The 60,948-nt window shown below is 40.3% G+C and overlaps 8 protein-coding genes across 9 annotated transcripts; 6 read left to right on the top strand and 2 right to left on the bottom strand.

Moving 5' to 3' along the window:
* Positions 1–3,271: 3,271 nt before the first annotated feature.
* LOC114583017 (olfactory receptor 14A16-like) lies at positions 3,272–4,225 on the top strand. The gene has a single exon (XM_028704361.2). The coding sequence runs from the start codon at positions 3,272–3,274 to the stop codon at positions 4,223–4,225; it is 954 nt and encodes a 317-aa protein (XP_028560194.2).
* A 4,668-nt stretch (positions 4,226–8,893) lies between these two features.
* Positions 8,894–9,841, top strand: LOC114583018 (olfactory receptor 14A16-like). The gene has a single exon (XM_028704362.2). It carries the CDS (start codon positions 8,906–8,908, stop codon positions 9,839–9,841), a length of 936 nt encoding a protein of 311 aa, XP_028560195.2. The 5' UTR covers positions 8,894–8,905.
* A 6,305-nt stretch (positions 9,842–16,146) lies between these two features.
* LOC114583019 (olfactory receptor 14A16-like) lies at positions 16,147–20,030 on the top strand. 2 transcript variants are annotated; one of them, XM_077918332.1, is made up of 3 exons: positions 16,147–16,830; positions 17,220–17,310; positions 18,040–20,030. In XM_077918332.1, exon 3 carries the CDS (start codon positions 18,041–18,043, stop codon positions 18,992–18,994), a length of 954 nt encoding a protein of 317 aa, XP_077774458.1. In that variant the 5' UTR covers positions 16,147–16,830; positions 17,220–17,310; position 18,040; the 3' UTR covers positions 18,995–20,030. The 2 variants fall into 2 exon arrangements, with proteins under 2 accessions (XP_077774458.1, XP_077774457.1); XM_077918331.1 differs by having other exon boundaries at positions 16,147–17,310.
* Positions 20,031–22,400: 2,370 nt separating this feature from the next.
* LOC114583020 (olfactory receptor 14A16-like) lies at positions 22,401–23,348 on the top strand. Its single transcript, XM_028704365.2, has one exon. It carries the CDS (start codon positions 22,413–22,415, stop codon positions 23,346–23,348), a length of 936 nt encoding a protein of 311 aa, XP_028560198.2. The 5' UTR covers positions 22,401–22,412.
* Positions 23,349–30,028: 6,680 nt separating this feature from the next.
* On the top strand, positions 30,029–31,051 carry LOC114583021 (olfactory receptor 14A16-like). The gene has a single exon (XM_028704366.2). It carries the CDS (start codon positions 30,029–30,031, stop codon positions 30,980–30,982), a length of 954 nt encoding a protein of 317 aa, XP_028560199.2. The 3' UTR covers positions 30,983–31,051.
* Positions 31,052–37,685: 6,634 nt separating this feature from the next.
* On the top strand, positions 37,686–38,621 carry LOC114583022 (olfactory receptor 14A16-like). The gene has a single exon (XM_028704367.2). It carries the CDS (start codon positions 37,686–37,688, stop codon positions 38,619–38,621), a length of 936 nt encoding a protein of 311 aa, XP_028560200.2.
* A 10,086-nt stretch (positions 38,622–48,707) lies between these two features.
* On the bottom strand, positions 48,708–49,697 carry LOC114583024 (olfactory receptor 14I1-like). Its single transcript, XM_028704369.2, has one exon. The coding sequence runs from the start codon at positions 49,695–49,697 to the stop codon at positions 48,708–48,710; it is 990 nt and encodes a 329-aa protein (XP_028560202.2).
* A 5,933-nt stretch (positions 49,698–55,630) lies between these two features.
* On the bottom strand, positions 55,631–56,590 carry LOC144325332 (olfactory receptor 14A16-like). Its single transcript, XM_077918224.1, has one exon. It carries the CDS (start codon positions 56,588–56,590, stop codon positions 55,631–55,633), a length of 960 nt encoding a protein of 319 aa, XP_077774350.1.
* Between the last annotated feature and the right edge of the window lie 4,358 nt (positions 56,591–60,948).

Here is a 60,948-nt window from a genome sequence, read left to right as displayed (position 1 = left end):
CGGCGGAAGGGAGGTGTGGTCATCATCATCTACTGGAATACAAGGGTATTCCAGTAAAGGAATCTGTGGGTCTAGATCTCATCCGCAGTCCGCTTGAGGGGTTAGGGCCATGCCAGGACCCAGCAGGAACCCCAGGGTGAGCATCAGTTGGTTGCCATCAACGGAGCTCCTTCCAGATTTCCTGCAAGGTGGGCAGGAGCCAGATATAGTTATTGACAATGACTAAGCCAATACCACTCACATTGCTGCAATCAATAAAGTTTTGCCCTAAAGTTTTGCCCATTAACCTTAATCTAAAATTCTGTTTCAGTGTATATTTATTTATCCTTGGGGATGCTCTGGGGTCTTGATGCGCAATTGGGATTAAATGGAAGCCTGAAGATAACTTCCTTTTGAGTTCCTAGCAGAACTGGCCATTACTGGATTATCCTTTGCAAGCAGCAATGTGAGTGAGCAGAGCTCAGGTGTATGCCAGCACCCCATTACGCTGTCTGCTGCTGGCTGATGTCTAAGTTTGACCAGACCATGTACCTGTCAATCACCTGATCTTTTAATTTAAATTATTATCACTTTGTCTGTGAGAGTTTCCAGTAGGGAACAGACAGACACAACTAAAGAAAGCCTTTCAGGTGCAGGCTTCTTAACTCCTGCTAAGCAGCAGTGATGCAATTGAGCGGAGGTCAATTGAGAGCCACTGCACTACTATAATGTCTATCACTGCCATTGGGTGCACCCAGTTCCCCAACCTTCATATGTAAGCTCTAATGCACATGATGGAAGAGCACCCTTCATATGAAGGGCAACCTAAGCTCCTTCAGCTGAACACTTATGGAAGCTCAAAATAGAAGTTCATGATCAGAAAGTAGAAGTAGAAGTTCATGATCAGAAAGAATTTGCCAGTGTTGCAAACAGATGAGGTGGGGGGAGCAATAAAAATAGTCGTGATGTTACGTATATGAAATTTAGGTATGCACGACAAGAAAAAAAATGAAAAAGTATCCTTGCATACTAGAAGTCAATTAATTTTTGGAGCCTTTTTCATCTTCTTTGTACAATATTGTGCCTCAAGGGGTCTCCTTCAGCAAATATAAATTAATTCAAGTGGCACCAACATGGGGAGAGCACAAACTTCCCTGGAGCAAAGATTCTCAAGAGGTTTTGCAATGACATCTTTGTTTGCACATCTGAGAACAAGTAAATCTGGGGAATGCAGTTTGCTGATATTATACTGGTGTGTGTGTTTTGGATTTTTGTTGTCCTTGAAACATTGCCACTTCTTTTCATTTACACATTGTGTACATTTCACTGGCAGAAATTAATGAATGAGACAACCTTAACATACAAGGATTGGGTGGAAATACTCTGATGCGATATCACTATTCTCCTGATCGTCTTGCTTTTCACATATATTGAGGAGCAACTGGGGCAGAACTGGGCTGGCTAGGTTGAGTTTTTCATCTGCCCTTTGTGTCCTTCGTTTTCTGGATTGATCCTGCAGGCTCTTATATTCTTATGCATATTAAAAGAACTAGTAGGGAAATGGACAACATTTGTTTTCCACAGCACCATGGGACTTGTATGTTCTCCAAAGAGAGAACCAGAAATAGCACAGGAAAGGAGGATGACATCACCTTCTCCACCTCCTCCTGACAAGCCATGTACCTTCAAATAAATATCACCGTCAAGCACATTGGCACTCTAATCTGAGAGAAACAGTGGTGAGTATAATCCTTATTGATCTCTTTAAAGAGAATGAAGGGACTCAAGGATGCTCGAGCTTTCAATTCTAAAAAGATTGCAAAATGACTGATGTAGTAGTTGGTGTAAAGTGGACTTCTTATTTTTTTAAAAAAGTATCATTTTATATATATATAGGAGAAGGCAACAGAAAACTTGGAAAAACTGTGCAGAGATATATTTCACGCTGGAATATGGACAACTGACATTTGACAATTGACAAGAAATATGATAATGGAGTAAGTTCAAGTGCTACCATAACTCTCTCTTGTTCACAGCAACAATGGTGGTAAGCAGATACTCCGGAATTCTTCAGTAACTATGGCATTTCCGACAATGGGAAGCTTTTAATGATTCAGGGCGCAGTCTTTATCTTGTCAGCTCATTAGATTGGCTGGTTAAACAAATTACCTACTGCATATGACAGAAATTAATTGAGAGATGGATGCTTCTGGGTCATCTTTTCCAAAAAAATTAAATGAAATAAATTATAATATATGGTAATACAATCACTAGAATAGAAATTAGTTATCCAAATGGAATTTGTCTTGTCTTTTTTGAATAGGATAGAAATTAATATGATTCTGCCTACACATTGAGAAGTATAGCCATTTTTTGAGTGTTTCCATGGGCCATGTTACTAGAAATAAATAAAATAATGTTTTGGATTTTTTTCAATTCTCCTTGCAGGTTGTTGAAATCTTTGCTGTTTCAGTATTCTAGCAATCAGTCTTCATTCCTAGAACTTAATTCATTCAGGCTGATTCTTTATTGCTCTTAGGTAATATGTGAATTGCTATGCTGTTGTTCAATTGGGGGGGGGGGTGGAGAGCACCTTTCAAAACACATACACTTGGATGATAGTTTGTTGTCATATATTTTTGATGGAAAACCTCCAAATATTTGAGAACTGACAATTTTTTATTCCAATATACTTGAAGAAAGATTCCATTTCCATGTTTTACTAAAGTATTTAGCAAGAAATAGGAAAGCCTCACTGAGGATACACATAATACAATCTTTCAAAATATCCACAGTGATTTCATTTTTTTTGTTTTATATGAAATTTCAGATAAACTTTCTAGAATGGTGGTTCCTTTACCCCATCTAGTTAATTCAGTGTGATCTCTCTCTCCCCCCCCCAAATGTTACATGTTTCATAAAAATGGTTTATGTACATTTGATGGCAAAATGGAAGACTTCTGTAAAAACTGCACCATTTACATCATGTGGCACATGGCTTAAAAAGTATATGTATGTACTCAGTCTCTGTTGCCTTTCCCCCAGTCTTTGAGGGTGGATAAATCATATTAGCTGAAGATATGTGAGTGCACATACTATCCCCATGAAGCTTCATGTCATATCAGAATGAAAGAACACATCAGCAGTTAATAGTGTGCATACATGGTTCTTGATGTGGATAAATGTGTTGTTGTGAACTAGCGCAATATCTAAGGTGATAATTTAAAAAATTAGAATGTCCAAAAATTGGTAAGCTCCACTAACGCACAACTATTTAACTTCTATCTGCAGAATGACAGAAATGAGAGAAATGGCTAACCAATCTACTCCAACAGAGTTCCATCTCATGGGGTTTTCTGAAACTCGTGATTTGCAGATTTTGCATTCTGCAATATTTCTCTTCATTTACTTAACAGCCTTAGTGGGAAATTCTCTCATCATCACAGCTGTGGCCCTAGACCACCACCTTCACAGCCCGATGTACTTCTTTTTGATCAACCTGTCATTGCTTGATGTTTGCTCCATTTCCACTACTGTGCCCAAATCCATCGCCATTTCATTGACAAACAACAACATGATTTCTTTTGCCGGATGTGTCACACAGGTCTTCTTAGTGGTCACATTTGTTGGTGGTGAGCTTGCTTTGCTCACTGTTATGGCTTATGACCGTTTTGTAGCCATCTGTCACCCACTACAATATACCTTAATCATGAATTGGGATGCCTGCATGCAAATGGTAGCTGCTTCCTGGATAAGCAACCTGATTCATGCAGTATTGGAAACCAGTTTTACTTTCGTGCTAAATTTCTGTGGGACCAATATCATTGGGCAATATTTTTGTGACATTCCTCAATTGCAAAAGATTTCTTGCAGTGATACAAACGTGAATCAAGTTCTGATTTTTGTCCTTGGGTTTTTTATTGACTCTTTTTGTTTTGCATTTATCTTTGCTTCCTATGGCTACATCTTCTCTGCTGTGCTGAGGATCCCATCAGTCCAAGGCAGATATAAAGCTTTCTCTACCTGCACTCCTCACCTGACTGTCTTTTCTGTATTCATCACCACAGGTGTGTTTTCATACATGAGGCCACAAGCACTTTCTTCCCCCACAGTGGACTTGGTTTCTGCTGTGTTATATACAGTTTTGCCACCAGTTCTTAATCCCATTATTTATAGCCTTAGGAACAAGGACATCCATCTGGCGGTGTGGAAAATACCCAGAAAACTGAAACATCTCATTGCATGATTCATCACTTCCAGATTTTTGGAAAAATGGAAACACTTAATGTATATCTGAGGTTGAATTTAGGAAATTAACTGTATTTCTTCACCTTTGAAATAGAGGATTTCATAATATTAACTATTTATCATATTAAAATGCTCCTTGCCATTTTTACAAATTTAGTGACAGAGAATATGTCGATCTTATTATTTCTTCAGTTATGGACCATTATTGCTGCTGCTACAGTGCTGCAGAGAACTATCTTGATTGTATCTTATGTAGACATTTTCGAAAGAATTATGTTTTTGTGTTGTTACTCACAAATCTGACTCTCTTAAAATTGAAGCCCTGGTATTTGTTTTAAGATATGCTTGTCTAGTTTCTCGTTAAACGTAGTGAATGTATGACAGAGGGTGCTGTAGATTAACAATAATGTACAAATAATAAATAGTTATTGAGTGAAAACTGTTACCCCTACAAAGCTGCAATATCCAGATTTCCTGGGGAGGGGGTTGCATGTTAAAGGACTTTGGGAATGCCAAGGTGGGAATGGAGGGAACAGAAGGATCTGTGATTCTCCATCTGGTATATATGCATGTGGGGGCGTGGGGAATGGATTCTTGGACATGGCTTAGGGTAAATAAAAATAAAAACCCATAAGCATGTTGGTGGAATGAATTGAAATAGATGTGATACACAATTTACATTACAAATTCTTTTCTATTACCGGTAGTTTTTATTGATTTTAACATTTTTATCTTGATCACAGTAACATAATCTCAAATATAAAGACAAACCCAAATACCCCCCTCCCCCCGTGACTTCACTCAACTTCCTCTCCTGGTTTGTTGCATAATCATTTCCCTGCTTTTTTTGGTTATATCTTAATACCGTGCTACCTCGGCTTATGAACTTAATCCATTCTGGAAGTCCATTCTTAAACCCAAGCGTACTTAAACCAAGGCTTGCTTTCCCATAGAAAGTAATGGGAAATGGATTAATCCATTCCACATGATGAAAAACAACCCCTAAAACAGCAATTCAACAATAATTTTACTGTCTAACGAGACCATTGATCCATAAAAAGAAAGCAATGGACCAGGCTGCAATCTACTACCCAGTATAAAAGCCCTTACCCTGACCATGCCATCCTGTGCCCTGCGAGGGAATGCTTTGGCAGTTACTCCTGGGGACAAGCTGCAGCAGCGGCGGTGGCAGAAGGACCCTGCACCGGCCTCAGCAGCGTCACTCAGAAGCAGAGAAGCAGGTCCTTGATGCTGCAGTTATGAGTGTGACAGAGTAAACCCATATTGCTCGAGTGGTAGTAAGTGCTAGACTGCAAGTATGAAAACGCATCTGGTTTCTGGGGACTTCTCTGGGGGGGGGGGGAGGAAGACAGAGAGACACTCTTATTGTTGATTGTTTAATCAAATCCTCCTAGTGAGTTCATTTCTTTACAGTTTTTCTGTGAATACATCACAAATGGTTCCCACTCCTTTATAAAGTATCTATTGTCTTTGCCTCTTAATCTCTCAATTTGGCCATTTCAGCGTAGTCCATGAGTTTATCTTTAGTTGGTATCTTGTCACTGTTCCACTTTTGGGCTAGGAGTATCCTAGCCACTGTTGTAGCATACATGAAGATTTAATTCTTCTCTTTCGGCAGATCTTGACCTATAATGCCTAGTAAAAAAGCTTCTGGACTTTTGACAAAGGTTACAAATTCTAATGCGAATGTAACACCCCCGCATACCAGAGAATGGAATACAATTCAGTTTTGCATCCCTTATCATTTCTTCTTTCACACCCAACTGCTTTCTTTGCAACAATGTACAAGCAAAATAAATACAAAAGGACCAAATAAATCCCCAGTGTATTTCATTGTACAGTGGTACCTCTGGTTAAGAACTTAATTTGTTCGGGAGATCTGTTCTTAACCTGAAACTGTTCTTAACCTGAGGTACCACTTTAGCTAATGGGGCCTCCCGCTGCCACTGTGCTGCCACCAGTGGATTTCTGCTCTCATCCTGAAGCAAAGTTCTTAACCTGAGATACTACTTCCGGGTTAGTGGAGTCTGTAACCTGAAGTGTCTGTAACCCAAGGTGTCTGTAACCTGAGGTACCACTGTATCTCACTGAGCATCCTTTACCTAAAATAAATTCAAATGACAACCCTTTTGTTTGTAATTTTATATCCAAACTTGACTTTTAACTTGAAACATTGTGAATATTTTGGTTGTAGAAATGAATAAGTGAAAGGACCTTGACTAATTAATAGTCCAGAAATGATAGTATCAATAGTATTTTCACCATCCACGGGTGCATAGCTGGCCTCATTCCCCGCTCCCCCATGGGGTTTAAATGGAAAACTTACTTATTCCTGGAAGGGAGCGGTTGTGAGCAGGAATCACTTCCCATGCTCACAGGGGGTGTGTGGCCCCTGCATCACTGGAGTCCTGGGCCCATGTCATGCACCCCAGCCATCCAATCCAACTGGCTGGGGGCGTGGTTTAGCGGTTTTTAAATGGTCACAGGCCCACAAGGTCTTCCTTGTTGTTCTGGCTTCCTCAGATCACCCTCCCTCCCTCCCTCCCTCTAGATTTCGCTTCAGCACCTGACCTTGCTATGGACCTAGGTTGGTCAACTTGGTTGTCCAAGGGGCCTGGTAGGAATTTTTTTCCACTTGGCAGATTGGCACCAGCCACTTGGTTTTTCACCTACCTCGTAGCAAATCATCACAACTTTGTAAGGTTTGGTGGTTAGGCATTGGAAATGTGTTGTGTGTTAGAGGGGAGGTTGTTGCCATCACCTACCCCTCCCTTTGAAGGGTATTCTGTTAAAGGAATCTGGTGGTCGTGGTTCCTGTCCAAAGCCCAGGTGGTGGCTAGGGCCATGGCACAACCCTCTGGTGACTCTAGGGAAAGCTTCCAGTTGATTTCCATCAACAAGCTCCCCCTACTGGTTGTTAAACCTTGTGTGACTTCCTGCAGAGCGGGCAGGAGTCAGGTATAGTCTGTTCGGATCCAATGCCTAAGCCAATGCCACTCACATTCTGTAACCAATAAAGTTGTGGCATTTTTAGCCCATTAATCTAAAATACTTGTCTCCGTGAGTCTTATTTCATCACAAAGCGGGGAGTGGGGCCTCGACTCACAAATCATGCTTTTTTGGATAGAGCAATTGGGACAGAACTGGGCAGGCTATGTTAAGGCCTTTTCTTCCAGGACTTTGTCCATGATGGCATATCACTGAAGCAATTGCTCTAGTAATAGGATTCCAGCATTGCTCTAGTAATAGGATTACTATCCCTCAGTATCAAACAGTGCTGATAATTTGCACCCTTGTGCTCTTTGATCATTTGATCTGAGCAAGATTGATTATTCCTCCTTGTCAGCTGGCTTGTTTGAGAATCAACCTTCGACAGTGTAAATACACAAAGTATGACTTATTTTAGGCAGTAGTGAAGAAGCTATGGATGCCCTCCCAGATGGAAAATGAATTGGAGTGTCTGGATTCAAATGGCAATTGCGTCCTGGATATGCAACCTTATCCACGAAGCATTGTAATCCAGTTTCAGTTTCATGCTAAATTTCTGTGGGACCAAACTCATATTTTGTGACCTTCCTCAGTTACAAAATATTTTTTGCAGTGGTACATAAGTTAATCAAGTTCAACACTCTAACCGCCACAATATATACAATACTTTATTATGATAAAGACAATTGCACCACTTGTTGTGTAAATCAGGACTTGCAAATCATTATGGTGAGGTTCTCCAAGGAGTGATTCTCTGAAGCACTACAGAAATTTAAATATCTTCTCCATGGACCTACTGTCTGAAACACTACAGACAGCAGGGAGGCTTAATTTATTCTTCCTTGTCATAAAATCTATATCTTCTTCTAAAGACCGCACTCCAGAATTTTGGCCTTTCTTTTTCCAGACAAAAAGACAGGTGAGTGGAATTCCATTTGTTCAACCACAGAGGAGACTAGGGCTTGAAAGCTGCTCATATTTCAGTTCTGAAAAGACCTTGAAGTGTTTAATACAGCAGTAAGATTAATGCAGACATGATTATTCTATGATAAAAATAGATTACATTTATCAGTAAGAGAAGATAATAATGTGATGTTTCAAAATTCTGGTGATTGGACTTAAACCCTGAGCTCTCATCAAAGCCACATGATATTTCATTAATGCTAGGTGGTGTGTGGTTTGCATTTTAAAAAAATAAAGTAAAAGCATTACTGTTAGCAAACAAAATCTGAAACATCACAGTTAAGTTCCTTTATGTAACCACACTCCAAGGAGGTGTCCCCCCCCCCATTTACAACTAATAACAAGGTTGCCCTTATAACCTATAGTTAGGATTTGATTCTGCTTTCTCATTCTTGATTCAACATGCAATCAAGATGGGTCTCAACTGAGAGGCTCTCCATGCTCCCTTCCAACTCTAAAATGCTATGAGCACTGGGTGAATTAGTGGTGTCAGCTGAATGTCTACTACTGGCATCACTCATTACCTCATATAGAGATAGGGGGCAAACCCCACAGACAATTGCCTGCATATTCCCCTCAACCAACAGACTTTCATTAAATCCTTTCTAATTTTAGGTGCCACAACTGCTCTGCTGGTGTTGCTAAAACACAATAACAGAGCCACTCTTCTAGAACTTTTAAAAAAGAAATACTTCCAATAGTTAAGATGGCCAACCAGTCTACAGTGACAGAATTTCTTCTGATGGGCTTCTCCAGTGACCAAGAAGAACAATTGTTTTACTTTGTGATATTTCTCTCCATTTATTTAATCGTCTTAGTGGGGAATTTCCTCATCACCATTGCTGTTGCCCTGAACCACAAACTACACACTCCGATGTACTTCTTTCTGGTCAATCTATCATTAACAGACATTTGCTACATCTCAACCACAATCCCCAAATCCATAGCTGCTTCTTTGTCAGATGACAAAAGGATTTATTTTGCTGGCTGTGTTGCACAGGTTTTCTTAGTTTTGACCTTTGCAGGGTCTGAGCTTGGCTTGCTCACTATCATGGCTTATGATCGCTATGTTGCAATCTGCCATCCTTTACAGTATGAGCTAATCATGAACTGGGATGCCTGCATTCAAATGGCAGCTGCTTCCTGGATAAGCAGCCCAATCCAGTCATCATTACATACCATTATCACTTTCAGGCTACATTTCTGTGGGTCCAATATTATTGGGCAGTATTTCTGTGATATCCCTCAGTTGCTTAAGATTTCTTGTACTGACACAAAGGTTAACCAAATTTTGATTCTTGTCATTGGAATTACTGGAGGTTCATTTTGTGGAGGGTTCATCTTTGTTTCCTATAGCTACATCTTCTCTGCTGTGCTGAGAATCCCTTCTGTTCAAGGCAGATATAAAGTTTTCTCTACCTGCATCCCCCATCTGACTGTCTTTTCTTTATTTATGAGCACAGCTGTGTTTTCATACATGAGACCTAAAGTGCTTTCTTCAACAATGATGGATTTGCTCTCTGCTGTATTGTATAATGTTTTACCACCCTTACTGAATCCTATTATTTATAGCTTTAGGAATAAAGATATCCAAGAGGCCATGTTAAAAATACCAAAAAGAATTAGAAATCTCCTAGCATGATTGCTTGCATTGTGTCTCATACACATCACAATTCCTGTGCATTGTATAAGAATGCAAATGTCAGTGAAAATAGCATAAAAATGCATTATACTACATAATAGTGCTTTGCAAATAGATGTGTTTGGGGCAAATCTGCATATAAAATGTGTATATTAGGAAAATTTCACACATGATGTCTGATGAGTTTTCATTAGGACACAGACACAGACACAGACACACACACAGAGAGAGAGAGAGAGAGAGAGAGAGAGAGAGAGAGAGAGAGAGAGAGAAGGAGAGATGTGAAAATGCGAGGAACTGGATCTAATACAGTGGTACCTCGGGTTAAGTACTTAATTTGTTCCGGAGGTCCGTTCTTAACCTGAAACTGTTCTTAACCTGAAGCACTACTTTAGCTAATGGGGCCTCCTGCTGCTTAACCTGAGGTACTATTTCTGGGTTAGCAGAGTCTGTAACCTGAAGCGTATGTAACCTGAAGCGTATGTAACCCGAGGTACCACTGTACTGATAAAATGAAAGAAAATGAAATTGACACATTCACCCTTGCGACTCGCAGCATGCTGGATTGGGTTTCTTTTTAAGTGGGGGTGTTAGGTGGGAGGAAGAGTAGAATAAGTCTTCGCGGAAGTGATGAGGTCTCTGAACCATGTGTGGATCCAATACTCTCTCCTCAGTTTCTCCCATAACTGTGGCCCTTCCTCCTATACTGTTTTAGAGGTGTGCTATTCTAGCACTATACTAACTAGGTTATGCATGTAGGTGTGCATGGCACATTTTATTGGTATTTCTTTTTTAAAAGAGCTATGTCAGTTCAGTTCAATAAGTATGAATTGCTGTTTTGATTCTATATAACATTTATTCTGATTTCATCCTGATTTGCCTGAGCAGGGCTTATTCACTTCCCCATCAATCAATCAATCAATCAATCAATCAATCAATCAACCATTTATCCCACAATTTTCAGTGTGTTTCTCTATCACTTCCCTAACCACAAAAAGGTTGTTTTTGTAAATGGCTGCTTACCATTAAAGATCCTGTATTAATCTTAATAGTATGCAAAGATTAATTATATTGGGGAATTGTGATTTAGCTGAATATGCATATTATGCAAAATTCCATGCAACATATGTATTAAAAATTTGCACTGGGAATCTGACTTCACGTGTGTGTTTGTGTATGCTTGTGCAAACCGACATGGAAATATGGAAAACTGAACTTAAGATTGGGAAAATGAGAAACTGAGAGAAAATGAAATTGACGTTTTTACCCATTCCAACTCCCAAACTATTCAGTTGGGTTTTTTGGAGTGGGGAGTGGTAGAGGACAGGACAGGATAAACAAAATCTTTGCACAAGTGCTTTGCTTTCCAAAAAAGAATTAGATTCAGTCCACACTCCTCAATTTCTCACATAAAATCTGCCCCTTCCTCCTTCACTGTTTTGCAAACATGCTATTTGCACTTTGAGAACCCCAGGTCACCCCTATAAATGAATTGACACACGTATTTTAGTTTAAAGGTTGATGGGCAAAATTTAGGCCACATCTTTATTGATTACACAATGTGAGCGGTATTGGTTCAGGGGGCCTTTTTAGCTAATACCTTTGTTCAGCTCTGGTAAAGAACATACAATGCATGGGAAAAGTCCCAAGTTCAGTCTCTGTAACATACAGGTAGGTTGAACAAATACTTCTGTCTAAATCCGTGGAGATCCATTGTGGGCAAGTATGGCCAACATTGAGCTGCTGTCTGAGCACAGCTGTGTTTTCATACATGAAAGCACTTTCTTCTACAACAATGGATTTGTTCTCTGCTGCATTGTATAATGTTTTGCCACCATTACTGAATCCCATTATTTATAGCTTTAGGAATAAAGATATCCAAGAGGCCAAGCTGAAAATACCAAAAAGAATTAGAAGTCTCCTAGCATTATTGCTCAAGTTGTGTGTCACACATATCACAATTTTTTGTGCAAATTTCTAGTGCCCACTTTTGAGTGATGCCCTCCTCTTCCAGCCCATCTCCTGTTGTTCAGAATGAATGTACTCAGGTAAAGAGTGAATAAAAATGCATTTATTATTAAAAATAGCAATAGTGCTTCGTAAAAAGACGTATATTGGGCCTATGGCAAAGCATAGAGATGACTGTTTGGGAGAAACTTTGGAAAGTATATTTTAAATTTAGTGCATGTTATATGAAAATGGCTGCTCACTTGGTCCTGCGGTGGGTGGAATTTGCAGCACAGCGCACGATTTCCTCATCCTCCTGAAGCCATGCTGTTCTGCCAACCGTTGCTCAGCTCTTCTGGCCACCACAGTACTGAATGGGTTCACCAAACCCAATTCACATTCCAGGCTATCCACAGCAGCCTGCTCCAGAAGCATAAAAGGGGCCCAGAGCTGACGCTGGCAGCACAGTCAGCTCAGAGCATCAGGAGCAATGCATCACCATCCCTTCACAATCTTTATCCCACCTTTTGAGCGCCAGCTAGGAGCACCTGTTTTTTGCCCACTGCCACTGCCTTCCTAGCCAGCTTCAACTGTCTGGAGGCCTCATTGAAGGACCCTCCCTTGCGGTGTCTTGCTAGAGCGATGCAGCGTTTTTGAGTATTTGAGAGCAAAGTGTGGCAGCATTAAAGAGCCCACAGCTCTTTGCTTTAGCCACCTTGTTGCAGCTCTTCATCCCCAAAAGCCCCATGTGTTATATACTCTCGATTCTATGTTCATAATGCCAAGCTTGCAGGTTCACAATTAATTCCAAGCAAAGCCAATGGGCCTTTTCTGGGCTTCACCAGGGGACACTATAACCCTGCTGCGTTTCTCCCCCAGAGTGGCATCACAGCAGGCCTCAACATGACTTCAAACATTACTCTTATTCAAGTGAATATTCCTCCTGCTCAGTCTCTAGGGACAGAACTATTGTCTGCCTTCAAAAGCATCAAGAGTGGGTTGAGGCATGCACAGTGAGATCACATTCTCCCTACTGCCATTCACAGATGTCTCGGCCCAATTGTAGGTCTCCTTCCACCTCTAACCTATCTGACAATTCTTTGAGCCCTGAACCACATAGGTCTCGGTGCAAGAGAACAAGACCCCACAGAACCAAGAGAAGAGGATGCAAGTCCAGATGGGACTCATCAGATTCATTGGATTCCTCACGTAGGTCTGACTACTCAGACATGGACTATGAGGACCAGATTAAGGGGTACTGGGTCACAACAGCTAAATTGCCTGGTCTCCCAAAATGGGTCTGGAAAAGTAGAAATAAGAGGCACAGGCATGACAATGGTGTCATAGCCCCTTTTGGCGACGAGGGCTTAGACTCCAGGGAAGCACATTAGAGAGAGTAATTTTAAACGTATGGATCAGCCCTGTGGGATTTGCTTGCAAAAAAAAAAAAAAAGTAAAAAAAAGTGAGCGTATTCTTAATGGGGAGTTTATAGACATGTTTTCCTTGCTGTGGTATAAAATCAGAACCTGCCAAGTGATGACTGCATGGGAGAGACTTTGGAAAGTATATCTGAAATTTAGTGCATGTTATATGAAAATAATGCATAAGTGGTACTTAGAACCATAATAAGTTAGCAAAAATGTATTAAAATGTTCCAAATATGTGCTGGAAATGCCAACAGGAGGAATGGTCATCTTATCACATGTAGTGGTCCTGAGAAAAAGCTATTTTTGGGAAATTATATATAATGAGTTGAAAATGATGTTTAGACTGATAATTCCTTTTAAAAAAACACAAACCTGCCCCTGAAGCCTTTCTGCTAGGAATAACAGGAATGGAAGTCCCCCACCCCCACCCCAAAATTGACCAATTTATTTTTATATGCAACAGCAGCTACAACTTTATATGCACAGAAGTGGAAAGAAGAAGGATTACCAAGGAAGGAGAATTGGCTTATGAAATAAATAGACTTTGCTGAAATTGCAAAAATTAACCACCAAACTAAGAAAACATAAGGAGGAAGTGCATAAGGAAGAATGGAGGCCAATCATGGATCTTTCAAAGTATCACCCATACATGAAGTTGGGGACAGGATTGGATTACTGAAAGATCTAATGATAGTGAATTTCAGAGAATAAAAACATATGTATTGTAAAAGTCAGTTTGTGATTTGAGGACCCGATCCCCGCTTGGGGAATAAAGACACGTGGACACAGTATGTAAGGTTAATGGGTAAGGAAAAGGCCACAACTTTATTGATTGCAGCATATGAGAAGGTATTGGCTTAGGCATTGGACCACGGAACATTAGACTCCACCCACTCGGAGAGGGGTGAGCCCAAAGGGGGTTTATTCACCAGAAGGTGGAGCCTGTTGATGCTAATACAACTATAGGCTCTCTCCTGATGTCACCGAGGGTCGTGCCATGGCCCCCTGCCACACGGGCATTGAAGCAAATGCCACACGGGCATTGAAGAAAATGTGTGTGCAATGGCAGGGATGGCTGGCGCGGCCGCATTTGAACGGCAAGCCACGCACCCGCCGAGCTTCCCTATTGGGTGCCCAACCAGGGAGGGGCGTGGCACGTCTATGGTAGGAGGAGAGGCTTTTTTAAAAAGCAGGAAAGGAGGAGTGGGAAGTCAAGAAGGAATTTTTGTTGGGGAAAATACATTTATCAATGCCAATAAATGTTATCGAATATTTTTGGGGATATATATATACATCTATACATCTATACATACATATATATATATGTGAATGATGTGTGATAATCTGATGATTTGATTCAAATAAAATTAATCTGATCTGATCACTTTTTTCTGCAATCCAAACAATGTTTGCTCAAAATAAGCTCAACTGAATTCATTTTGTCTTATTGCTAGATAATTGGGATTAAATGGAACCCTGAAGATAACTTCTTTTTGAGTTCCTAGCACAACTGGTCGTTACTGGATTATTCTTCGTAAGCAGCAGTGTGAGTGAGCAGAGCTCAGGTGTATGCCAGCACCCCATTATGCTGTCTGCTACTGGCTGGTGTCTAAGTTTGAGCAGGCCATGTACCTGCTAGGATTCTTTTCCTGTGTTGCAGTCATGGGATTGTTTTTATCACATGATGCTGTATGTTTTCATTCCACATAGTGGGAAGTGACAGAGGCAGGATGTTTTTATTACTGTGTTTCCGTGATGTAGGACATTTGTCCTCTGTTCTTGCTCTTTGCTGTCTGATGCTGAAGAGGAAGGAGCTGAGTTACGATGCTCCAAGTGTGTATATGTAAATAAACGTAGATTAGCCAAATTGCTGTGCTACTGAGTCTGAACGCTGACTGCCTATACTCTGCTGACCCTGAAGTATGCTGATGATTCAGTATCAGTCGCTGTGATGTTCGGGCTGGAGAGAGATTTTGAATCTCCTGAATGACCGACCAGGAGGGAGAGAACATGCCAGTCAGGCATGTGTCTCTACCAGACTCCTACTCGTATGTAGGACCTTCTGACAGTACCTGTCAATCACCTGATCTTTTAATTTAAATTATTATCACTTTGGCTGTGAGAGTTTTCAGAAGGGAAGAGACAGACACAACTAAAGAAAGCCATTCAGGTGCAGGCTTCTTAACTCCTGCTAAGCAGCACTGATGCAATTGAGTCGAGGTCAATTGAGAGCCACTGCACTACCATAATGTCTATTACTGCCATTGGGTGCACCAACCTTCAAATGTAAGCTCTAGTGCACATGATGGATGAGCACACTTCATATGAAAGGCAACCTAAGCTTCTTCAGCTGAACACTGATGGAAGCTCAAAGTAGTTCATGATCAGAAAGAATTTGCCAGTTTTGCAAACAGATGAGGTGGGGAGAGAGGACAATAAAAATAGTTGTGATGTTATACAAAATTTAGGTATGCACTATAAGGGGGGGAAAATTATCCTTGCATACTATTTTTTGAGCCTTTTTCATCTTTCTTTTAGTTCCTGCTGTTTTCTTTGCTACAGTTTAAAATCCATGAAAAAACAGAAGGGCCAAATAAATTCTAGGAGTAAAATATTGTGCCTCACCGGACATCCTTCAGCAAACATGAATTAATTCAAATGGCACCAACATGGGAAAGCATAAATTTCCCTGGAGCAAAGATTCCCAAGAGATTTTGCAATGGCATCTTTGTTTGGATATCTGAGAACAATGAATTTCCTGAACTGGGGAATGAAACATGCTGATATTTATATTGGTTTGCGTGTTTTGGATTTCTGTTGTCCATGAAACATTGCCACTTCTTTTCATTTATACATTATGTACATTTCAGTGGCAGAAATTAATGAATGAGAAAACATTAGCATACAAGGACTGGGTAGAAATACTCTGATGCGATATCACTCTTCTCCTGATTGTCTTCCTTTTCACATATATTGAGGAGTATCTGGGGCAGAACTGGGCTGGCTAGGTTGAGTCTTTCTCCTCCTCAGCTCCCTTTGTGTCCATTGCTTTCTGGATTGATCCAGCAGACTCTTATATTCTTATGCATATTAAAAGAACTAGTAGGGAAATGGACAACATTTGTTTTGCACAGCATCATGGGACTGGTATGTTCTCCCAAGAGAGACCCTGAAATAGCACAGGAAAGGAGGATGACATCACCTCCTCCTGGCAACCCATGTACCTTCAAATAAATATCCCCGTCAAGCACATTGGCACTCTAATCTTCTGAGAGAAACAGCAGTGAGTACAATCCTTATTGTTCATTTTAAAGAAACAGAAGGGATTCAAGGATGCTCAAGCTTTCAATTCTGAAGAGATTGTGAAATGATTCATCCAGTAGTTGGTTTAATGCTGATATTATCATACTATCATAAAATGGACTTCTTGTGTTTTTCTTTTTAAAAAAAATCATTTCTTTTATCTATAGGAGAAGGCAACAGAAACCTTGGGGAAACTGCACAGAGAAATATTTCACCTGGAATATGGACAACTCACATTTGCTTCCCAAAGAATGTGATAGTGGATTGAGTTAAGTGCTTCCATGATTCTCTTGTTCATAGCAACAATGATGGTAGGCAGATATTCTGGCATTCTATGGCTTTTCTGACAATAGGAAACTTTTAATGATTCAGTGTGCAGTCTTCATCTTCTCGGCTCATTAGATTTGCATTTGACACAAATTAATTGGGAGATGCTCTCATCTGGGTTATCTTTTCCATTTTTTTACAAAAATGAAATGAATTATAATATATGGTAATATAATCACTAGAAAAGAAGTTACTTATTCAAATGGAATTAAAGGAAGTCCATCCCTTCTCTTCTTGTATTATTTTAATAGGGTAGAACTTGATATGATTCTGCCTGCACATAGAGTATAGGCATCTTCTGGTGTTTCCATGGGCTATGTTTCTAGAAATAAATAAAATATAGTTTTGGGGTTTTTTTCAATTCTCCTTGCAGGTTGTTGAAATCTTTGCTGTTTCAGTATTCCGGCAATCAGTCTTCATTCCTGGAACTTAATTCATTCAGGCTGATTCTTCATTGCTCTTAGGTAATATGTGAATTGCAATGCTGTTGTTCAATTGGGGGGGGGATGGAGAGCACCTTTTAAAACACATACACTCGCATGATAGCTTTTTGTTATTTATTTCTGATGGAAAACCTCCAAATATTTGAGATCTGACAATTTTTTATTCCAATATACTTGAAGAAAGCTTCCATTTCCATGTTTTACATTACTAAAGTATTTAGGGAGAAATAGAAAAGCCTCACTGAGAATACACATAATGCAATCTTTCCAAATTTCAACACTTTTGGGTTTTTCGTTTTATATGAAATTTCATATCAGCTTTCTAGAATGGTGGTTCCTTTACCCCATCTAGTTAATTCAGTATGATCTCTCCCCCCCCCCCCAATGTTACATGTTTCATAAAATGGTTTATGTACATTTGATGGCAAAATGGAAGACTTCTGTAAAAACTGCACCATTTACATCATGTGGCACATGGCTTAGAAAGTATATGTATGTACCCAGTCTTTGAGGGTGGATAAATCATATTAGCTGAAAATATGTGAGTGTACATACTATCCCCATTAGGCTTCATGTCATATCAGGATGAAAGAATACATCAACAATTGATAGTGTGCATACTTGGTTGTTGATTTGGATAGATGTGTAGTTGTGCACTAGAGCAATGACTATGTGATCTTTTTTAAAAAAAAGAAAGTCCAAAAATTTATAAGCGCCACTAACTTAAAATTATTTAACTTCTATTTGCAGAATGACAGAAATGAGAGAAATGGCTAACCAATCTACTCCAACAGAGTTCCTTCTCATGGGGTTTTCTGAAACCCGTGATTTGCAGATTTTGCATTCTGCAATGTTTCTCTTCATTTACTTAACAGCTTTAGTGGGAAATTCTCTCATCATCACAGCTGTGGCCCTAGACCGCCACCTTCACAGCCCGATGTACTTCTTTTTAACCAACCTGTCATTGTTTGATGTGTGCTCCATCTCCACCACTGTGCCCAAATCCATCGTCATTTCATTGACAAACAACAACATGATTTCTTTTGCGGGATGTGTCACACAGGTCTTCTTAGTGGTCACATTTGTTGGTGGGGAGCTTGCCTTGCTCACTGTTATGGCTTATGACCGTTACGTAGCAATCTGCCGTCCACTACAATATACCTTAATCATGAATCGGGATGCCTGTATCCAATTGGCAGCTACCTGCTGGATAGGCAGCCTGATCCATGCAGTACTGGAAACAAGTTTTACTTTCATACTAAATTTCTGTGGAACCAATATGATTGGGCAATATTTTTGTGACATTCCTCAATTGCAAAAGATTTCTTGCAGTGATACAAAAGTGAATCAAATTCTAATTCTTGTCCTTGGGTTTTTTCTGGACTCTTTCTTTTTTACCTTCATCTTTACTTCCTATGGCTACATATTTTCTGCTGTGCTGAGGATCCCATCTGTCCAAGGCAGATATAAAGCTTTTTCTACCTGTACTCCTCACCTGACTGTCTTTTCTTTATTCATCATCACAGCTGTGTTTTCATACATGAGACCAAAAGCACTTTCTTCCCCCACTGTGGACTTGGTTTCTGCTGTATTATATACAGTTTTACCACCGGTTCTTAATCCCATTATTTATAGCCTCAGGAACAAGGACATCCAGCTGGCAATCTGGAAAATACCCAGAAAATTAAAACAGCTTGTAGCATGATTAATCAGTTCCAAATTCTTTTTAAAAAAATGTTAAACATGGAAACACTAAATGGGAATTTGAGGTCTGCCACGTAAACTTAGATATACCCCTTTATATTTTGAAATAGGACCTTCCTCAATATTAACTATTCATCTTTTGTCATTTCCATAGATTTTGTGAGACATTTTATATGTGTAAGTTCTATTAATTATTTATTTATGGGCCACTATTACAACTTTCCGAGAATTCTAGAGCAATAACTTGCTGTTCTTTAGGTGAAGTTTAGACACTTAACAGGGGTTCTGTATTTAAACAAAAAGACAAGAGTTTTTAGGAGTCTATCCTCCCAGGAGAGCTCCAAATAGCATAGTTACCTGGGGAGAGGGATTGATTTTTAAACAATTCATGTATTTTTGAGGTGGGATAAGATGCAACAGAAGCATCCCTGGTTTGCACTCCCCCCCCCCCCAACCACCCACATACATGCACCATGAATTAACACTCGAACAAGGTTTATTGAAAAATGAAGAAAAATAGGTGTGATACAGAATATTTGATTTAGCAAAACAAAATGAAAAACTACACAGCAAAAGACAATTCGGTTTTTAATCCCATATCAGATCTTCTTTCAGCTCCAGCAGCTTTATTGGTCACCATTTACAATCAATGGAAAAACAAATTCCTCAAGTAGGACACTGGACTTCACTGGGCATCCTGTACCATAAATGAATAAAATTCAAAGGGGAAATCTATGGCTTATGGTTTAATAACTAAACCCACACAACATAACAGAAACTTCCCCAGAGCAATGATTCCCAGAAGATTTTACAAGGGGCTTTTTTTTTTTTCTTCAGGAGAAGAAACAAATCTCTGAACTAAAGGTGCATTCTGATGTATTATAGTGATATTTTCGTGATATGTGTGTGTTTTAGATTCTTCTTGACCACTGATAATGTGACGCCATCTTTCTCCCTTCATACAGTGTGCACCTTTGAATTGTATAAATAAATAAATGACTGAGATAACCACTAGCTTATTAAAGTTCCCAAATCATATTAACCATTTACCCATAACTGCTTTACCTTGAGTCTTTTTTAAGAGTGTGATGGCAAATACCCCATTTCCCTCCTTTCACATACATTGAGGAGGAACTGGGGCAGAAGTGAGCTAGCTAGGATGAAAGCCATTCATCCTCTTCCTCCTCCCATCCCATCCATCTTCCTCTGTGTGCTTTGCTTTCTGGTGACAGAATTGCATCCATTGCACCAAGGCAATGGACAGCATGATGGATACTTTTCTCAGTATGGTTACAGAACAAAGCAAAATTGATCCACACAATTAAGATGGCGCTCCCGCGAAAACAAGATGGCGCTCCCACCAAAAGACCCGGCACCCCTACAAGAAGAAGGTGCAAAATGACAGTCGGGTCACTTTGGGGGGGGGGCAGGTTTCCAGCCCAGAGCAATTCCCCACAGACTGTAAGCAGAATAAAAGGCAACCGCTCAAAGAGGGGACTCTCTGCACTAAAAATGAAATCAACTTGAATTTCTAAGCCCCAACGCTGCAGCCGCAGCCAGAGAATGAGCGAAGCCATCTGGCTGAACAGAGGCAGCGGCAAGCTCAAAGCTCAAGGGGCCGAAGCCCCATGAGGCAGAAAGCCTCCCAAGGGGAAAAGGGAAAGGCAAGGCATGGAGGGGAAATTAAATCAAGGGAATAATGAGTAAAGGAGAAACTGGGGGAAAAGGGGGAATAAAAAGAAACAGATTCAACAAGCAGATCATCAAAGTAGATTGTGCTCTCTCTCGGCTCGCAGCGGACACGTTGCTGGTGTTCCGATGCACGCACCAAAAGAGGAAGCTCTGGATCATGTGCATAGGTATATATAGGTCCCTTGATCCGTTTAGCCTGTATCCCATTGGCCTGATTGAACCCTGCATCAAGGGACCTACCACTTGGGTGTTGTGCTGTCCAAACATACCCACCCACAACACAGGGTTAGGTTGCCATGTCCAACCGCAACACATACCCTCTTTAAGGGAGGACCCGATTTACATTCCATTGTCCTCCAGCCGAAACAGTTCTTGCCAGGAATCACACAGCAATCTGGCACAGTCCAGAACACACTCTGAGGACAGTTCATCACAGTCTGCACACAGTCCAGGGACACAGTCTGGGCGATAGATCTGTTGACGATAGATCAACAGAGCCAGACTGATACCCAGAGAGAACTTGCTGCAAGACAGACCCAAAAAAGAAAATAACAGAACACCTCTAGTCATCACATACAGCTCAATAGAGACGTCAACAGGCTCATCACAGCTATCTGCCAATCACCCATTCCCACCACCCTTCTGAGTAATACCCCTCCCCACCTTCTCACTATATAGAAGGATCTGGCAACTTCTGTTTCAGTGTATCTGAAGAAGTGTGCATGCACACGAAAGCTCATACCAAGAACTAACTTAGTTGGTCTTTAAGGTGCTACTGGAAGGAATTTTTTTTGTTTTGACTATGGCAGACCAACACGGCTACCTATCTGTAATAGGTTAATCAAGTTCAACACTCTAACCGCCACAATATATACAATACTTTATTATAATAAAGACAATTGCACTCCTTATTGAGTAAATCAGGACCTGCAAATCATTATGATGAGGTTCTCCAAGGAGTGATTCTCTGAAGCACTACAGAAATTTAAATATCTTCTCCATGGACCTACTGTCTGAAACACTACAGACAGCAGAGAAGCTATTCCTCCTTCTCATAAAATATATATCTTCTACTAAAGACTACACTCCAACATCTAGGCATTTCCTTCTTCCAGAGAATGATGAGGTAAGTAGCATCTGATTTGTTCAACCTCAGAGGAGACTAGGCCTTGAAAGGTGCTCATATTTCAGTTCTGAAAAGACCTCAAAATGTTTAATACAGCAGTAAGGTTAATGCAGACATGATTATTCTATGATAAAAATAGATTACATTTATAGGTAAGAGAAGATAATAACGTGGTGTTTCAAAATTCTGGAGATTGGGTTTAAACCCTCAGCTCTTATCAAAGCAACATAATATTTCATTGGTTGTTCTTATAAGCTACAGTTAGCGGTTGATTCTACTTTCTCATTATTGATTCAGCATGTAACCAAGATGGGTCTTTCTTGAGATGCTCTCTATGTTCCCTGGCAACTCTAAAATTCTATGAGTACTGGGGAGAATCAATAGTATCAGTTGAATGTTTACTGCTGGCATCACCCGTTACATCATATTGACATAGGAGGGAAACCCCACATACAATTGCCTGCATATTCCCTCTACCAACAGACTTTCATTAACTCTGTTCTAATCTTAGGTGCCACAACACTTCTGCTGGTGTTGCTGAAACAAAATAACAGAGCTACTCTTCTAGAACTTTTTAAAAGAAATATTTCAAAGAATTAAGATGGCCAACCAGTCTACAGTGACAGAATTTCTTCTGATGGGGTTTTCCAGTGACCCAGAAGAACAATTTTTTTACTTTGTGATATTTCTCTCCATTTATTTAATAGCCTTAGTGGGGAATTTTCTCATCATCATTGCTGTTGCCCTAAACCACAAGCTACACACTCCTATGTACTTCTTTTTGGTCAACCTATCATTATCAGACATTTGCTACATCTCTACTACAATCCCCAAATCCATAGCTGCTTCTTTGTCAGATGACAAAAGGATTTCTTTTGCTGGCTGTGTCGCACAGGTTTTCTTAGTTTTCACTTTTGGAGGTTCTGAGCTTGCCTTGCTCACTATCATGGCTTATGATCGCTATGCTGCAATCTGCCATCCTCTACAGTATGAACTAATCATGAACAGGGATGCCTGCATCCAAATGGCAGCTGCTTCCTGGATAAGTAACCTAATTCATTCATCATTACATACCATTATCACTTTCAGGCTACATTTCTGTGGGTCCAATATTATTGGGCAGTATTTCTGTGATATCCCTCAGTTGCTAAAGATTTCTTGTACTGACACAAAGGTTAATCAAATTTTGATTTTTGCCATAGGGATTACAGTAGCTTCATTTTGTGGAGGGTTCATCTTTGTTTCCTATGGCTACATCTTCTCTGCAGTGTTGAGAATCCCTTCTGTTCAAGGTAGATATAAAGTTTTCTCTACCTGCATCCCCCACCTGACTGTCTTTTCTTTATTTATTAGCACAGATTTGTTTTCATATATGAGTCCTAAAGCACTTTCTTCTACAACGATGGATTTGCTCTCTGCTGTATTGTATACGGTTTTGCCTCCACTACTGAATCCCATTATTTATAGCTTTAGGAACAAAGACATCCAAGAGGCTGTACTGAAAATACCAAAAAGGATTAGAAGTCTCCTAGCATGATTGCTCAAGTTGTGTCTCATACACATCCCATTTCCTGTGCATTGTATAAGAATGCAAATGTCCGTGAAAAATTGCATAAAAATGCATTATATTGCATAACAGTGCATTGCAAACAGATGGGTATTGGGCAAATTTGCATATAAAATGTGCATATTAGAATCGTTTCACACAGAACAACTTTCATTTTCATTAGGACTTTAAGGACTTTAGGCGTTTTCATTAGGACTTTAAAAAAACGAAGAAGCATGCCAATATGTAAATGTGAGGAACTGGACCTAATGCTGATCCTCCCAACCTGCTAAATTGGGTTTCTTTTTGAGTGGAGGTGTTAGAAGGGAGGAAGGGTAGAATAAGTCTTTGCACAAGTAATGAGGTCTCTAAACCACATTTGCATCTGATACTGATACCCTCAGTTTCTCGCATAACTGTGGCCCCTCCTCCTTCACTGTTTTAGAGGTGTGTTATTCTAGCACCATACTGACTAGGTCACGCATGTACAGGTGCAGGATGCATTTTACTGGTATTTCTTTTTTAAAAGAGCTATGTCAGCTCAGTTCAGTGAGACTCAGAATACTCAATGTGTTGATTATTAGTAGTATTGATTATTAGTAGTATTGATTATTAGTAGTGTTGTTTTGAGTCTGTATAACACACAAACACAGAGACAAGTTTTCTTTGGTTGCTTTATGTTGGCTTGAGGTTTCGGTGCAAGTTGTGATGGTCTTTTACCTAGGATTCTTGGTACAGGATTCCTGTGTAGGTTCATTTTGTGGAGGGTTCATCTTTGTTTCCTATGGCTACATCTTCTCTGCTGTGCTGAGAATCCCTTCTGTTCAAGGCAGATATAAAGTTTTCTCTACCTGCATCCCCCACCTGACTGTCTTTATTTATGAGCACAGCTGTGTTTTAATACATGAGACCTAAAACGCTTTCTTCCACAACAATGGATTTCCTCTTTGCTGTATTGTAAAATGTTTTGCCACCACTACTGAATCCCGTTATTTATAGCTTTAGGAACAAAGTGTTAGATGTCAGAACACACAAATTTAGCAATAGTCACTTATTGTGTAGGTTGAAGGATTGCTGTTCTTCATTGCTTCCACACACAACAAATGGATTATATTTTATCATATTTAAAGCTACAGCTAGATATATTGCTCATTTCCAAGGAATATCTTTTAAAATTCAATTGCTTCCTGTTTGAGAGTCACTGCTTTTAATTATAATTCCTGTAAATTCTACTGAGAATACGCTATAGTGTGGACTAAATATTCATCTAATAAAGCTAGATAGATACATGATAGATAGATGGATGGATAGATAGATTAGAATGAAGCTCTTGCTCAGATTATGTACTTCCCCTGGCTTCTGCAATAAAGTTTCCAAATGCAATAATGCTCACAAAACTAACATTTTGGGTGGAAATTCATGGCAAAGAATTGAAAAATGTGTATTTTACAGGAGCAAGGTGTATAGAAAGTGTACAAAATGGATAAAATTTAGATGCAAATATTTTGTTCATCGTTTTTTTTAAAAAAGGTCAGCACAAAAAGAGGATGGACTTGACTGAACGGTGCATTTAGTTTTAAAAATGAAAACTGAAATGACTGCACCCTCACTCATTTAAAGGTAAAAGTAATAATACTCAACCAAAAGTACATATTTTTCACAAGTTTTATATTTGCTTTCATTTTTCACCTCCATTTTTATGCACTCTGTCTAGAATTTGGCAAGTATGATGCCCTGAGGGAGAACACCTGAAGGCCATTTGTATGGAAAACACTTAGGTTGCAGGCAGCAGAAAACATGATAGCTCTCCACAAATACCAAACAAAGAGCTAATACATTTTAGAAAATCACCTAAGCTGTTTTTGAAAAGTGGAAAAGTAGATATTTCCTAATGGCTGCCCTAGTCCTTTTTATGATATGCCACTAACTTTTTCAGACACAAAATTTTGCATACTGAAGTAATGACCGCTCCCCGCATAAAACGGGGGCCGACCTTTGCGTGGACGCGCGCAGTGGCTCCATTCAGCATAGGCTTGGCTTTGCCTTCCCTCAGGTGGGATACCTGGAGGTCTCCGCCTACCTCAGCCAGCTGTCCAATCCCACCTGGGGGAAGCGTTGCCAATGAGATCAGGCCAGGTGGGGGAGGGATTACCTGCCCACACAATAGAGGGAGGATCTTACCTGGGAATCCTCACTCGGCTCCAGAGCTTCTCCCACCCTACCCACCCTCAGTTAATGCCTTATTTTGCAGGTTAACTTTTCTTCACAGGTTTTGCAGGTTAACTTTTCTTACAGGTATGCGGGCGCTGCTACGTTAAGGTCGCTGTCAAAGGGCCAGAAAGGAATTCCCCTGCATTGGCAGGTTTCACCTTTCCCGTAGCAAAACGTCACAACTTTGGCAGTATCAGGCCTTGGGCGGAATCCTTTTGTCCATCTTCCTCTTGAGGCAGCGATACCAGGGTTCCCCGTTAAAGGGGTTTCTGAAGGGAGGCTTTGACCGTACGCCGAAAGGTCGTCATTGCTCTCCCCTGCGGCAGTGGCGTAAAGGGGGCGGCTATCTCTGCTTGAACATATGTTCTCCAGAGCCGGCCCATCCCCCACACAAACACTGGATAACCCTGATGCTCCCTAGGTCCCCGGCTGGGGACTGGGGAGGGAGAACGCCCAATGCCTGAGCCAAGGTCTACCCACATTTGAAATTTAATAAAGTTGTGGCCAATTTAATCCCATAGCACGTTGTCTTGAGTCATTATTCCACATGACGGGGGGGGGGGGCGCTCGGGACCTGGGGACTCCGCCTGTCCATGCAAAGAGTGGCAACAAGAGACGAAATTCTAGGCTCTATTATCAAAGAAAATGTTAATAATAAAACGTTGTAAGGTAAATGGCATAGCTGCCAACCATCTGATTTTCACCAGATTTTGCTCTATTTTGCTTCTGAAAAGGAATTCAAGATGCAAACTAAAATTGAATTCTATTCCACAGAGAACAAATCTTTAACAGTGTTTATACTCCTACTGACTGTACAATCACTGTGTTTCCAGTGTTAGTTTTTAATTCAGGTACTTACAATGTTATCCAAAATGCATATGTATTCTGTACCTCTGAAATAAAATATGGGTGTTCAACGTATTGCTGCATGCCACCCAAATTTCTGAGTGGTGCGAGATTCCAAGGGTTCCAGTTGGTTACCCAGGGTTTTTGTTTCCTTTGGAATGAGGTACAGTAGAGACTGTGGTGTCTTTAGGATATATGGTTTATTTACACATATATACAACCTGAGCCTACATTGTAGGGTTCACAGCATGAACACCTCAAGACACTCTTGCTTCTCTCATAGCTCCAGCTTAGAATATAAACAGCAACTGTCTGTGTTTCCAGCTTCCCAGCCTGCTGCTTCCAGTTTTTAGCTCACATCACTCCACCCTAAACTCTTGCCATTGTATTTCTAACTACCAGAAAGTTGAGGAAGGGGCCCTACCCATTTGTTGACTGGCAGAGAGCCACTCCCTTTTTGTTACCTTACTCCTAGCATGATTGCTCATGTTGTGTCTCACATACATCACAATTTTTTGTGCAAATTTCTAGTGCCCACTCATCTCCTGCTGTTCAGAATGTGTTCTGTTAAACATTGGATAAAAATGCATCTAACATTAAAATTAGTAATAGTGCTTCGTGAAACGATGTTTACTGGGTCTATGGCAACTGTAGAATGGATAGCTCAGTGGCTGGAGGAGGAGGGTGCTGATAATGCCAAGTTTGCAGGTTCTATTCCCACAGTGGGCAGCAGCATATCTCTACATTGTAAGGGGTTCAACCAGAAGATTAGCTCATGTAGACTGGCTAGCTCAGTGGTTAGAACAGTGTGCTGATAATGCCAAGTTTGCAGGTTCATCTCCTGCTTGGGGCAACAACATAATCCCAGACTGCAAGGGGGTTGGACTAGATGAACTTCATGTGGCTGGGATAGTTCAGTGGTTAGAGTGTGATGCTGATAATACCAAGGTGTGGGCTTCCTGATCCCCATGTGGGACAACTCCATACTTCTGAGTTACATGCCTTCTTACGCACACTGTGTTTGTTCCCATGGTCTGTAATCAATGATGGCCTAATGAATTATTATGCCTAACACCCATTATGAGTTGCTATGAATGATGGCATGTTTGGCCAATTGATGAATGAAGCTTTAGACCATGTTTATCGTTAAGAACTTAATTTGTTCTGGAGGTCTGTTCTTAACCTGAAACTGTTCTTAACCTGAGGTACCACTTTAGCTAATGGGGCCTCCTGCTGCCACTGCACTGCCGCCGCTGGATTTCTGTTCTCATCCTGAGGTAAAGTTCTTAACCCACAGTACTACTTCCGGGTTAGCGGAGTGTGTAACCTGAGGTGTCTGGAACCCGAGGTGTCGGTAACCCGGGGTACCACAGTATCTCACTGGGCATCCTTTACCTAAAATAAATTAAATTCAAATGACAACACTTTTGTTTGTATTTTTATATCCAAACTCGAATTTATTTATATATGCAACAACAGCAACTAGAACTTTATATGCAGAGAAGTGGAAAGAAGAAGGATTACCAAGGAAGGAGGATTGGCTTATGAAACTGATAGACTATGATGAAATGGTGAAATTAACTGCCAGACTAAGATGACAGAATGACGAAGTGTTTAAGGACGAATGGAGACCAATCATGGATTATTTGTCTATGCTGGTAAATGTTTTTGGATATTTTTGGACACACACACACACACACACACACACACACACACACACACATGTACGTAAGCTCTAATGCACATGATGGAAGAGCACACTTCATATGAAGGGGTACTTAAGGTCCTTCAGCTGAACACGTATGGAAGCTCAAAATAGAAGTTCATGATCAGAAAGAATTTGCCTGTGATGCAAACAAATGAGGTGGGAGTGCAATTAAAAAAGTTGTGATGTTATACCAAATTTAGGTATGCACTACAATCCCTAGATACTAGAAGTCAATTTTTGGAGCCTTTTTCATCTTTCTTTTATCTCCTGCTGTTTTCTTTCCTATAGTTCAGAATCCACGGGAAAACAAAAGGGCTAAATAAATTCTTGGTGTAAAATCTTGTGCCTCATTGTGCATCCTTCAGCAAACATGAATTAATTGCACCAACATGGGAAAAGCACAAACTTCTCTAGAGCAAGGATTCTCAAGAGATTTTGCAATGGTGTCTTTGTTATCATACCTGAAAACAACTAAATCCGTGAACTGGGGAATGTAACATGCTGATATTATATCAATGTGCATGTTTTAGATTTCTATTGTCCATGAAACATTGCCACTTCTTTTACTTTACACATTGTGTACATTTCAGTGGTAGAAATGAATGAATGAGATAACCTTAGCATACAAGGATTGGGTGAAAATACTCTGATGTGATATCACTCTTCTCCTGATCGTCTTCCTTTTCACATATATTGAGGAGTATCTGGGGCAGAACTGGACTGGCTAGTTGAGTCTTTCTCCTCCTCAGCTCCCTTTGTGTCCTTCGCTTTCTAGACTAATCCAACAGCTGCTTATGTATGTTAAAGGAACTAGTAGGGAAATGGACAACATTTGTTTTGCACAGCATCATGGGACTGGTATGTTCTCCCAAGAGAGATCCTGAAATAGCACAGAAAAGGAGGATGACATCACCTCCTCCTGGCAACCCATGTACCTTCAAATAAATATCCCTGTCAAGCACATTGGCACTCTAATCTTCTGAGAGAAACAGCGGTGAGTATAATCTTTATTGATCATCTTAAAGAAAGAGAAGGGATTCAAGAGAAAGGATTCAAGAAAGAGAAGGGATTCAAGTATAGCCATTTTTTGGTGTTTCCATGGGCCATGTTTCTAGAAATACAGTGGTACCTCCGGTTACGAACGTTATCCATTATGGAGGCCCAGCCATATCCCAAAGATTTTGTACCCAGAGGACTGCTTCTGTGCACACACATGCCGCTGCAGAGCACTTCTGCACAGCCCAAAGATTATGTTGCCTGAAGGTCTGACAATTTTTTAATTGCCATATACTTGAAGAAAGCTTCCATTTCCATGGTTTACATTACTAAAGTATTTAGTAAGAAATAGACAAGCCTCACTGAGAATACACATAATACAATCTTTTCCAAATTTCAACTCTGATTTCATTTTTGTTTTGTTTTATATGAAATTTCAAATCAACTTGCTAGAATGGTGGTTCCTTTACCCCATCTAGTTAATTCAGTGTGATCTCTCTCTCTCTCTCTCTCTCTTCCAAATGTTACATATTTCATAAAATGATTTATGTACATTTGATGGCACACTGGAAGATTTCTGTAAAAACTGCACTGTTTCCATCATATGACATATGGCTTATAAAGTATATGTATGCCCCCAGTCTCTGTTGCCTTTCGCCCATTCTTTGAGGGTGGATAACTCATAATAGCTGAAAACATGTGAGTGCACATACTATCCCCATTAGGCTTCATGTCATATCAGGATGAAAGAATACATCAACAATTGATAGTGTGCATACTTGGTTGTTGATGTGGCTAGATGTGTAGTTGTGAACTAGCGCAATATCTAAAATGATATTTAAAAAAACACAGAATGTCCAAAAATTTGTAAGCTCCACTAACTCACAACTATTTAACTTCTATCTGCAGAATGACGGAAATGAGAGAAATGGCTAACCAATCTACTCCAACAGAGTTCCTTCTGATGGGTTTTTCCGAAACCCGTGATATGCAGATTTTGCATTCTGCAATATTTCTCTTCATTTACTTAACAGCCTTATTAGGAAATTCTCTCATCATCACAGCTGTGGCCCTAGACCACCACCTTCACAGCCCGATGTACTTCTTTTTAACCAACCTGTCATTGTTTGATGTTTGCTCCATCTCCACTACTGTGCCCAAATCCATCGCCATTTCACTGACAAACAACAACATGATTTCTTTTGCGGGATGTGTCACACAGGTCTTCTTAGTGGTCACATTTGTTGGTGGGGAGCTTGCCTTGCTCACTGTTATGGCATATGACCGTTACGTAGCAATCTGCCGTCCACTACAATATACCTTAATCATGAATCGGGATGCCTGTATCCAATTGGCAGCTACTTGCTGGATAGGCAGCCTGATCCATGCTGTACTGGAAACCAGTTTTACTTTCATACTAAATTTCTGTGGAACCAATATGATTGAGCAATATTTTTGTGACATTCCTCAATTGCAAAAGATTTCTTGCAGTGATACAAAAGTGAATCAAATTCTTATTTTTGTCTTTGGGTTTATTCCGGACTCTTTCTTTTTTACCTTCATCTTTACTTCCTACGGCTACATATTTTCTGCTGTGCTGAGGATCCCATCAGTCCAAGGCAGATATAAAGCTTTCTCTACCTGCACTCCTCACCTGACTGTCTTTTCTTTATTCATCACCACAGGTGTGTTTTCATACATGAGGCCAAAAGCACTTTCTTCCCCCACTGTGGACTTGGTTGCGGCTGTATTATATACAGTTTTGCCACCAGTTCTTAATCCCATAATTTATAGTCTCAGGAACAAGGACATCCAACTGGCGGTGTGGAAAATACCCAGAAAACTGAAACATCTCATTGCATGATTCATCATTTCCAGATATTTGAAAAACATGGAGAAACTAAATGTTCATATTAGGTATATTCCCTTCTGCTTAAAATAGGACCCGTCTCATTTTTATTTATTTATCACACTCCTAGGCTCTTTGTCATATTAATGGATTAAGTGATAATGACTACATGAATGTTGTAATTTCTTTTGTTGTATTTCAGAATTCCTTTTCTGAAAGGTTTTTGGAGAAATGTTTTGGATGTATGTTGGATGCAAGTGATACATATTGTTATTCTATGCATCTGTGGTTAAAAACAGTCATGTTCTTTACCATTTCCAAAAATCTGAAGGACCATCTAACTTGGCTTCTGCTTCAGGGCATTTGTGATTTATATTAGCAAACAATCACATGGATGTCACATTCCCACTAAATATGAGTTTATTTGACAACATTAATGATTATTTCATATGTTTGGTAGAAATATGAATCTTGTATCCCCTGGCATTTGTACAATGGGATTCCACAGGATACTGGTCTTTCCTCAGTGCTATTTAATGCAAGCTGTTTAGTGTGGTCGTTAGGAGTTTTGAAACAAGGTGCCACCCATTCACTGATTATACACAGCTCTACTTCTCTATAACATCTGACTCAGAAGGGACAGATAAAGCATTGGATCAGTGTCTGGATGCTGTAATAAACATTCAGAAAGAAGTGTAACTAATACCTTCAAAATTAAAAAGCTTCATTGCCTAATTGAACACATCAACATTCTTGTAAACATTATGTTGGGAAGGACTTAATAAGGACTGAGTTTGATATTTTTTTGGGAAACCTTATACTGATCAAGCCCAGTCTCAGCTATTCTGGTGTAAACCACATTAGATGCAAAGTCCATTCAGAATCTGTGCTACTGCTGCTTAAGACAGGCAGAGCAAAACTTGTTTTTGTCTCACATGATCCTTTTTTCCCCTACTAAACTTATGTCAAATTTCCAGGTAACATGATCCAGATGACCATGGCTAGGCTCCATCCTAAGTCCTACATCTGTTGTCCAGCTATGGTCCCAGAACACCCCTTTTTGAGGCTTTATGTTGGTTTATGATTCGCCATGCTCAGCTCAGATTACCTGGTCCCAGCTCAGCCAGAATGGTAGGGATAAGCCAGTATTCTTCTGGCACAGCAGGTGATGGGTAGTCATGCTGGCATGGTTTAGTTGCATAAGGAACCTCTTGACTCAATCACAGGTTCTAACCCTAGTCATTCAAGTGGATCTTGCTGTAAGTTTGCTCATTAAACTGGCTACAATCTAGAATTTCTGGTGGGGAGATCAGTCACACAATACTTAGGTAGCCTGTAGAATTCATTGGATGTGGTGATGGCCACCAATTTAGAAGGTCTTAAAATGGAAATTAGAATTAATGCTGGAGAATGAGATTATCAATGACTGTCATGCTCAATACTCATCAATGGCTATCATTATGCTACATTTAGGTTTAAAGACACTATTCTGCTGAATTGTTTGTGTTAAATGTTTCAAATGTATTCATTGGCAATAGAGCCCAGGTTTCTTCAATAAAGAGGTTGAATTATGGCATATTTATTATAAATAGTATGTTTACCTTGATTCTTGTGTCTTATGTTGCTTTAACAGTAAGGAATATTATTTCTGTTTTGAATTCAAGGAAACTCAAGGAAATATTATATTATATTAAATACAGTAAAATATGTAAACATAAACACAAGCAAACAAGTCTTTTGATAAAGAGCTCCAGGCAATCCTGTTTCTTTGAAAAACCTATCATCCAGAATTCACAACACAATATAATACAATACAATATAAGCTATGATGATGGACTCTATTTTATAAAGCTTCAGAAGTTATCTTGACACATTGATAAATAGATGCCAATTTATTAAGGGATCACAATCAGAATAGATATAGAGGAGTAATATACTTTTTAATAACCAGATTAGTGGGGAGTCTCAGTAGGATAGGGCTATTGATTGATGACTTGCTTTTGAATTCACCAGATGTATTTAGTAGGGCTGTGCAACTGTTAAATTATTCTACAAGGTCACTGGCAACATATTGGAGGATGCCAGAGTGTATTATAATTCTAAGAATAGTCATTTGATAGTAGAGAGCAGAATATTGCTGGAAGAATACTGAAGCTAATTGGACTAGTTTATTTTTTCTAGCCAATTCATTTATTGTAAAGAACAATGAAAGGAGCAGAGCCTGAAAAATGAGAGTTTGTGTGTATTTAATTGAAAGCTGCTTTAGAAGCCAGTATTAAATAAATTGATTCATTTTAGAACAGGGTTCCTCAACTCTGTTGTGCAGACCACTAGTTGTCTGTGAGCTTCATTGAAGTACTCCAAAGTGTTTCTGAGAAGAATGCTTGTCATCTGAATTCTATGGCACTGAAAATGCAATATAATAGAATGGAAGATAAGAAATAAAAGGAATAAAAATACAATTAAAAACATACAGCATTTACCACAGCACATTACAATTGCTATAAGAGCATTTGGGGGGGGGGAGTTGTCTACCAAGACCTACACACATTTTCAAGTGTTTTATGGAGAATAAACTTTGAGAACAACTGTTTATAATAGGAAGTACCCCTTGAAATCAGATTAGTTCAGAATACTTATTGCTTGATCAGTGGAGGAGTGGAGCAGAATCAAAATAGTTTTGGAAAAAGAGAAGAAAAGATGGTGGCAAGCCAGAAAAAGACCATACTTCTTCCCTGGCCAAGATGGAGCCCCATGGGGAGGACACTCAATGGGCAGAGTTTTCCACTGCCTTCCAGCCAGTACCTGGCAATGAAACCAAACAACAAGCCCTTTGGGAAGGGGTGTGAGGGCTCTGACAGGGCCCTAGAATCCACCCTCCTTCTTCCCAATGCCTAGTAAGTGCTTACTAGGCTTTGAGAAGGAGTCCTCACATCTCCTTCCCATTTGAGGACTCTCCATGACCAAGTGAGAAGCTGTCATGGCTGAAGAGTTTTGCTGATCCTGGCATTTTTGTTGCACTTGGAGGCCACTGTTCAGGTTATTTGTTCAAGTTAGGTAGGAATTGTAAGTTAGCAGAAGCTTCCCTCCCCATATGGCTGGCCAACACTAGTTATTTGCAAAAACTGTTTGAATCTGCCTCCAGGAGGAAGCATCCCTTGCCTCTATGATCTACACTCCACTGACTAGAAGGACATTTCACAGTAAGTCCAACTTTGTTTTCTCACAGCTGAGTTACGTAAGCTAAATAATTCTTAAAAATGAGAGTGAAATGGTTAAAGCTCCTAAGCATGAAGTGAATGGCTTTTTTAAAAAAGAAAAGATTACATCTTCTGCCTCTTTTGGTGAATTAGAGAAAGGATTGTAAGTTAAGACATTGTAAATCTCCAAGGTACAACTCCATGATGCAAGCTATGGATCACCTTGGTGATTCACAGCTTTATGACCATTATTGGGAGCAGAGATGAAACACACTGCTGTTCAAAGCACATGCTTCTGCAAATAAAATTTAGTCTCAGGCATACATGCACTGCCATATTCAAAGAGAATCAACTTCAGATTGAGGTGAGCATTTTAATAAATTATGTCCAGAATGAAATAAAGGTCTGATCAAAATTTAATGATACTAAGAGTAGAGCCATTTAAAAAGAAATTGTTTTTGTTAGCCATGACTAATGACTGTCACATTGATTGCAATAGATCTGCACTAAGCATGTCTAAGTCTGGTTACAACACTACAAGTTCAAATTTTCACTTCTAACAATGGTATAACATGTCTGAAACTTTCGTATTAATCTGATAATATTTCATCACTATCACGATAATGCATTTCTCAAGTTATGACCACTTTGCTTTTTCTGATAGGGAAAAAATGTAAAATTTGTTTGCACACTCCTGTTGAAGAATGACAACAGCACTGAATTGTGTTTGTAACTTTCAGGAAAGGAAAATTACATACACACACACACACACACACACAAGCTTTACATTTAACGTACACAAGTCTGATTTAGGATTTATTTTTTGCATAAGAAGCATTAAATAAATTTGCTTATAAGCATGTACCCACATTAGGCATAAATTGAGATTTTCATTGTAACATTAAAAACAATATATGTTGTGAGTGAGAACCTCTGGTCCTCTCATCACTCCAGTCAGGATGGTCGATGATCAGGGCTGATGGCACTTGCAGTTCAAAAAATTATAAATGGTCATAGTTTCTCCACCCCTGATTTAGAGCACAATCCTTTGCAGGTTAACTCCTACACAAGCCTCTCTGTCTTCAATTCTGCTTACTACCAGGTAAATCTGCATAAGATTAGACCTTGGGCTGCAAACAAGTGCATGTTTACTTGGGAGTAACTCCCACTGAAGTCAAAGGGATTGGGTTATATCTAAGCACAGGTGTCGGCAAAGTTTTTGTGGCTTGGGTCAGTTCACGGTCCTACAGATGCTGTGGTGGGTCGGAGTGCAATTGTGAGAGTGCACGCACGCATGCATGCACAAACGCTATTTCCAGTGCTCCTTCCGGCATGGAGGAGGTGTGTGCAGCTTCCCATGTGGGAGCTAAACTGTCAAATTCCAGCTATGCCAGGACCATTCTGATGTGGCCAGAAATCTTTTTGATCTGGACCCCTTTCATTTTAATGGATGTTGCTTAAATGGATCTTCTCTTAAATGAAATGCAAATCTCTTGTCCTTCTTGGCCAGCAGTATCAATTGTCCTAGTTGCTGCCCATTGGTGGCCAAGAAGAGAATAGTCCAGCTATCACTCATCATGATACTGATCAAGTCCCTTAAGGCAACTCACTGAGCATAAAGAGCTGTTTTGAAGGATTTGATATTTAACCAGGTTTCTTGAGGGGTCTGATTATTTCAAAGTGAAACAGCAATACAATATCGGACTCCCAAATTCCTATCCTTTGCTAAAGATGGAAAGACCCTGACCACCCTCAGAATCAACCCTATGTTCATTCATGAATCCACCCAGCTTTCAACTATCAATGTCTTTTACAACAAGCCTGGCATAATAAATTGTATCTACTTGCCTCATGTAAGTCAGCTATGAATAAGCCATGGGAAATGAGTTTTACAAAAGTTTGTGGCTTGCACCCTAAACAATCATACCTCTTTCACTAACAAAAGAAGCATATAACATTTACAGTTAGAACGTAGCTATAGTTAGCAGTTAAGATGCTTACTGCAGTCAATAGACAACTAAAATTCCCAAGCTTTCTGAAATTACTCCATTTTATTTCTGAAGCTTTTACTGGTAATTCCATTTCGTTTCATGTTTTCAACATTATTTTATGATACATATTATGTTTCCTAGTCTATTTTTACATCACTCTGACTTTTTAAAAATTGTACAGCAGTTTATGCAGTATAAAGTAAACATAAAATAAATGAATCTGGTATATCCATAAGCACCAGATTATTTATTAATTAATTTGACCGGTATGGGACAAAATAAGAATTTCCCATAAACAATGATAACATACCAATGTTGGAGCATGTTTCACTTCTAGAGAAAGAGAATTCCAGTTGTTTGCTCAAAGGCACCACTGAAATAAAAACATGGCAGTAAGCCTCTTAATTTTTAACTTCAAAGTTGTTGCAGTTAAAACACCTTCACACAAAAAAGGGCTCATCCACACTTACCTTTGCTCCACATTTGTAGGCACAAGCCTGGCCTTTCCAGCTCCAACACTTTCCCCAAGAAAACCCACTCTTTGACACTGAATCAGAGCAAACAACATTCTATGGAAAACCCAAATTGAGGACAAGTTTTTCTGGGGAAAGCAGTGGGGCAAAAAAAGGGGGGGCTCACACACAGACTCAGACACATAGAACTGTGTAGATGAACCAAAATATAGCTTTAAATGACAAGAACTTTGAAGCTTTCAACATCTTTGCCTTGATTTCTTTATGAAAAGAACTGGGCCCATTCAACAGCAATGGGCTGAGATTGCTATTTAGTGATGGAGCACAAACTGGTATTTTCAGCAAAGCATGAGAAAGATTCTCGTCTAAATCTCTGGAGCACTGGTGCTAATCATTGCAGATGAGCTAGACAGAACCATGGTCTGAACTGTTATCAGATTTTTATTTTTTAACCCAATGCTTTCAAGGGTTAAAATGCTTTCATTTGTATCCATTTTAATCCAATTGTAACATTCAAAGCTACTGAGTCTTCCCCTTCCTTCTTCTCAACCACAACATGTGAGTACTGATAAACCATTCCAGACGTTATTAACACTTAGTGGCTTCATTGTTAGCATAGTAGCTGATATTTTGCTGCAGAGTGCAAAATTTGTGGTCTTCCACGTAATCTCATATAATGGGGATGAGCACTGGAGTGGATGAGAGCTGCTGTCAACAATATCCAGAGTGGAGTAGGTTGCACACACTTCTGTGGTATTTTGCTGTATGATATCATACAACCTATGCTCTCTCTTAAAGTTTGTTGGGGTTTTTCCTTTTTCTTTTTTCTTTTTTTGGTAGCTCAAATAATAACTTACATTCCATAATATTATGTCACCTGTTTTACTTAAAATTGTTAAATTATGCTTGATATTTCTAAGGGCAATAAAAATGACAATTGAACTTCAATATGCACATTATGATTTTATAATCATGAACAAATGCTTCCCCTTTGCAGAATCTCCATCTTAAACAAGTTTACCGTTCACTCCGCAGAATATCAGAAAGAAAGTAAATGAACAACCAAACTACTGCAACAGAGTTCCTTCTTATGGCATTTTCTGATGATCGTGATGTGCAGGTTTTGCATTCTGTGGTGTTTCTCTTCATTTACTTAACAGCCTTAGTGGGGAATTTTCTCATCGTGACTACTGTGGCCTTAGACCACCACCTACACAGCCCCATGTATTTCTTTTTGACAAGCTTGTCATTTTTAGATGTTTGCTATATCTCTACCACTGTACCCAAATCCATAGCCATTTCACTGACAAACAACAAACTGATTTCTTTCGCTGGATGTGTCACACAGGTCTTCTTAGTGATCACATTTGCTGGAACTGAGATTGCCTTGCTCACAGTCATGGCTTACGACCGCTACATAGCAATCTGCTACCCACTTCAATATCGTCTAATCATGAACTGGGAGGCCTGCATCCAAATGGCAGCTGCTTCCTGGCTGAGCAGCATGGTTAATGCAATATTGGAAACCACGGTCACATTTAGATTAAGCTTCTGCCACTCAAATATTATTGGGCAGTTTTTCTGTGATTTGCCTCAGTTACAAAAGATTTCTTGCAGCGATACTAAAGTTAGTGAAATTTTGCCATTTGTCATTGGGCTCATTGTGGCCTCCTTTTGTATTGTGTTCATCTTTGTTTCTTATGGCTTCATCTTCTCAGTTGTGCTGAGGATTCCATCAGCTCAAGGCAGGTATAAAGCTTTCTCTACCTGCACTCCCCACCTGACAGTCTTTTCTTTATTTATAATCACAGCTGTGTTTTCGACCTTGAGACCTAAATCACTTTCGTCCCCTGCTGTGGACTTGGTTTCTGCTGTATTGTATACAGTGTTGCCACCGGTTCTGAATCCCATCATTTACAGCTTCAGAAACAAGGACATACAGAACGCAGTGTGGCTAATACCTAAAAAAATTAAAAGTCTCATTGCGTAACGGAACACAGGCACATTTTTGTAAACAATACATCTGGAAAGGCCAAATGAAAAACTGAGTTTGTACTTTAAGGGGAAAACATCCTAAGCATAAGAAAGTGAAATAAAGCAAACCCAACATATGCTAAGTCAGCATAAAGTACGTCAGATCCAAATGCTGTTCAGGAGCACAGCTAATGCTGGTTTAGATGACATAAGCCTAGCAGAGGGAAAATAGGCCATTAAAATAGTGTTTGAGTCACAGCATCATTTTTGCTGGCTTAGCTTATGTTGGACTATCAGGTCACGTGACTGAGCTGACCATACTTACATTCCAACCAAAGTCCTTTATCTCTAGTCTGCAACCCCCATCCTAATAATAATAATAATAATAATAATAATAATAATAATAATAATAATTTATTTATACATTGCCCATCTGGCTGGGTTTCCCCAGCCACTCGTTTTGGGTACTTACACCAGCTTAAGATACACAGGGCTTGGCTCAGGCTGTTAGGTTTAGCCTGGATTAGCCGGGATGGAGGACACAACCAGCATATCTGTGGATCAGCAGAGGATAGGAAATTATGATGTAATAACATAGATGCACAAAGAGCCTCCTGGCTCATTTGGAGATCTGTAGGATCCTAACCTGACTCATGCAGGTGGATGTTGCTATAAGAGTGCTCCCTAAAAGGATGCATACCAGAACTCCTTCTGGACCACACAGTATATAGTTAACCTATGGAATGAATGTGCACTAAATATGGTGAAAGAAACAACTTACATTTCTTTAAAAAGTTTTAAAGGCAGTATGCCACTGAATTGGAGAAGGCAGTAGGTATTTCTATAATCCTAGTTCAAGTAGCAGAAATTCTTTTTGGATACATTTGTGGGCTTTCCCCCTCTGTTTCCCCCCCAGTCTGCAGGGATACTATGATATGCATCCTTGGTATATGTTGAGCTTTCTTCAACTCAAACAACATGGCAGAAGGAAACAGAAGTCGTTTATAAGCATTGGTCCCATATTTGAATATAGGTGATTTTCCAAATTATTGCAAATGATATTAATCGTTCAATGAAGCATAATGCAACTGACATTGCAGGTGTTCATAGAAATCTCCTGAATAACATTGAGAATATTTCCTGTACTGTGTTGACTTCGTCCTTCTCATTCATACCACTGTGTCAAATTTGTACTTTTCTGGTTCCTTGATTTTTCTACTCTTGTTTTTTTCTTTCACTTATGACAAGGCACAACATTTTTTTCTTATGAATTGTTTGTATTAAATACTGCAAATATTAAATATTAATTGGCAATGTAACCACCAGGTTTCATCAATAAATAGGCTGAATGATAACATATTTATTATTTGCAGTTTATTTATCAAGTCCCTTCTATTTTATTTTTTTGTTTGAATAGCCAGGGTCTTTTTTCTGTTTTGATTTGCTTTAGCAAACCTGGGTTTGTCACTCAGTGAACGCTTGACATGGAGCTTGAGACAATCTCAGGTCTGTGAAAAGTCTACCATCTATTACACCAAAGAATGATTCAACATAAGATATCATGATGACCACTATCTTGTTGTCGTTTAGTCATTTAGTTGTGTCTGACTCTCGTGACCCCACAGACCAGAGCACGCCAGGCACTCCTGTCTTGCCTTCCGCAGTTTGGTGAAATTCATGAGCTTCGAGAACACTATTCAGTATGGACTAAGGCTTGTATTGAGACCTATCACTTGTCCACACTTCACCTGTCCCGTGCCTAGGAAGCATGAGTTCAAGTGGTTTTCCACTTGTCCTTTGCTTTCTAAGCATGGGCCTGTGCAGTTTTCTGTTTGCCTTGCCACTTTCCATGTGAAAACCTGTTCCTTGATACTAAAACAGATAAAATGTCAATCTATGGAAAACCCAAATAATGTTTGCTCTGATTCAGCAGTAAAGCTCGTGTTTTCTCAGGGAAAAGCAGTGGGACAAGTGAAAGACTGGGGGGGGGGGAGGGGAGGAGAGGCATCCATTAATAATTCTCATATAATTGAAAGGGTAGCAGTGGGAAGCAGTGGGAGAGTTTTCTAGCAGTGGCGTCACTCAGACCCCATCCTTTGCAGAGTTTGTGTCAGGAATGAGCCAGCTCCTAGTGAAACTCCACAGCCTGCTGCAGAACAGAGAGAGTTAGATCTGCAGCAGGATGAACAGTGCCCAGTGCAACTCCCACAGGCATTGGAATGCCGGTTGCCAAGGGAACAACAGAGAGTGAGCCAGAACACAGCCAAAGCTCTCTGGAAGATCAATTAGCACAAACAGGCAAGGAGATAGTTTGTCGGAACGGGAAGAGGTTGGAGCTAAGACAATTAGTCCAAAAAGCTGTTGAATGGGAGGGTTGTTAGACAGGAAGCAAAACAAGAGACGTGAGAGTCGTAAGTTCAATATCTTCTGTAGATCCCAGAAGGACTCTTTAGAAGGGTCATCTTGAGTAATGATGCCGGAGGCTTTGTTAGAGCTGTCCGGAGCTATCTGTTGATATATTTTTTTGCAATAAATCCTCCTTTCTAATTAGCTGTGCTTACTGTGTTGTCAAGCTGGGAACCTGGACTCCTGACAGTTTGTTATCTCCCCTATAATTAACAGTCACTAATCATTATCATTACTTCTCATCTCCTGTGGCTTTCCAGAAGAAAAATCGATAAGAAAGCCTATAAAAACTCCTATACCATTGATATCTCGGAGTTGTGCTCCGGGCTCTCTAAGTTGTGTTTTTTTGTTTTTTGTTTTTTGTTTTTTTGTTTTTGGACTGAGAACAGGGTGTCTGTCTGTCTTTTTTATGTTATAGTTGAGACATGACAATTCAAGTACTAGTATTCTGCTGCCAATGGGGGGAGAAATTATCTTCAGGAAGCCTATTGACAGAATAAGTCATCATAAACTGTAGCCTCTTCCATGTAACAAGCTGCTGCTACAGAAGGACACAGGAGAGTTTGTGTCTAGAGACCAGCCTTGCTGTCAAAATGGTGAGACCAGTGGTGTTGCTGCTTCTGCTATCTCACATGATATTCAATGTTGATACCATGAAGTGCCATATGAACGATCCTCTCCATATTCCACATGAGTGGTATCAACCAGGTAGCCTTCTCATTGGTGGAATTGCTTCTCAGATAATTTACATTTCTTCAGATGTTCTCTTCAGCAAACACCCTTCCCAGGATGAGTTTGATGTTCAAGTGTGAGTAATGGAAGAAATAGACTTCTCAAACAATGTATGTAGGGGGTGAATTGCAGCAAATGAGTTTAGAGGGACAGGGAATGCACACAACCTCCTTTCCTGACCACCATGTATATTATGAAAAGGTCCAATGTGGGCCTGTTAGCATGTTTGTCTGATATATTTGAAAGCCTCTTTGGGATCAAGATCCCTTACTTTTCAGGAAAACACACTTGCAAGCCCCCTTCAGATCATCATGCTAAATATATAAATGTCAGTGCTGAAGTGGTTGCACGCCCAGCCTCCTTTGGAGAAGGGACACCTCATTCACACAGCAACATACTTTTGTGCTTATGTGTCTAGCCTGAATGGCCAAAGAGGGCTCCTAGCTTTCTCAATCACTGACTTTTTAATTCTTCTGTCGCCCTCACTTCTTCACAGTATATCCACATTTCCTCCTCCTTGATGAAAAATTCTTCCTGTCTTGGAATCAGAGGGTAATGCTTTCTTTACATACACCACATTTGCATATAGCCAGGTATAGTATTTATCTAAAAAGAATCTCAGAAATTAAAGCCTAAATAAATAAGTAAGCAGAAAGCCTCATGTTCGAAAATGTTGCCTGCAAGGATATGCGGACATGAGGAAAATCAGACATGAAGATAGCAAAGCTGATGGAATAAGTTATATAGAAAGTAGTGAACTTAGATTTCAAAAGGAAATAAACTAAGCACTTGTCCACACCAGAACAAAATGGATATTTCATTCCATTAAATGTCCATGTCTGTGTGTTTATCTCAAACTTTTTGCACTTTGCAAGGATTTTAAAGGCCCACAGTAAAAGAGGGAAAGGTCTGGGACAACACTCAGATGTAGAGGTCATCATATGGATTCCCTTATATTAATAGGGAGACAGACTGGTGCAAATCCAGATTTTTCTCCACTTTGGACAAGCCTGAAAAAGATGTTTGGAAACACTGAGTGTCAGATCAGGAGACTAGCTTATGTAGAAAAAGATGAGAAAGATTTTGTTTGTTTTTCCTTCTCCCTTAAATGGCCCTTGCTAGGAATGACAGTATGGTATAATTTACTTCAGAAAAGCTCTGCAGAGTAGTATATTTTAATGCATTTTCTAGAGTACAAACTAATAGAGGGCACAGTATTCATGGTAGTCGTTAAAAGCAGCAAGTCAATAGAAGGCCAAATAATCACCATACAGTGGTACCTAGGGTTAAGTACTTAATTCGTTCTGGAGGTCCATTCTCAACCTGAAACTGTTCTTAACCTGAAGCACCACTTTATCCAATGGGGCCTCCTGCTGCCGCCACGCCGCTGGAGCACAATTTCTGTTCTCATCCTGAAGCAAAGTTCTTAACCCAAGGTACTATTTCTGGGTTAGTGGAGTCTGTAACCTGAAGCGTCTGTAACCTGAAGTGTATGTAACCCGAGGTACAACTGTATATATATTTGGCTGTGTAGAGGAGAGCTCTCTCAGGGCATTTCCATGGTGGGTGGATTGGAAATAGCTCACTGATGATGCACATTGTTTACATAGAAAAGGTCTCTGGTACAATCCTAGGCAATTCCAGCTGAAAGCTTATCAGGTAACAAAGCTCACAGAAATCATTGTCTAACACCTTGGAGGATCACCTCTAGGTAGAGAAGGCAAACCAAAGCTCTGATTCATATAAGAAAGCACCAAACATTCATTGCAACTAAATAATTCAATGCAGTTTTTTAGTTGTACTTCACCAATTCTCTCAGTGTTGCACTGCTCTATCATCCATCTTGTTATCATTTGATCTTTCTTCCTCTGATCACCATTCTGGTTTTTCTCTGAAGTTTACTCCCCTCTAACAAATTTATGACATTTGTGTGTATAGACTTGTCTTAATGAAATGTAGTGTGGGCCATCGCAGTGCGAAAGTGATTCATATGAATTGTAGAATCCTCTTGTGAAAGAGAATGTAACTCCATTTGCAGAGTGGTGGGAAAGTTATACCAGCACATCCTAGCCTTGGCGTTTGCTGTGAATGAGATCAATGAGGATCCAAAGATCTTGCATAATATCACGCTTGGTTTCCACATCTATGACAGCTATTACAGCCTGATGATGACCTATCGTACCACTCTGGACCTGCTTTTCAATTTGCGTAGATTTCCCCCCAACTACAGGTGTGACTTGCCAAAAAACCTGATGGCTGTCATTGGTGGCCTTGGCTCAGACATCTCCTTTCACATATCAGACATATTAGGTCTCTACAAGATTCCACAGGTAGGATTTGTGCATGGAGATTGGGGGACTTTAAAAGACCATACAAAAATAGAGGCATGGTTCACAGAAAAACAAAATATTGTGTGATGATTATAGAACATATCCTGATGAGGCATGTCTTCAGACAGACTAGGAAAACAGGTGCCATGGAATAGAATCTGACATCTTGGAAGTCTTCCTTCTCCCCCCCCCCCAAAAAAAATTGTACCCCACAGTCTGCTTTTATGCTATTGCAATAGCTGCTGTTATTTCAAGTTGCTTTATTTTACAGTGATAGTGCATTGTTTTCATGGAAATTCTTTTACATTCAAAGCAGTCCCATGCACATCTCTATTAATGCATGGCTCGTGATGGGGGAGAAAATTTGTTGATTTGTATTTAACAGCAAACTTACCTAATCTGCACTTTCTGAAACCATATGCAAACTGAAACACAGTCATCTTTTGAAATTTGCACGTCTGCAAGTTTTGCAATGCAGTTCTTCAGCAAAGTAATGTGTTCAAATATGCCTATGCTAGAGCAAAGTGCACACATACAAATGCATATATTACTGAAAGTTGCTTACAAAAATGATTAATTAAAGGGAATTTGCTTTTTAAAAAATTGGCTATATTAGGCAACATTGCATACAAAAATGTGTATATTAGAGAAGTCACTAAATTGCTGATGAATTTTCATGCGGACTATTTTTTAAAAAAATCTGGTGTGGAAATGTGAAGAACTGATATTAAAAGTGGAAAAATTAGAAACTGAAACTGACAGGTTTTCCATCACAAAGGCACCACTGAAATAAGAACATTTTAATTTTTTTATAGCTGACATATGGCTCCTTCGCCCCAGGGAAAAGTGATACAATGCAACTATCTTCCTTTTACCGCATGATTCCAAATGAATCTCATCAGTACCTGGGGATTCTCCGATTACTTCAGCATTTTGGATGGATGTGGGTTGGGCTATTTGCTGTGGATGATGATAGTGGAGAACAGTTCTTGCAGGTGTTGGAACCAATGCTTTCTCAGAATGGCATCTGTTCAGCCTTTGCAGAAAGAATTCCAAAGCAAGCATCTTGGCATACAAGAAACCAAATGAACACTATGGCCTTCAATATTAACCAACATTTGACAAATAGCACAGCTAATACATTGATTGTCTATGGAGAAACTATGATCATTTCATGGTTAATTCTTATAACAGATCTTGTATATGAAGAAAATATGATGTCTTGGAGAAAGCTGTGGATCATGACAGCCCAGATCGATGTTGCATTAACAAGCATTCAAGCCCAAGCAAATTTGCAAGCGTTCCAAGGTGCTATTTTGTTCACAGCGCACTCACACAAGCTTCCAAGCTTTAAGGAATTTCTTCAGAATATAAAACTTTGCAGGACACAAGAAAACAGCTTTTTCAAGGACTTCTGTGAGCAAATATTTGGCTGCTCATTTCCAAATTCCCAGGATCTGATGGAGGATAGTAGTGAATGTACTGGGGAGGAGAGGCTAGAAAGTCTTCCTGGATCTCTGTTTGAAATAGCTGTGACTGGCCACAGCTACAGCATCTATAATGCTGTTTATGCTGTGATGCATTCTTTCCATGCAATGTATTCATCAAGATCCATTCACAGAATAAAAGGAAAGAAGAGAAGTCTTCAAGATTTTGGGGCTTGGGAGGTAGCATTTCTACAATTAATTTACTGCTGGTTGCATTCAGTGATAATCCTATGCAGAGTAGACCCATTCAAATTAATAGACATGACTAGTTTAACGGTAAAGGTAAAGGGACCCCTGACAGTTAAGTCCAGTAACAGACGACTCTGGGGTTGCGGTGCTCATCCCGCTTTACTGGCCGAGAGAGCCAGCGTTTGTCCGCAGTTTTTCCAGGTCATGTGGCCAGCATGACTAAGCCACTACTGGCACAACAGAACACAGAAACCAGAGCAGCGCACGGAAACACTGTTTACCTTCCCGCTGGAGCAGTTCCTATTTATCTACTTGCACTTTTGGGCATGCTTTTAACTGCTAGGTTGGCAGGAGCTGGGACTGAGCAACGGGAGCTCACCCCATCACAGGGATTCGAACTGCCGACCTGACCGGCAAGCCCAAGAAACTCAGTGGTTTAGACCTCCTCTCACCTTACTCTTCCTCTTTTCCACCTGGGTAAGCAGCAGCAGCACTTGCAAACCATGCCACCCAACCTCTACCACCCCGATGACCTTTACTTGAAACTTAGCACCACTTGGGGAGAAAGAGTATATAAGTTCAAGTAATAAGTGTACATTTCCCATCTTCCGCTATTGCAGAACAGCTGTTGCTGTTGTTTAGGCTGCACTTACATAAAACTTCAAACAACTGTAATCAATGAAAACATTGTAAAACCCAGCATGCTCTCCCAAATGCTATATTATTTTGCTGAAGCCTGAGCTGAATCACAGGGAGCAGCTAAGAAAGCGAAATAATGGAAGCAACCAAGAACCTTAGAAAAAAAATGTATCTACTATGGTATGTATTGAGTTGGGACAGTGGTCCTACACTAGGATTTGAAATGGGGGCAGTGGTTTTACTGCAGTGCTACCATATATTTCAATCCAGTCCATTTTATTTTTATGAATGTGTTCCACACAGCTAACACAAATAATACATGATAAAACAAGTCATTATTTTATCAGTAACTGTTCTTAATTAATATATATTCTTGGTTCCTGTTTTGTTTGTAACATAGGCAACCATCCAGTTCTGTAGTCCTATTGTTTCTCAATCAGCTGTTTATATAATGAAAATTTTCATTGAATCTTGCTTTTTGTATGATATGTATTGACACTGACTCATAAATGATTGCAGTGAGGATGCATTTTGTTGTTTTCCTGGAGTGGTGCTTCTTGGAATGCATTATGTCACAATCCGATATGCATCTACTCTGAAGTCAGTCCCATTCAGTTCAATGGTTAATAGTCCCAGGTAACTGTCCATAAGAGTGCAGTCTTAATGTAAGAAATGAGCATGTTACAAAGTGTGTTTACATTGTTTACCAAGATGTTATAAAGGTGCATTACCTTTTCCAGAAACAAATATTATAAAATTATTTAATTAGTTGAAGTGTGACTTCCTACAAGGTTGCAGAAATTTCTGAAATTTTATGTTGTCCCCTAAAATGGCTGCAATTGTCAATGAAGGTTAACATTCACCAAACTGCAGATGTCCATCACACCATTGCATTTGTCAACACAATTCACCAACAGCAAAGCTTTCCCCTTAAACTGAATGGAAGTGGTTGGTCATAGAATGTTTCTACAGATATGCTCTAATATTTCTACAGAGATAATGTGTGCACTCTAGCTAGTGAATTGAACACATTATTATTATATTACTGTTTATAACACCCTTTATCAAAAGATCTCAGGACCAGGGATAGCACTAAGAACACATTTTACGGAGCATCAGTAATAAAAACATAATAAAAAGCATAATGAAGGGATGCGGGTGGCACTGTAGTGTAAACCACTGGGCCTAGGGTTTGCCGAACTGAAGGTTGGCAGTTTGAATCCCTGCGACGGGGTGAGCTCTCTTTGTTCGGTCCCAGCTCCTGCCAACTTAGCAGTTTGTAAGCACGCCAAAGTGCAAGTAGATAAATAGGTACTGCTCCGGCAGAAAGGAAAATGGCGTTTCCATGCATTGCTCTGGTTTTTCCAGAAGCAGCTTAGTCATGCTGGCCACATGACCCAGAAAAACTGTCTACACACAAACATTGGCTCCCTCGGCCAGTAAAGCAAGATGAGCGCTGTAACCCCAGAGTTGTTCGCGACTGGACTTTACTGTCAGGGGTCCTTTACCTTTACATTTTAAAAAAAGCATAATAACAGGCAGCATAATACTAAAATAATCATTTCAACACATGACTGAATAGAGTTAATGATTTCAAATTTATATCTAAGCACTGAACCAAGCAGCTGTTAATTGCAGGTATGGAAGGGAATGGTTTTCATTAGGACTGCAACACACAGGAAAGAGAGGGTTAATGTCTTTCATCAAAGGTCAAGGTCCTGATAAAAATTACTCCCTCCAATTTGCCATTAGACCTGGAAGGAATGTTTCCATTGGCATATATGAGAATGTTCCTTTATAAGCCAAAAGCAACTTGGGGAAGGGAAACACTGGGGATGGGTAGTTAAAACTCCCCTCCCCAAATGTAGCAGACCTCACATTTGCCATGCTACTAATTAAACACACAAACACACACACACACACACTGATTCCTAATACATATTTAGCATCACAACTAGTTTGGCCCTAAGTGTCATGTTCTGTTCTTCAAAATAAGTGTCAGTGGTGATGCTCCAACTTTTGCCCTATGGTTACTTTTTTTTAGTGGGAGAAATAGAGTTTGAGAACTGCATGAAAAAATAAAATAAGTGCACATTTTGAACAACAGCTTTATTTAATTCCAGACTTTGGTTTGAAAAGTGTGACCTGGGTAGTTTCTTAGTAAAAAAAATGTTTTTTAAATCTCCATCTGTAATTGTGATGAAGTGAAGAGTGTTGACATGCATTATTATTATTATTATTTAGAGAAATTTGATTGGATAAATTATGTTAGTTTCACTTTGGTCCTATTGATACCAATGTGAAAAATCAGGGTGCCACTTAAATCCACACACAGAGAAGAAAACTAAATAATATATTATTGGAAGTGGTCCTTAGTCTTAACAAATTAGACAAAGCAGCCTTGATCTCTTTGTTTCTCATGCTGTAAATCAGTGGGTTCAGCAAAGGTGGGACCATGGAATATATCACTGTAAAAATTAAGTCTAAATGTGTTGCTGTATTAGTCATGGGACTCAAATAGGAAAACAAGCCTGTGACCATAAATGTGGAGAATACCATGAGATGTGGAAGGCAGGTAGAGAAGGCCTTTTGTCTTCCCTGTGCAGATGGCATCCTTAACACCGCACTAAAAATCTGTACATATGTCACAAGAACAAATATAAAGCAGCCTAACCCAATGAGAGAAAACAAGAGCAGAACTCCAGTTTCAATCTGATTTTTCTTAGAACAGGAAAGCTTTACTAACTGTGGGATTTCACAGAAAAACTGATTGACAACATTGGAGCAGAAAGGAGTTGCAAAAGTGCTGACAGTGTGCAAACCTGCATAAAGAAACCCAGTGATCCATACAGTAAGGATCATTTCAGTGCAGGCTCTCCTGTTCATCACCACCTGGTATTGCAGTGGATTACAGATAGCAACATACCGATCATAGGCCATGACTATGAGGAGGAAAAAATCAGTAGATAAGAAGAAGGTGAAGAATAGGGCTTGACCAACACATCCGGAATAAGAAATGTGAGTAGTATTCATGAGTGAATTGGCCATGGATTGGGGGATAATGACCGAAACCTGGCCCAGGTCCTGCATGGCCAAGTTCATCAGGAAGATATACATTGGGGTGTGCAGGTGGTGGTCAAAGGCTACTGCAGAGATTATTAAAAGATTCCCTGTTACAGTTGCCAAATACAATACCAGGAACAGGATGCTGTGTAGACTTTGTAATTTTTGAACTTTTGAGAATTCCAGAAGCAGAAACTCTGAAACAGTAGTTTGGTTAGCGATGGCTTGATCCTTGCTAACATCCATGCTATCTGTAAAAAGAATCAGAAGTGGTATCTCTTAATTGCAACAGAATATTGTAATAATACAATGCTGCCTAAGAAGTGCTATAAGAGACAAATAAAACAGAGCTAGAAATAGGTGTGCCTAATCATTGAGGCTAACTGAACCTTCATGTCCAAGCTATAGACCTCCTCCTTCCAGAACAAGCCATTCCCCAATCTCCTAGACTCTGCAAACTCAGAGCACATATCACCTCTGTCTTTTCAAGATTCAGCTTCTATTTATTAGCCCACATCCAGCCCATCATTGTCTCCAAGAAGCAGTATAGAGCCTGAACCACATCTCCTGTTTTAGATGGAACAAAGTGATAAACCCAAGTGTCATCCACATACTAATGGCACAAAATTTCCTAATTATGGCTCCCAGCAGAGGCATTTGTGTCCAATAAGGTCATAATGAGATTTTCTTCACTTACATTTGATCTACCTTGCAACTACCTACCTATACCTCTGCTCAAATGTAAACCAAGGAGCTACAATAATTCTGCCCGTTGGAAAAGGCCTTTGTTATTTCTCGGTTCCATAGATCAACTATGGCTTTGGAAGGAGCAGCTATCGTTCCCATAAGCCTTCAGAAATTCACCAGAAACCACTACTCTTGGGGGTGCACATTTTAATAGCCTCCCCCCCTATCCAAGGGGAAGAGCTACTAAATTGTTTAATCTCAACAAGAAAAGACATGACCATGATAAGGGAAAAGATATTGCCCTCCCATATGTCCTGATGCATGTGATGTAGTAATGACATATTGGAACAGCCCCATAGCTGCCATAGTGGCCATGAAGCCCTGAACCAGCACAAACAAGCTAGTCTTTTGATGGGTATTGAATTCCCCTAGCACAATCATCCTGGAGGTCTCCAACTCCAAATCTGAGACCACTTCCATTAACTCAGGTAGACAAATTGCTGGTTGACTGCCACTGGTTCTCTCCACCCAGCCAGGTGGGCAGGGTATAATTATCATCGCCAACAACATCATCATCATCTCCATAACATGCCTAAAACAAGAACTGAACACAGTCAAAGATAATTTGTCTCCCCCAAAATGGTGAAACCTCTAAGACCCCTTAGATTTATGCTGTTAACCCCACACAGCCTCTATTTGCATACCAAAGGATGATTTGTATCTCCCCCCAGTTGAAAATCAGCACTTCCCATCCCCCACAGCAAGTCATTTCTGAGGGGGGGGGGATATCTGAGGGAAGGAAAACTACATTGGCAAAAAATACTTCATATTTGTGGTCAAAGAATGGAGACAGTTAAACAGTCAAAGGAAAGTGAGGAAATGAGGCATAAAAGTTCTGAACATGATGAAACTGTTTCTTGCAACGGAATGACATACAGTGGTTAGCTACGTATGCTTACTTTGTAGGTAAGGATTTATCCACACTTAACTTTCCTCCAGTCTTTCCAGGCACAATCTGCACTTTAAAGCTCTGAGCATTCTCCCCCCCCCTTTTTTTTTTTTTTGCTCAGGAGTATTCTCCATGTAAACTTGCTCTGTAAAGCTGAGTAGGAGTAAACAGCAATCCATGGAAAAGCCAAATTGCCATTTGTTGCACTTCAGCTTTAAAGAGTAGATTTTCATGGGCAAAGCTCAGGGGCAAAAGAGAGAGTGCTTGGACATGGAGCTTTAAAGTGTTGGCTTGTTCCTGAAAAGAGTAGGGCAAAATGTAAGTGTGGATAAGTTCTAAGTTCCAGCTAATTGTGCATGAGACTACAACAGAACCAAAATGGGAAAGGTCTGTTCCATGGAAACCAGATACGTTGAAAATTAATGATTTTTCAGGCTTTACATATGATAAGCATCCTAGCATCAAAGCACTAGAAAAGCAATTAAGGTACACAGTCATACTGTAGTTACAAAAGTTGCATAAACTCCAATTAATACTCAGAAATTTCACTAGCCATGTAAAAAAATTTTGATTTCCTATTACATTCCTTATAAATTTTGCCTGAGGAGAATCCTTGAATTAATTTTGAATGCTATGCTTGCAAAATCCGCAAACAAGCAAGTGGTCTATGGAATGCTACTAAGAAATGTTGGAAATCTTAAGGAAACCAATTTCATCTTCCCCACTGTTCCCCACTAAATTTCTCAAAAAAAAAAAAAAAAAAATCTCTGGAGGAATCCCTAAATTCACTGAGAATATAAATCTAGTTTGGAATTTTGAAGACAGCTTTTGTTTTATTCATTGTGGTCCTGCATTGTATAACACATTATTTTTTTTTTCAGTAAAAGATTTCACAATTTTCGTGAAGAATAAAATACCAAAAATATTCCAGTGTCCAGAAAGAAGGGTGTGTGTGGACAGATTCAATGCAGTATTTTCCTAAATAGAAACTTTAGAGAATATATATGTGAGATCAATTACGTAACTCCTATTGTGTTAGGTAATATTTTAACTATATAAATTAATTTTTTCCCTCTTACCTTCAAAAGCACTTTCTCTTCTATTGACTTCAGCTAACTGTATTTGGATAGTCATTCATGAAAATATATGAAAATCCATCAGGCTTTGATGCCAGTAATCACCTCTTCAACATGGGGAGGAGATTATACTAATATCTGTTTTGTGTTCCTAGAGATTTGCTCCCTGGAGTTTACCAGAGACTAGCAATAGAGACATTCAGGAAATGCATTCAACTTGTTATTTGGTTCAACATTTTTTTTGAAAAAATGGAGGACAGAAGATACATAAAGGTAAAGGTAAAGGGACCCCTGACCATTAGGTCCAGTCGTGACCGACTATGGGGTTGCGGCTCTCATCTCGCTTTATTGGCCGAGGGAGCCAGCGTACAGCTTCCGGGTCATGTGGCCGGCATGACTAAACCGCTTCTGGTGAACCAGAAGACACATACCTATTAGCTAATTTTAGTTTGCTAATATTTCTGCCTGTGTTTGTATGCATTTGCAGCCATTCCTCAGCAGACCTCTAATTTCCCCATCCTACCATGCTGCCCCATTGACTCCTGCTGAGCAATCTTTCAGCAATGGGTGGAATCAGAAATGGCCACTCACCCAGTCCCAGCAGCATACTTTTGTAAAGAGGTGACCCACCACAGTGCAGGTTGTGGCAGGAACTGTCAAAATATATTAGGCCTCTCCACAGCGCCCCCGCCCCCCATACCATCTGCCCCATGGCTTCAATATGGGCATCAGGATGACCTGCTCTGTGTCCACCTGGGAACCACTGCCCTGTGCTGCCTCGGATCCAGTCCAGAATAAGCTCAGGGTGGGGCCAATGTCTAATTAGGGGTTTAAAACCCTATTTATCTATATATATTCAGGAGATGGGTGAAGGAAAGTGAACTTGTATCTCCTTCGCTCCTCCCACCCAAGACAATGTTGCCAACCCCAACCAGGACTGACCCCTCTACTAGTCACAATTGTGGTGAAGGTGTTGATTTTCACACTGTACATATGGATGCCAGAAGGAGGGGCTATGCAGCAAATGTGATGCCAGTCCTGGAGTGCAACTCCACTCCCCAACTATGTGTTGAAAGGATGAGGATGTCTAGGGGATTGGGAACCTTCTTCAGTCAAGGACTACATTACATCCTGGACCAGGACCAGGTACCACTGCTGGACAGGGCCAGAGATAAAACTAGATGCAGGGATAAATGTGAATTTTACATTTGCAAAGTAGGCTAGATTCTATACACTCACACTACCCTCTCTATCCTCCATCCTGACAAGTGAGAGGCATTAACAGAGCTCAAGGACACATTTCAGTCAGGCAAAACAATTCAGGAAGGTGTGAAGCAGGCATGGGGAGATTGTGTGACTGGTGAAGATTTGTAGCCTGTGGAGTGTCCCAAGAGCCACGTAGAGGAGTCTAAGGGGTTGCATTTGACTCCCACAACTGAGGATCTAAAGCAGGGCAGTCCAGCCTTTCAAACCAAGTGGGACACAAGAGTTGATACCGAAACCACAGACCACACACTGAATTAAATTTTCATGTCATTAATTAAAGTGTTCACAATAGAGTTAATACTATTTAATATATGCCACACACAATTTAATGGTTTAATGTATTTATTCATTTATTAAATAAATTTAATCTGCATACTCAGGGTGACTCCCTTACCAATAGATAGATGCAAAACACAAAAATGTGGGAGAATCCAGGATCAGTGTGTGAGAGAGAGAATCCAACCCCTGAAAGATCTGAGTATATGGAACAGGAGTCAAAGTAACCACAAAACAATTACCACCACAATCCATCCCTCTCATGCAGTTGCACTCCTGACTATCCCTCTCCCTGTCCATCCTGTTGAGGGTGAAGAGAAGAGGCAGAAAGTCACAAATCCAAGGACCCCTTTCCTTATTGATACATGTGTGTGTGCTTTGGGTGTGAGAGACATTAGAGGTGGGTATCTAAAAAAATTCCCCCTTTCCAATCTATAAACAAGAGCCCATGTTTGCTCTTCCCACCAGGCAGTTATTTTCTGCACAGCCAAGATCTACCTAGCCTGATTGCCCCAAACTGTCATTCCTCACCAGCTCACTGATTCCCCCTTTTCTAGCCCCCAGCCAGGTCATTGACCTGTGTGAACAGGAGGCAATGAGGAGCGCCTCCAACTTACCAGAAGCAGCACTCTGGGGACTTGGGGGCAGCTCTCACCTAGCTCTCTGCTTCCTCCTTCCTGACACTGGTGGGTGGGGGGCAGCACCAGATTTAGAGCAGTGCTACCAGTTCACCCACACAGGATGCCAGCAACCCTGCCCCCAAACCCTCTTGCTGTTACCTGCCCTGCCTAGGACTCCCAAAAATGGCCTTGTAGGCTACATGTTGGGACACCCCAATCTTGGTATAAAATCCCCCATCTTCATTTGGAGTACTAATGCACGTTGCACTGTTTTATCTCTTAATATATTTTGACTATGGCAAGCTTATTCTAGTCACACTTTCCCATTTCTTTATAAAGGCTATAGATAAAACATTTCACCTCATTTTTTAAGGAATTAAACACAATAGAAAACACCTGCTCTTTCCCAATGACCTTTTGTCTCTCCAGTCTTCCCATTCCTCCACTTCTGGCTCCAATACCACATCTGCAAAATGGAGACTGCATGTCAAAAGAAGTGCTGGGATGTGAAATCATAACACAAAAGGGAATTTGTGGCTACCCAAGGGTCATTCTGAATGCTGATTGCCATATGTGCAAGTTGTGACATAAAAAGAAAACAAAAAAATTTATAACATCCCTATAATGACATACACAACAAGGTACCACTGTATAAGCTTTTAAGGAGAACATTGTTATGAATTTTAACATGTGATAATTTACCAGTCAACTGGCAGTCAACACAATCATCTATATTAAATAAGCTTTAGATCCTCCTGATTTCAATGGGAAAGATTAAATCTGCAGTCCAATACACAATAGCCAAAAACTCTAAATGTATTCAATGAGGTTATTTCTGAGTATATATTCAATTATATTCAATTATATAAATGCTAGCAGTGAGCTAGCTACATTTGCCCAGTTTGGGAGTTTATTCACTCTAAATAAGGCTTGGCTTGTATATTGGTCCTCCAATTTCTGTCTGCCTCTGCTAGCATGGGTAATGGGTAGGGAGGATCAAAGCTTTAGTACAACATCAGTCTAAATGCTAGCAGTGAGCTAGCTACATTTGCCCAGTTTGGGAGTTTATTCACTCTAAATAAGGCTTGGCTTGTATATTGGTCCTCCAATTTCTGTCTGCCTCTGCTAGCATGGGTAATGGGTAGGGAGGATCAAAGCTTTAGTACAACATCAGTCTAAAGCCCTATATGGCTACAATCTTTACCTGAGAGTAATTCCTATTGAGTTCAGTGTTGCCTAATTCTGAGTAAACAAACATATAAATGGAAATTTTGGGCAAGGCATATAGACAACAGAAACTGTTTTTTAAAATGCACTGGAGAACGGTTTTTGCCGAAGGATTGGGGGAGAAATGTTAGTAATCAGTTTCCAGAATGCCACTTTCAGTTCCTTGTTTCTCATGCTATATATGAGTGGGTTCATTACTGGTGGCACCATGCAGTAGAACATAGAAACCAGGAGGTCAAATGCTGATGGGGAACTGGAACTTGGTCTGAAATACACAAAGGTGCCACTTACCACAAACAGGGAAATAACAATAAAGTGAGGCAAGCAAGTTGAGAAGAATTTTTGCTTCCCTTGGCTGGATGGGATTCTAAGAATAGCTCTGAAGATCTGAACATAAGAAAAAATAATTAGAGAAAAATAAAGGAAGCCAAAAGAAGACCCAAAAATCAGAACCCAAATTTCATTGAGATATGAGTCAGAGCAAGAGATTTTCAGCAGTTGTGGGATTTCACAGAAGAACTGATTGATGACATTAGAACAGAACTCAAATCTGAATGTAGCCCCAGTGTACATAGTTGAATAAAAAACTCCACCAATCCATGCACTGGCTGCCATCTGAATGCAAGCTTTTTTGTTCATAACAGTCTCATAATGCAGTGGATTGCAGATGGCAACATAGCGATCATATGCCATGACACCAAGAATGATGAAGTGGGAGACCATGAAGAAGACAAGGAAGGAGACTTGGCAGATACATCCAGAGTAAGAGATGGTTTGGGTCTTCATCAATGAATTTGCAATGGACTTGGGAACTGTAACGGATATGGAGCCAAAGTCTTGGAATGACAGGTTGGCCAGAAAGAAGTACATGGGTGTATGAAGCTGGTGGCTATAGATGATGACTGTAATGATGAGAAGGTTTTCTATGAAGGCCACCAAATACATCATGACAAAAATGATGATGTGGAATATCTGCAACTGCTGGATTTCAGCAAATCCATGAAGAAGGAATCCATTCACTCTTGACTGGTTAGACATTGTGCTTCTCTGATGTTTGTTTGGTACCTGTGAACAGAAATATATCACATTACTTCTTTCTTATTCAGCTGTAACTATCTTAGTGATGTTCTCTCAACATCTCTCTATCTGTTCTAACAGTGGTAAGCTTCAGCATTGAGTTTATTCATGTCTCATTTCTAATCACACCCTGAAGGTTTAATTCTCATGAGTCTTGTACAGCTCAGCAACACTGAATCAGATGTGTATTTTGAGAGTTGTGCAGGTGGTGAACTTAGATTGTCCGTGATCCAAAGTGCTGTTAGAATTTATAGAAAGGACTTGGGCCATAATAGCTAACTGGGTCACCATTCACCTTATGGTGAATGAAAAGTAGCATTTAAGATTATGGCAACCCCTCTTGAACTTCTGGTCCTGGGTCCAATATAATAGTGTGTTGGAATTATTTTATGAACACAGCAAGGAAAGCTTAATGCAGTTTTATTTTGACAAGAAGCAACAGTCACTGGGGAGTTCACCAGGGTCGATTCCACAGATGTATAAATTACGCAGGCTTATATAGAGCCCTTTCCTTAGCTTTATACACATGGATGTAGAAATTAAGTGACATTCACAGAGGAAAAGCAGGCATTATCAGAGCTGGAAACCTTGTTCAGCAAGAAGAGGATGGAACTTGTTATCAGGCTAGCTCAAGGCTGAGTTATTCCTGCACAAATATTCTTGACACATTCTTAGCACAATATGAGTAAGCTGATTCTAACAACATTTTTAGTGCAATCTGGGTAATGGGAATCAATGGATTCCCCTTACAGCAGTCTTAAAAATACTTGTGTTTTAGTAGGCATACAACAGACTCAACATGGTGTGACTCCTGGAGACAGATAACATTAGGCTGGTGCTCGTGGTGCTCGTGGACAGCATCAGCTACCCTTTTACATTTGCTTGGGTCTCCCAACCCTCATACGTTCCATCAAAGTATCGTCACATTACATTTAGGATTCACCTAAAGGATGAATCAAATGCAGATCGCCGAATGCAGTATTCCATCCACTGTGACCATGAGATTGAATGGGAAGCCTCATCTATATGGAATTTTCACTTTGTGTAGATACCCCATTACAAGGCTGAGTAGTGGTGGTGCCCTAAAGTGCCTCCACGTATATTTTGTAAAACAATGGTCTTGGGATCCTGGAATTTTAGCACTTTGACTCTCTCTTGAGTAATTCCTCTTAATTAAGTGAAAGGTGAATCTGACAATTATATCCTTGGGCTTTACAATGGAACTCAACTGTCAGAGACTGCCTCCCGGTCTCAGCTCACAGAAGACCAACGCTAGCCATTAGAACTGTACAGAAGTCTTTATTGGCATTTAGTTTCCATTTCCAAACACTAGCGTGCGTCTCTACGTCTAAACCCTAGACCAGCGAAGCCTCGTCTGAGTCTCCGCCCCCTGTACACCAGCTTAAGACTCTAGCCTTACTCCACCTTCTACGTTTCTCCTTCCTCCTCTGGGTCCTACTACCCCCCTGGGTGCCTTCTTTCCGGGATGCCTCGGAAGCGGACCCTTCGGACTCCTCCCCTTCTCTCCGGCGGGCTTTGGGACCCGGCTCTCTCTCCGGACTGCCCATTGCGCCCCCCTCCTGTACATTTGAACTTGGCGCGCGCGCGCTGCCCCTGACCTTCCTTTTGACCGTTACCTCGCTCTCTGATGCAGGCGTGGCTAACCCTGACTCATGTCCTTCCGCTGACGGAAGGCTGCCTGCTGCCGATGTTTGGGACTCCTCCCCCTTACTGCTCTCCGGTGGGAAAGTTGGTCCCGATTTCCAGCTGCTGCTCTCTGAGTCCCCTCTGGCCCCTCCTTCCTGGGGTGTTCCCTCTGGCAACCCCCTGGCTCTGACCACTGGGGCCCCTTTCTGTGAATCCTCTGATTCACTGGAGAGACTTAGAGACCTCGGATGGCTACCCTCGCTGACTTCTCCCTCAGATTCCTCTCCCTCGGTCTCTACTTCCTCCCTCTCCTGTCCCTCTGCTCCTGAACCCCTGACATCATATTTAAGGAAAACAGATGAGGCACATGCCTAAGTTCTTGACATTGATACCAGGAAAAGTTTGAGAACAGATAATTCAACAGTCAGTCTGTGGGGACATAGAAAAGGATGATGTGATTACCAAGACCCAGCATGGGTTTCTAAAAAACAAGTCATGCCAGACAAATCTCATTTCTTTATTCCTTTTTTTCTTTTCTTTTTTTGATGGATTGAGTATCAAGCTTGGTGGATCAGGGGAATGCTGTGGACGTAGTGTAACTTGATTTCAGTAAGACTTTTGGCAAAGTGATATTTTTGGGAAGAAGCTGGTAAAATGTGGGTTGAGTGGGGTAACTGTTAGTTGGATTTGTAGCTGGCTGGCTGACCCAATCCAAAGAGTACACCTAATCCTGGAAACAAGTGACAAGTAGGGTGCCACAGGGTTCTGTCCTGAGCTCATTGTTGTTCAATGTCTTTATAAATGACTTGGTCGAAGGAATTGAGGGGATGCTCATCAAGTTTGCAGATGACACCAAACTGGGAGGGGTTGCTAATGCCATGAAAGACAGAATCAGGATTCAATATAACCTTAACAGATTGCAGACCTGGGCCCAAACTAAAAAAAATGAATTTCAGTAGGGACAAATGTAAGGTTCCACATTTGACAGGAAGAAACAACTGCACTAAATCACTGGATTGCCAGTAGTACATGTGAAAAGGATCTAGGGGTCTTAGAAGACCACAAGCTTAAGATGTGTCAACAGTGTGTTTTAACAGCAAAAAAATAAATATAATGCTATTCTAGGCTGCATCAGCAGAAGTATAGTGTCCCAATCAAGGGAAGTAATAGTATCACTTTATTCTGCCTTGGTCAGATCACATCTAGAATATTGTGTAGTTCTGGGTTTCACAATTTAAGAAGGATCATGACAAGCTGGAATATGTGCAAAGAATGGTGGCCAAGATAACCAAGAGTCTGGAAAGGAAGCTTTATGAGGAACAGTTGAGGGAGTTGGGTTTGTTTAGCTTGAATTAGAACACATTATTGACATGGATAGACTAGACAATGGAATTCTTAATTTTAAGGCAAACATTGAGTTAATTGGAGTGAAGTTTGGCCTATTTATCCTCCTCACCTTCATTATCATCCAACTTTCCTTTCCATTCAGTGTTGCAATCCATGGTATCCCCCAATTACTCCACTTGGTTTGGGATTCAGCTGAATTAGGTGTACAAACACAATAAAAGCATCCTGCTAGTCTTATCTAAGGGGTTTCTATTTGCAAAAATTCCATTAAGCAAAATTATTTCAGTTAGAGTCCTTTATCCTCTTTATAGATCAGGCTGCCTCAAATCCATGTTTTACTTCCTCATTTTAACATCTCCTGAAGTGATCACCTGCAATACATGGTTGACTTCAGGAAGCAAATTAACTCCATTATTCTCAAACCCAACTGCTTGCAAAATGTTCATTTCTTTTTAAACAGTCCCATTCCTTCATGACAAGTCAGAGGGTAAAAAGATAGAAATGTTGGGGATGGGTGGAGCTTACTGCACTTATCTCTCCTTGCTCTGTTTGTTTGCAGGATTTACAGGTGAGTAAAAATAGGAGTATGAGTTTGACCAAACTGCGGGAGGTAGTGGAGGACAGAGGTGCCTGGCGTGCTCTGGTCCATGGGATCACGAAGAGTCGGACATGACTAAACGACTAAACAACAACAAAAAATAGGACTTATAATATAGTTCCTTATATCTCAATAAAAAGATGTTCAAATAGAAGGTCAATGGAAGCATGTGATTGCAAAGAGCAGTTATTGTGGAACAGTCTTGAGAACAATACACAATACACAATACATCCATCCCCCCCTCGAAGCCCCCCCTTCCCCCCTCCCCTCCTTCCTGTGCGGGTACTGGGTGCTCCGTCGTCGCGGGGGTGCTTGCCGGATACAGTTCATCCCCCATGTACTCGTCAACGTCGCTCTCCTCTGCTTCCATCTCTCTGTCTTCATGCTCGAACCCCACGTTGTCCCCCAACACGTCCATGTCCGTCTCGCCCCTCTCCCCCTCTTCGGGTGGTCCCATCCAAGGACCCCTCAGCCACTTCCTGCGCCACTGCTCCTCTGGTTGATCGTCCCACCAATACGAGTGGTCTGAGGCAGACCCCGGTGGCGAACCCACCTGAGAGCTGGGGACTGGTGCCTGTTCCTCGTCCGAGTCGAACCCCAGGAATGTGCTGGCTGAAAGAGTGGGTGTGAAAAGCCAGTCATCGAAATACTCTGCTGGCATGGGCCTGTGCGGGAAGAGGGCATGAAACTCCTCTTTGAGCAGCGGTTCCTCCAAGGCATAGTCCGG

Source organism: Podarcis muralis, chromosome 13 (genome assembly GCF_964188315.1).
Source record: "Podarcis muralis chromosome 13, rPodMur119.hap1.1, whole genome shotgun sequence".
Taxonomy (NCBI): Eukaryota; Metazoa; Chordata; class Lepidosauria; order Squamata; family Lacertidae; genus Podarcis; species Podarcis muralis.
The sequence above is the reverse complement of the archived record's forward strand: the minus strand, read 5'-3'. Positions and strand labels throughout refer to the sequence as shown.

Coding starts and splice junctions, on each gene's coding strand:
- LOC114583017 (XM_028704361.2), top strand. CDS start 3,272: ATGACAGAAATGAGAGAAATGGCTAACCAATCTACTCCAACAGAGTTC.
- LOC114583020 (XM_028704365.2), top strand. CDS start 22,413: ATGGCCAACCAGTCTACAGTGACAGAATTTCTTCTGATGGGGTTTTCC.
- LOC114583019 (XM_077918332.1), top strand. CDS start 18,041: ATGACAGAAATGAGAGAAATGGCTAACCAATCTACTCCAACAGAGTTC.
- LOC144325332 (XM_077918224.1), bottom strand. CDS start 56,590: ATGTCTAACCAGTCAAGAGTGAATGGATTCCTTCTTCATGGATTTGCT.
- LOC114583022 (XM_028704367.2), top strand. CDS start 37,686: ATGAACAACCAAACTACTGCAACAGAGTTCCTTCTTATGGCATTTTCT.
- LOC114583018 (XM_028704362.2), top strand. CDS start 8,906: ATGGCCAACCAGTCTACAGTGACAGAATTTCTTCTGATGGGCTTCTCC.
- LOC114583021 (XM_028704366.2), top strand. CDS start 30,029: ATGACGGAAATGAGAGAAATGGCTAACCAATCTACTCCAACAGAGTTC.
- LOC114583024 (XM_028704369.2), bottom strand. CDS start 49,697: ATGGATGTTAGCAAGGATCAAGCCATCGCTAACCAAACTACTGTTTCA.